This window comes from Microcaecilia unicolor, chromosome 14, assembly GCF_901765095.1.
Source record: "Microcaecilia unicolor chromosome 14, aMicUni1.1, whole genome shotgun sequence".
NCBI lineage: Eukaryota > Metazoa > Chordata > Amphibia > Gymnophiona > Siphonopidae > Microcaecilia > Microcaecilia unicolor.
This window is the reverse complement of record NC_044044.1, coordinates 24,552,730-24,624,818: the sequence shown is the minus strand read 5'-3', so window position 1 is coordinate 24,624,818 and position 72,089 is coordinate 24,552,730. Positions and strand designations below refer to the sequence as shown.

Here is a 72,089-nt window from a genome sequence, read left to right as displayed (position 1 = left end):
CAAATAGCAAGATTGAAAAGAAATTGAAGGCAGTTCTGTGACTGGCTGTATTCAGCTGTGTGCACCTTGGTTGAGTGCACAGAAAAGTGATAACCCACAAAGCACTGTGCACTATACTATACAGGACAATTTAAGTTCTTTCTTTCTTTCTTTCTTTCTTTCTTTCTTACATTTGTATCCCACATTTTCCCACTTATGAGTAGGCTCAAAGTAGCTTACATAGTTCCCGTGAGGTGGTTACAGACTCCGGTGTGAACAAATACAGTAAAGAAATATCAGTAAACATGTTGGGGAGTTTCATCTCAGTCGAAATGCTAGGGAGTGATCATGTGCCGGGGATGAGCACTGTCCATTTCCTGATTAAATTGCCATATAAATTGCTCACCCACAGGATTCCTGCCCCAACCATTATTTTACCTTTGACCATGTCTCACAATTCTCCTTATGCTCATTCCTCAATCTCTTCCTCTCCATCCTTCCTACTCCTTACCCCATCCCAATCTCTTCTCCTTTTGCTCATCCTATCTTTGTTTACCTCTCCATGCTCAATTTACATATCCTCAAAACCTCACTACTACTATGTTTACTACAACTTGTAACATTCTCCTTCAAGACTTTGTAATTCTATTTATTACGTAAGCTACATTGAACCTATGTGTGGGAAAGCGCGGGGTACAAATGTAATTAATAATAATAATAATAATAAATTATTCGGTATTTATGTCAGATCTGTGGGGTATACCTTCTTGAAAAGGTGAGTCTTTAGGTTTTTTTCGGAATTCAAGATGATTATTCGTGGGCGTTTTGGTAGTGTATTCCAGAGCTGTGTGCGTACGTAGGAGAAACATGATGCATTTGTTGATTTATACTTCAGGTTTTTATAACTTGGGAAATGAAGAGTTTCTAATTGGTAAGTCGATTAGTTCAGTCATATAGCTCGGAGCTAGACGATGTATTCATCTTTAGGGGTCTTATACTACAGTGCATTAAATCTATATTTAACGTGCTGTAATGCAGGATTTTACCATGTGACAACTCCAGATCTAAGGTGGCATGTAGTAGTGGCATGTGGCATGTGGCAATTTTGCCATTAATATGCAGGACCAACACACTGTTAATGCAGATCCACTTAACACCTCCTATTGAGGAGCAAAAAGTGCTTCTCCATTACTGGCATGTCATTTGGTTAGCACACGGTAGATCCAGTGTATTAATCCCAGATTCTATAAAGATGATCAAAAATTGTGAGCATAAATTTAGGTGCAACCCCAATTTGCAGGTACAGTTTATTTAACACATTTATATCCCACATTTTCCCACTTAGTTGCAGGCTCAATGTGGCTTACACAATACCGGAGAGGCAGGCTCTGGTTCGATAAAATACAAATACACAATCAACATGGAAGAAACATAAGCATAGAGCAACAGAGAAATAAAGAGAGGGTGGTGATAGAAGTCCAGTAAGGTCCATAGTTTTTCTGTGTTGCAGGAAGTAGAAAGTTAATTTGGGTCGGGGGGATAGGCCTTCTTAAACAAGTAGGTTTTCAGTACTTTCCTGAAGTTGAGATGGTTATGAATAGATCTCAAGGTTTTGGGCAGAGCGTTCCACAGTTGTGTACTTATGTAAGAAAAGCTGGATACATAAGTTGATTTTTATCTAAGACCATTGCAGTCTGGGTAGTGCAAATTTAAGTAAGTTAGGGATAGGCTGGTATGGTTTCTGGGTGGTAGATTTATGAGGTTTGACATATAACCAGGAACTTCACCGTAAATAATCCTGTGGACCAGACAGCAAACCTTGAAGGCAATATGTTTAATAGAATAATGAGACAATTAGTGCCAGTAATTGGATTTTTAATAAGCAATTGGTATTAATTATAGTTAATTAGAACTAATGCAGATACATTTAGATGCAGAATCTATACCTAAAATTTACACACAGTTCAGAAAAGAGAACACGGAAATGGGAAGGTCAAAAGCAGATCAGACTCCACACAGATTTCATCAATGGTCTTTTTAAAAACCACTATAATCAATCATCTTTGGATTCGCATCATATTTCGAATAAACATATAGACTATTTCAAGACTTTCATCATCATTTTTTCCTTGAACATTAAGACTCCTGATGTAGGCCTTCTGGTCGAAACACAACGTTGTGTCAAGTCATTTATTGTTCAATAAACGTTTGCTTCATTTCCATCATCACTGTTGTCCAGTCTTTGGAAATCCTGGTTCTCATTCCCACTTCCCTTTTCTACTTGAGTTTGTCCGCGGGACTTTTTGAGTTCTTCACGTTTGTGGATTCTCTTTTGTGTTATATACATAATTACAGAATATAGCTGTTCCACGCTTAAATTTTAGTGCCTAATCTTACACATGAAGCACAAAACAGCGAAGATGACTCGCAAAAATAAAAACTAAAATTAAAAAAAGACTAATAAAAAATAAAAATTATAAAAAAAATATGTAATAAAGACAACAATTCTTATGCAAAAACTTAAAAATATTTATTAACCATAAAAAATAATACGAAAATAGGGAGCACAGGACTCGACACAGCTATGTTTCGGCCAGTCAGACCTGCGTCAGGAGTCTTCTCACCATATAAAGGTCTCTTTCTCTATTTGTACATCAGATGGTTTTTTTGTATTGGTATGGAGAAAACCTTATAGGTGACTGTGTTGGAACGTATATGTAAACAACGCTCCGGTTGTCTCTTCTGAAGTTTTGTGGCACTAAAATTCACTCAAAAGTCTAGACTGGAGATGCTCAAATCAGCGTCTCGTATCTATGACCTTTTTACATAAGCATTAATTCTATAAACTGCGCTGAACTTTAGGTGCAGCATATAGAAAACTGTGTAAGTGGGGGTGGGAGGTTGGTGCCAATTTTATAGACGCCATTTATAGAATTCCTCACTGACTGATAACATGAAATATCTCAGTTGGCATCAACAGTGCCTTGACTTTCTCTTCGCACATCTCTGCGACTGTTAAGAGCTGATTTTATGCTCTGCGCCTAGTGTTCTCACTCCATCCGTTTCTCTCCACTGAGAGCTGTGCCACTCTTCTTGTTGCTCTGCTTGCCTAAACGTTAGACTACTGCAATGTTAAATATGCCAGCCTCCCAAATGTTTCCCTCCATAAATTGCAACAGTCCAGAATACCACTATCCATCTTCTCTCTTCCCTGAAGTCTGAGCTTTTGCTATCTCCCTCCTTAAAGCTCATCTGCTTTCCCAGGTGTTTCCCTAACCCTATGGCTTTTCAATTCTTTGATGACAGGTTCCAATAGGCGGTTGGTGGTCTCTGCTTCCTTAACCACCTTAGCTGTTTCTCCCCTTTTCTGACATACTCTGTTTATTTCCCCTGCTCTCCTGATATTGGTGTTTTCCTATTCTCTTCTTTCAATTGTTGATTTGTTGTGAAGGCGCTAAATCAAGTCTCAAATACCACTACTGCTAATCATTTCAATAGCGCTACTAGACATATTTAGCACTGTATACTTTATATGCAGGTACTTTCTCTGACCTTAGAGAGCTCACAAACTAAGTTCTCATACCTGGGGTAATGGAGAGTTAAGTGACTTGCCCAAGGTCACAAGGAGCTGCAGTGGGAATCAAAACCAGGTTGCCACACTCAAAGTCCACTGCACTAACCATTAGACTACTCCTAAATGCAGGGAGCCCATAATGCACCCAGAAAAGCCTCCTAACAAAAAAAAAAACCTCCATTAACATATGACTTGCCATGCACTAGTAGAGCTTTTCCCACAAAAGCAGCTGTCCTTCGCTATGCCTCCGTCCCTGCCACTGCAGTTGAGGATATCCAAAATGTGCATGTTTCTGTGAGAAGGAAGTTCATGCCTTTGCTATGCCTCTGACATCCCCTTTATTTATTTGGATTTTGGATCATAAGTAGTAGCAGTGGAATTTGAACTGACCACCTCTGGATTGCAAGACCAGTGCTCTAGCCACTAGGCCACTCCTCCAGGCCACTCCACTCCCTTGAAATTTGGCCGCCCTGTGTGTGGGGAAGTTCAGGACGTCCAAAATGTTTGAAAGAAGGGCGTCCATGCCTTCGCTGTGCCTCCACTGACATACACATACCTCCCCCCCCCCCCCCCCCCCAGGGACCTGAGTATGACATTTCAGGCTGGCAATAAAAGGTTTTTAGGTTGTTTTTTTAAATTCCTACAAGACCAAGACAAGACCAGGAGCTGAATGATTAAAACACAAAGCTTTCTAACTCTGCACTAACATTTAACAGTGCATGTTATTAAGGCATTTAAGTAAATTACTCCCATTCACATAAATGCAAATCTCATTAATGTAACCACTAAAGCACATTATAAAGACACAGTTTGATAGTCAGCTGTGGGAGTTAGCATTTGCTTAAACACCATCAGACTGTATTCTGTTCTAAAATACTTGTGAGATGGACGTCCATTTGTGATTCACTAACTGGAATGTCCATATTCTGAGTTCTACATCCTTTCTAAAATGTCCTTTCATATTAAAAGGGCCAAAAAGCCTTCATTTAACTACTTTACATATACATAGTAACATAGTAGATGACGGCAGAAAAAGACCTGCACGGTCCTTCCAGTCTGCCCAACAAGATAACTCATATTTGCATTTAACTACTTTGAAAGTTGACACCAAATAGTAGAAGTGGAGGAGTGGCCCAGTGGTTAGAGCACCGGTCTTGCAATCCAGAGGTGGCCGGTTCAAATCCCACTGCTGCTCCTTGTGATCTTGGGCAAGTCACTTAACCCTCCATTGCCTCAGGTACAGACTTAGATTGTGAGCCCTCCTGGGACAGAGAAATATCCAGAGTACCTGAATGTAACTCACATTGAGCTACTAGTGAAAAAGGTGTGAGCAAAGTCTAATTAAGTAAATGCATTTTATTTCTTCACATTTATTTGTTAAATGTATTTCACCAAACCAAATACAGTTTCTTCAGAGTGAAACATAATAAAACAAGCAAGCTATCAAGAGAATAATAAACTTGAAATGTGATAATTACAACTACAACAATCAATCATGATACACAGTGAGGATGTTTTATATTAAATGTCAAAAATCTGACTAGGAAATAAGCCCATTTTTGAAAAAAGAAAAACAACTCTTCCCCCCCCCCTCACAAAAAAATGCCAGGTATTGAATACTTGGGACTCAATGGTCACATAGAAGTTAACTGGGCATCAGCTAGTCGTCACACCAGTGCATGGATAACGTCAATGTATATGTTAGGGAAGCCTTTTGATCGTCCTAACTTTGTGCAGTTACTTATGGCTTCTTTCACTAAGGTGCATTGAAAAATGGCCTGCACTAGTAAAGATGCATACAATGGATGCACGAAAGGTCCATTTTTCAACGCACCTGCCAAAAAAAGGCCTTTTTTTGTCCAAAAATGGACATGCGGCAAAATAATAATTGGCTGGCGTCTATTTTGGGCCTGAGACCTTACTACCACCCATTTACCTAATGGAAAGGTCTCACGCGTTAACCAGGCAGTAATGATCTATGCGCTTACAATGTCAATTACTGCCCAGTTTGCGCCACATGCCAGAAAATCTCCAGCTCACTTAGAGGACGTGCGTAAAAAATGTAATTACTGCCCGGGCCATGCGGTAGCTGGGCGGACGTTCAAAATTGATGCACGTAGGATGTGCGTAGGCACCTATGCAGCTTAGTAAAAGGGCCCCTAAGCCGGTTACTGTACTGAAAATTGCTACTAATTGACCAAGTAGAGGCTCCTCCCATAGACCTCTCTTGGCCTGCTCTAACTTTAACCAGTTAGGAGATAGCCAGAGAGCAGAGATATTCAGTGGCATTAACCAGTCAAGTTTTTTTAAATACCATGTGTCAGGTCGCTTAGAGGGGTTTAACCAGGTAGGTGCATCTGCTGCCCAGTTAAACTCTTTTGAAAATCAGACATAGTTTTCAATGGAAACCTTTTTCCAAGCGCTGTTTTCACATCCTTGTTTTTCATACTGTAAATTAAAGGGTTAAACATTGGAATTAGAGTATTATGCAATATAGAAATAACTTTGTTTTGATTCATCGATTGCATGGATTGTGGTCTCAAATACACACATATCAAAGTCAAATAGAACAGACATACGACCGTGAGATGGGAGGAGCAGGTGGAGAAGGCTTTACGTCTTCCCTCGGTGGAACGGATCCTCAGGATGTTGGAAATGATATAAACATAAGATGTGATGGTTGCCATAAAGCAAGGAAAAGCCATAAATGCCCCCACAATGTAAACTACACTTTGAAGAGTTGAGGTGTTGGAGCAAGAAAGCTTTAGCAATGCTGGGAAATCACAGAAGAAATGATTAATCTCATTGGAGCCACAAAAAGAGAAATGAGGAATAAAAATAAAATAAAATGCAGGAAGTATAAGGCTTAAGATCCATGTGCCTGCACTTAAGAAGATGCAAACTTTCTGATTCATAATCAAATGGTAACACAGGGGTTGACATATGGCAACATAACGGTCATAGGCCATGACTGAAAGAATTAAAAACTCATTGCTTGCCATATTCAGATAAAAATACAGTTGTATAAAACATCCACTCATAGAAATATAATAATTCTTTCTTAGCAAGATATCCATCAATTTGGGGAGAGTGACTGTAGTGAAAAAGATGTCCAGAAAGGACAAGTTACCGAGGAAAAAGTACATAGGGGTGTGCAGACGAGAGTCCAGGCACGTAATAGTGATCATAGTGAGGTTCCCCATCAGGATGATAAGATAAATCAATAAAAACAGAAAGAAGAGAGGAATCTGCAGCTCTGGAAATTCAGGAAACCCCAAGATGATAAATTCTGTCACTGTGGTAAAATTGACCTTTTCCATCGGATTCTGTTATACAAAGACAATCAAGTGTTTATTACTTGTTCATCCAATTTTACGAGTGAGGAGGCTTGTTTGAAAGACTTCTAGGTCTATGGAGTTTTATGGGGCTTTTTTAAATTTCTCACTTTGAATTAACTGCATGTAATACATGAAATCACTGAAGAAATAAATAATCCCATATTCTCTGAATTCTCTTAAAATGTATTTATTTTCCCATTTTCTGAATTAAGACTTTTGTATCCTATTTTCTATGTTCATATTATATAAAGCATTACAGACCCTAATTTTATTTGTATTACTCTTATTGCATTACTAACACTAATCGTGCACTTTGCTTTTATTAGATTGTAAGCAGTAAAATAGGCAAATAAATAAATAAATGTATTTTCTTACCTTTAAAATACCAGAAGGTTTTCCATTATCTCTGATCTGATCATCCTAAGCTTTACCGTAACACTTATACTCTTTTGTAGGTCCATCTGGGAATTGAGCCCAGAAGCTGGAAATATGAAATTAAAGTGTAAATAGCAAGATTGAAAAAAAATCGAAGGCAGTTCTATGACTGGCTGTATTCAGCTGTGTGCACCTTGTATGAGTGCACAGAAAAGTGATAACCTACAAAGCACTGTGCACTATACTATACAGGACAATTTAAGTTCTTTCTTTCTTTCTTTCTTTCTTTCTTTCTTTCTTTCTTTCTTTCTTTCTTTCTTTCTTTCTTTCTTTCTTTCTTTCTTTCTTTCTTTCTTTCTTTCGTATCCCACCTTTTCCCACTTATTAGTAGGCTCAAAGTGGCTTACATAGTTCCGGAGAGGTGGTTACAGACTCCGGTGTGAACAAATACAGTAAAGAAATATCAGTAAACAGGTTGAGGTGGTTCTTCTCAATCGAAATGCTAGGGAGTGATCATGTGTCGAGGTTGAGTACTGTGGGAGAAGATCCGCCAGAAAAGCAGAGAACTCAAACACCCCACGGTAAAGACAATGTTACAGAAAAAGTGGGAGAGCGACCAAGGATGCCAGAAACTGGAGGATGTTGAATGATAAACAGTTTTATTAATAAATTTGAAGACTGTTTATCATTCAACATCCGCGAGGTTGAGTACTGTCCATGTCCTGATTAAATTGCCATATTACATTATTCGGTATTTGTCAGATCTAATGTATGGGGTACACCTTCTTGAAAAGGTGACTCTTGAGGTTTTTTTCAGAATTCAGGATGATTATTCGTGGATTTCAAGTGTTTTGGTAGCGTATTCCAGAGCTGTGTGCGTACGTAGGAGAAACATGATGCGTATATTGATTTATACTTCAGGTTTTTATAACTTGGGAAATGCAGAGTTAAGTACGTTCTGGCTGATTCAATTGTGTTTCTAATTGGTAAGTCGATCAGTTCAGTCATATAGCTCAGAGCTAGACGATGTATTAATCTTTAGGGGTCTTTTACCACAGCGCATTAAAATTTAACATGCTGTAATGCAGGATTTTACCATGTGCCAACTTCAGATCTAAGGTGGCATGTAGTAGTGGCATTCTGGGCATGTGGCGATTTTGCCATTAATATGCAGGACCAACACACTGTTAATGCAGATCCACTTAACACCTCCTATTGAGGAGCAAAACGTGCTTCTGCATTACCAGCATGTTATTTGGTTAGCACACGGTAGATCCAGTGTATTAATCCCAGATTCTATAAAGATGATCAAAAATTGTGAGCATAAATTTGCAGCTACAGTTTATTTAACACATTTATATCCCACATTTTCTCACTTAGTTGCAGGCTCAATGTGGCTTACACAATACCGGAGAGGCAGGATCTGGTTCGATAAAATAGAAATACACAATATATTAATCAGCTTGAAAGCAACATAAGTATAGAACAACAAGGAAATAAAGAGAGGGTGGTGATAGAAGTCCAATATGGTCCATAGTTTTTCTGTGTCGCAGGAAGTAGAAAGTTAATTTGGGTCAGGGGGATAGGCCTTCTTAAACAGGTTGGTTTTCAGTAATTTTCTGAAGTTGAGATGGTTATGAATAGATCTCAAGGTTTTGGGCAGAGCGTTCCACAGTTGTGTACTTATGTAAGAGAAGCTGGATGCATAAGTTGATTGCAGTCTGGCTAATGCAAATTTAAGTAAGTTCGGGATAGGTTGGTACTGTTTCTGCGTGGTAGATTTATGAGGTTTTAATATATAACCAGGAACTTCACCATAAATAATCCTGTGGACCAGACAGCAAACCTTGAAGGCAATAAGTTTAATAGAATAATGAGACAATTAGTGCCAGTAATTGGATTTTTAATAAGCAATTATTGGTATTAATTATAGTTAATTAGGACTAATGCACATACATTTAGATGCAGAATCTATACCTAAAATTTACACACAGTTCAGAAAAGAGAACACGGAAATGGGAAGGTCAAAAGCAGATCAGACTCCACACAGATTTCATCAATAGTCTTTTTAAAAACCACTATATTCAATCATCTTTGGATTCTCATCATATTTTGAATAAACATATAGACTATTTCAAGACTTTCATTATCATTTTTTTACTTGAACATTAAGACTCCTGATGTAGGCCTTCTGGTCGAGAAACAACGTTGTGTCGAGTCATTTATTGTTCAATAAACTTTTGCTTCGTTTCCATCATCACTGCAGGGGCGTAGCCAGACACTCAATTTTGGGTGGGCCTGGGCCCAAGATGGGTGGGCAGAAGAACTCTGCCCTATCCCACAAGTGCTTTGATCTCTTCCTCTCTCGCCTTTATACCATATGGTCTCTCAGACATCCCCCTAACCTTTTAAATAGCAGACTTTCACTGGCAGCGAGCAGCAACTAATACACACTGCTCATGTTGAGCCCCACAGCCTTCCCTCTGATGCAACTTCCTGTTTCCACATAGGCGGGAATACATCAGAAAGAAGGCTGTGGGGCCGGGGTGAGCAGTATGTATCAGTTGCTGCAGGCGAAGATCTGCTATTTACAAGGTATGCAGGAGGGATAGTTGGAAGTTTTTGGCTGGTGGAGCTTAGGAATCCCTGCCAGCCACATCATAGGTGTGCTGGTACTGGGTGGGCCTAAGCCCAAAGTGGGTGGGCCTGGGCCCACCCTCGGCTACGCTGCTGCATCACTGTGGTCCAGTCTTTGGAAATCCTGGTTCTCATTCCCACTTCCCTTTTCTACTTGAGTTTGTCCGTGGGACTTTTTGAGTTCTCCACGTTTGTGGATTCTCTTTTGTGTTATATACATAATTACAGAATATAGGTGTTCCACGCTTAAATTTTAGTGTCTAAACTTACACATGATGCACAAAACAACGAAGATGACTCAGAAAAATAAAAAATTAAATTAAAAAAAAGACTAATAAAAATAAAAATTATAAAAAAAATATGTAATAAAGACGACAATTCTTATGTGAAAACTTAAAAATATTTATTAACCATAAAAAATAATACGAAAATAGGGAGCACAGGACTCGACACAGCTATGTTTCGGCCAGTCAGGCCTGCGTCAGGAGTCTTCTCACCATATAAAGGTCTCTTTCTCTATTTGTACATCAGATGGTTTTTTTGTATTGGTATGGAGAAAACCTTATAGGTGACTGTGTTGGAACGTATATGTAAACAACGCTCCGGTTGTCTCTTCTGAAGTTTTGTGGCACTAAAATTCGCTCAAAACGGTCTAGACTGGAGATGCTCAAATCAGCGTCTCGTATCTATGACCTGTCCACATAAGCATTAATTCTATAAACTGCGCTGAACTTTAGGTGCAGCTTATAGAAAACTGTGTAATTGGGGGTGGGAGGTTGGTGCCAATTTTATAGACGCCATTTATAGAATTCCTCACTCACTGATAATATGAAATATCTCAGTTTGCATCAAAAGTGCCTTAACTTTCTCTTCGCACATCTCTGCGACTGTTAAGATCTGTTCTTATGCTCTGCGCCTAGTGTTCTGACTCTATCCGTATCTCTCCACTGAGGGCTGTGCCACTCTTCTTGTTGCTCTGCTTGCCTAAACGTTAGACTACTGCAATGTTAAATATGCCAGCCTCCCAAATGTTTCCCTCCATAAATTGCAACAGTCCAGAATACCACTATCCGTCTTCTCTCACATGCTCATCACTATAAACATGTAACTCTGTCCAATCAGATTACTGCTTATTGTCCTGCTTGTGAGCTCTGCTCAGCATTTGATTCCCATCTGACTTTACCATCTGTTCACTGTTCTCGTCTTTACTCCACTCGTGCCTCTGCATTTTTTTGTTTGGCCCCTTTTCTTTTGGAATTCATTACCTCTTTCCCTGAAGTCTGAGCTTTTGCTGTCTCCCCTACTTAAAGCTCATCTGCTTTCCCAGGTGTTTCCCTAACCCTATGGCTTTTTAATTCTTTGATGACAGGTTCCAGTAGGCGGTTGGTGGTCTCTGCTTCCTTAACTGCCTTTGCGGTTTCTCCCCTTTTCTGATATACTCTGTTCATTTCCCCTGCTCTCCTGATATTGCTGTTTTCCTATTCTCTTCTTTCAATTGTTGATTTGTTGTGAAGGCACTATATCAAGTCTCAAATACTACTACTGCTAATCATTTCTATAGCGCTACTAGACATATTTAGCACTGTATACTTTATATGCGGGTACTTTCTCTGACCTTAGAGAGCTCACAATCTAAGTTCTCATACCTGGGGTAATGGAGAGTTAAGTGACTTGCCCAAGGTCACAAGGAGCTGCAGTGGGAATCAAAACCAGGTTGCCACACTCAAAGTCCACTGCACTAACCATTAGACTACTCCTAAATGCAGGGAGCCCATAATGCACCCAGAAAAGCCTCCTAACAAAAAAAAAAAACCTCCATTAACATATGACTTGCCATGCACTAGTAGAGCTTTTCCCACAAAAGCAGCTGTCCTTCGCTATGCCTCCGTCCCTGCCACTGCAGTTGAGGATATCCAAAATGTGCATGTTTCTGTGAGAAGGAAGTCCATGCCTTTGCTATGCCTCTGACATCCCCTTTATTTATTTGGATTTTGGATCATAAGTAGTAGCAGTGGAATTTGAACTGACCACCTCTGGATTGCAAGACCAGTGCTCTAGCCACTAGGCCACTCCTCCAGGCCACTCCACTCCCTTGAAATTTGGCCGCCCTGTGTGGGGGGAAGTTCAGGACATCCAAAATATTTGAAAGGAGGACGTCCATGCCTTCACTATGCCTCCACTGACACACACATACCTCCCTCCCCCCCCCCCCCCCCAGGGACCTGCATACTGCTGCAACGGATCTGATTATGACATTTCAAGTTTTTTAGGGTGGGAGGGAGTAAGTGACCACTGGGGGAGTCAGGGGAGGTCATCCCCGATTCCCTCCGGTGGTCATCTGGTCAGTTCAGGCACCTTTTTGAGGTTTGGTAATAACAAAAAATGGACCAAGTGAAGTCGCCTAAGTGCTCCTCAGGGATGCCTTTCTTTTTTCCATTATCACTCGAGGACGCCCATCTGTTAGGCACTCCCAAGTGCCGCCCTTGCTATGCCTCTGACATGCCCCTGGGATCTTTGGTTATCCTTGTGACAGGAAGCAGTTGGGGACATACGAGCCGACTCTGTGGGTGCTGTGGGTGCTTGAGCACCCCCAATATTGAGAAAATTACTTGTATTTGTCCAAGGAAGGGTTATTTCCACTGGGCTTAGCACCCCCAATAATTTTGAAAAGTTGGCCCCTATGGTTGGGGATGCCCAAAATTGGCTTTCGATTATGCCGATTTGGGCAGCCCTGAGAGAAGGACGCCTATCTCCCGATTTGTGTCTTGGGTTCCTTATAAATATGAGAGGTATGCACTCATTATTAGTGTGCACTAAAAACACTACTGCACCTTTGTAAAAGAACCCCCCCCCCCCAATTTGGCATTGCCTTCCAGTTTATAATACCTAAATCCAGGGACCTTTTAAAATGTAGGAACTCAGCAGCAGAAGATGTTTTGTTAGGACATTAAAGACACGGAGAAGGTAATTCTATAAAGAGGTAGTGACAGCAGTTGGCCTTGTCGCGTTTAAAGGGGGATTGGACAGATTCCTGAATGAAAAGTCCATTGATCATTATTACGTTTTTTGGGCTCTGCCAGGTTCTTAGGGCCTGGATTGGCCACTGTCGGAGACAGGATGCTGGGCTTGATGGACCCTTGGTCTTTCCCCAGTATAGCGGTGCTTATGTGTCTGTTTTTAGGCACCAAAAATGTACCTTTTTTGGAGCCTATTCATTTGAACTTAGGTGAAATTGCTTTTACAAGCCAGATCAGGCCTAAATGCATTGGCCTCGATTCCTAAAGAGCGGTCATTCAGTAAAGCATTTGAAAATCTACGCGTGTAAATGTACACTCTGTCAGAACTCCACCAAAACTCCATCCATGTCAATGTGCACCTGAAAAGTATGTGCAATCAAATTTTGGTTCACACTTACAGAATAGCTCATATCTGGAAAATGATTATTTACATGCAGTTGTGTCTCAAACAGCTAATTATTACTTGAATTGGTTATTACTCTATTTACCATGAACCTTCTCTTTGCTTCATGGACAATTTCTCATTCATAATAGATTTTCTAAACCTTAAACATCCATAGCTATCCCAGTGCGTTCATGATACTGTATTGTAAAATTAGATTCTTACAACAAATTACTTTTTTATGCATTATTCTTTTTTAAGTATCTTATACTGTTTATCATAAGCCACATTGAACTCAAACTTGTTTGGGATAATATAGGATATAAATGTCACAAGTAAATAAATACACAAGCACATGACTGTAACACTGGTATTACATGCGTTCTTAAAATGTACATCTAAGCAGTTCCTTGTGGAATTGCCCCATTCACTCTTAAATGTGGACAACAAAGATCTATTGAAGATCATACTCATGGATTTAAATAGGAAATATCTGGGATTGCTAGGTACCTACTGCCTCGTATTCAGTCCATGGCACTAAGTGGCGCCTGAGCTGATGAAAGCCACTGGTTGAACTGACCTCAATATCCAATATTCAGTACCCACTCAACTTCTCCATGCATGTTAGGACACCCTTTTTGCTATCATTTTAAGTTGTTACTTAGCTGGTTAGTGGACTAAATATTAATGCTAAAAGGCTAAGCAGATGATCGACCCATGGTCCTCCCCTGGCTTGTCCTTAACTTTAAGTAGTTAGTAAATGGCCACTTAACAGTGATATTCACCGGTACTAACAAATCAAGTGACTTCTCATATCACATGCCAGGTCGCTTAGCAGGGTTTAGCCAGGCAGAAGACTCTCCTGCTAAGTTAAGGTCTTTTCAATATCGGAAACATTTTTCCAAGGGCATTTTTTACATCCTTGTTTTTCATGCTGTAAATTACAGGGTTAAACATTGGAATTAGAGTATTATGCAATATAAAAATAATTTTGTTTTGACTCATCGATTGCATAGATCGTGGTCTCATATACACAAATATCAAAGTCAAATAGAACAGACATACGACTGTGAGATGGGAGGAGCAGGTGGAGAAGGCTTTACGTCTTCCCTCCGTGGAACGGATCCTCAGGATGTTGGAGATGATGTAGACATACGATGTGACCGTGGAGATAAAGCAGGGAAAACCCAGAAGTGTCCCCAAAATGTAAACTACACTTTGAAGAGCTGAGGTGTTGGAGCAAGAAAGCTTTAACAATGCTGAGAAATCACAGAAGAAATGATTAATCTCATTGGAGCCACAAAAAGATAAATTAGGAAGAAAAATAAAATAAAATGCAGGGATCAGAGGACCTAAGATCCATGTGCCTGCACTTAACAGGATGCAAACTTTCTGGTTCATAATCAAATGGTAACACAGGGGTTGACATATGGCAACATAACGGTCATAGGCCATGACTGAAAGAATTAAAAATTCATTAGTATTCAGAGACAGATACAAGTACATCTGTATAAAACACCCAGATATAGAAATATGATGGTTATTTTCTAGCAAAATATACAACAGCATAGGAAGAGTGACTGAAGTGCAAAAGATGTCAAGAAAGGACAAGTTAATGAGGAAAAAGTACATGGGGGTGTGCAGACGAGAGTCCAGGCACGTAATAGTGATAATAGTGAGGTTCCCCATCAGGATGATCAGGTAAATCGATAAAAATAGAACGAAGAGAGGAATCTGCAGCTCTGGAAATTCAGGAAACCCCAAGATGATAAATTCTGTCACTGTGGTAAAATTGACCTTTTCCATTGGATTCTGCGATAACAAAAACAATCAAATATTTATTACTTGTTCATCCATTTTCACGAGTGAGGAGGCTTGTTTGAAAGACTTCTAGGTCTATGGAGTTTTATGGTTTTTTTTTTTAAATTTCTCACTTTGAATTAACTTCATGTAATACAAGAAATCACTAAAGAAATAATCCCATCTTCTGTGAATTCTCTTAAAATGTTTTTATTTTCCCATTTTCTGAATTAAGACTTTTGTATCCTATTTTCTATGTTCATATTATATAAAGCATTACAAACCCTAATTTTATTTGTATTACTCATTGCATTACTAACACTAATAGTGCACTTTGATTGTGAGCAGTAAAATAAATAAATGTCTGTTCTTACCTTTTAAAAGAATAGAATAGAAGGTTTTCCATTATCTCTGATCTGATCAGTCTCGGCTGTACCTTAACACTTATACTCTTTGCAGTTCCATCTGGGAATTGAGCCCAGAAACTGGAAAAATGAAATGAAGTGCAAATAGCATGGCTGAAAAACACATTGAAGGCAGTATTCAGCTGAGTGCACCATGGCATGTGTGAGTGCACTGAAAAGTGATAACCCATAATGCACTGTGCACTATTCTAAGAGGACCACTTAAAGTTATTTAGGGGTCTTTTACTACAGTGCATTAAATCTATATTTAACGTGCTGTAATGCAGGATTTTACCATGTGCCAACTCCAGATCTAAGGTGGCATGTAGTAGTGGCATTCTGGGCATGTGGCAATTTTGCCATTAATATGCAGGACCAACAAACTGTTAATGCAGATCCACTTAATACCTCCGATTGAGGAGCAAAAAGTGCTTCTGCATTACCAGCATGTTATTTGGTTAGTACACAGTAGATCCAGTATATTAACCCTTGACTATATGAAGGTCATCAAAAATTGTGAGCATAAGTTTAGGTGTGACCCCGATCTGCACACACAGTTTAACAGAATGAGACAATTAGTGCCAGTAATTGGCTTTTTAGCAAGCAATTATTGGTATTAATTATAGTTAATTGGGACGAATGCACATACATTTACAATTACAATCTATATCTAAAATTTGCACACAGTCCAAAAAAAGAGAACACACGGAAATGGGAAGGTCATAGGCAGATCAGGGGTGTGGTTTTGAGGTATACATCAAATTTACAAAATATGGGTGCTCCAAGCATAAATTTAGGCTTGGCCATTTGCACCACTTTTCATTTGTGCAAATGGCAGGGTCTAAATGTACCCACGACCTGCCCACTTATGCATTGTTTCTATAAGCTGCTTTGAACTTTAAGTGCAACTTATAGCAAACTGTGTAAGTGGGGGTGGGAGGTTGGTGCCAATTTTATAGACGTCATTTATAGAATTCCTCACTGACTGATAACATGAAATATCTCAGTTTGCATCAACAGTGCCTTAACTTTCTCTTCGCACATCTCTGCGACTGTTAAGAGCTGTTTTTATTCTCTGCGCCTAGTGTTCTCACTCCATCCGTTTCTCTCCACTGAGAGCTGTGCCACTCTTCTTGTTGCTCTGCTTGCCTAAACGTTAGACTATTGCAATGTTAAATATGCCAGCCTCCCAAATGTTTCCCTCCATAAATTGCAGACAGTCCAGAATACCGCTATCCGTCTTCTCTCACATGCTCATCACTATAAACATGTAACTGTCCAATTTGATTCCTGTCTGACTTTACCATCTGTTCACTGTTCTTGTCTTTACTCCATTCGTGCCTCTGCATTTTTTTATTTGGCCAATTTTCTTTGGAATTCATTACCTTCTTCCCTGAAGTCTGAGCTTTTGCTGTCTCCCTCCTTAAAGCTCATCTGCTTTCCCAGGTGTTTCCCTAACCCTATGGCTTTTCAATTCTTTGATGACAGGTTCCAGTAGGCGGTTGGTGGTCTCTGCTTCCTTAACCGTCTTTGCTGTGTCTCCCCTTTTTTGACATACTCTGTTTATTTCCCCTGCTCTCCTGATAGTGGTGTTTTCCTATTCTCTTCTTTCAATTGTTGTGAAGGCGCTATATCAAGTCTCAAATACTACTATTGCTAATCATTTCTATAGCGCTACTAGACATATTTAGCACTGTACACTTTATATGCAGGTACTTTCTCTGACCCTAGAGAGCTCACAGTCTAAGTTTTCGTAACTGGAGTAATGGAGGGTTAAGTGACTTGCCCAAGGTCACAAGGAGCTGTAGTGGGAATCAAAACCAGGTTGCCAGACTCAAAGCCCACTGCACTAACCATTAGACTACTCCTAAATGCAGGGAGCCCATAATCCACCCAGAAAAGCCTCCTAACAAAAAACTCCATTAACATATGACTTGCCATGCACTAGCAGAGCTTTTGCCACAAAAGCAGACGTCCTTTGCTATGCTTCCGTCCCTGCCACTGCAGTTGAGTTAGAGACCTTCCAGTACTGGTGAGGACTTATTTCAATTGACCATCAATCTCGTCCCAAACACTCACAGATTTTTCACATTGCACAGTCTAATTTGATACCATCTTAATTGATCAACCCAATATTCTGACTAGCGTATAGCTATGACTTTTGAGATGCGTATTAGTAATGCTTAATACTTAGCTTTGGCAGTGATTTTTCAACTGAGTCAAACCTCCACCAGTTGAAAAATCGCTGCCAAAGCTAAGCATTACTGATACGCATCTCAAAAGTTGTAGCTATACGCTAGTCAGAATATTGGTGAAAACTATGTTTAAAATGACAAATATAATTTAAAATATAGTCGGGTTGATCAATGAAGATGTGTACAGCGCCATAAGTATATAGGTCACTGTTCCCAAATGGGACATGCTATCAGTTATTCTGATGATCCCCGTAAAGAAAAAAATTAGAGAAATGAAGATGGTATCAATTTAGACTGTGCAATATGAAAAATCTGTGAGTTTTTAGGACTAGATTGATGGCTAATTAACAAGTTGCATTTAATGTTGAAGGGGAAATAATCAATGGAAGCTCCCTTAATCATTCCTGTTAAGCCTGGGTGAAATGTGCACTTTTAGAAAACAGAAGTAGCAGCTGTAAATTTTGATGTAAAATATGTGAACATCTAAATGGAGAATACACATGTAGGGTTTGGTTCTACCAAGTCCCATGGAAGAGCTACCCAATCCCCATCCCTTTGTTACCTACATATAGCTAAGTTATATATGTGTAAAGCCTGGCTTTCTATTGGGGTTTACACTGGTATAATCCCCCATGAAATTTGGATTACTAAAGAAAGTGAGTCCCTCTGAAAAGTCACTGAGGGGAGTGAGTGGGAGGTCCCTGGGTGGGAGGAAGCCCAGCTCATGGGAGTGTGAGGAAAAGTGCCCTGGTATAGAAGAGTGACGTGGGAGGTGGAATTAAGAGTTAATAAAATTGTGTGTTTGCCCTTTTTTAGGGGGGGGGGGGGTTGGTTTGGTTTGCTTTTTCTTTGTGGATTTTGGTGCTTCTGGCTAGCAGAGCTGATAGGAGAAGCTTGAGGAGTTGGGGGTCTGGAGGCTAGAGAAGAGCCTGGCCCATGGACCAGGTTGATATGTGGAGAGTGGACATCATTGGGGAAGGGTTTAATCAAGAGGGTTGAACTTGCTGAGAAAGTGTTCTCTAGGAGAGAGAGGACGCAGTATTGATATCCAAAATCCTACTCGGTGCAAACTGCATAGGGTAACTTTATATAATTGTACATATATTTAACTATCCTGAGTATCCCTGTAAGTATACCTGGAAGAGAGGGGACAGTACTCCCTTTGAGGAACCATGGAAGAGAGAACGAGAGGTTTGATGCATTATCAGACTATTTTAATTCTGTAATCAGCAGCTTCACTCAATTCAATAGGAAAAATAAAGAGTTTCAGTTATTTTGTAATAAACTGCTGACTGTGGAGTGGTTGTGTTGGACTGAACAGTGTGTGGTGCCCCTGAGACAGATGATATTTAACTGACAGATTTGCTTCCCCCTTAGACTGAGGTGCCCTTTTACAAAATGTCGGTAAGTCCAACACGGGCTTACTGAATGCTAAAACAGAACTACCGTTGGCCCAACATGGCCACCGGTGGTATTTCCGCCTCAAGTGTGTGCCATTTTGGGGAGAAAACAAAAAAATCAAGAAATGGTTAGAGCGGCAGTAATCAGGCATCACCATGTACTTCCCAGTGACGGTAAGGGCTATCTGCCGCATGGCCATGTGCTGAGATCTCTTACGACATGTCCATTTTTTAGGGCTTTTTACCTGCTGAAGTAAAGGTGTCCGGGAATAACAGCCCCTGCCGCTACCTCATGGCCCTTTTGATTGCTTGCAGCTTGGTAAAAAAGACCCCTGAGTTTCCTGGGGGAGAAGAGTCACCCCACCCGCTAACACTTCTGTCCCCAGGTGGATGCACCGCTTGCGGAGTGAACGAGTAAGTGAGGGACCAATGGAGACTACCTTCGTGAGGATCCAGCCCACTCAGGCCCAGACCCAGAAAGCGCCCAGGCAACAGGATGTTACACTGGTATTTAATTTAATACAACACATTTATATTCCAGTCAACTAGACAGTTCAGAGTGGATTACGACATTAAATTTCATATTGCATACAATATTAAATCTTTATAACAGTAAAACAATTCTAAACAATGTTTGAATTTCCAGTCAGGTATTAACTAAAAAATCATGTTTTCAAATTATTATGAAATGGCATATCACTCTTAATATTCCAAATGGAAATTGGGAGGAGATTCCACAACTCGGCTCCTTTACCAATTAATATTTGTTGCTCTGTAATCCACAGCCTACATTGGGCCTTAGAGTATTTTATCAATTTAATTTCTTTCACTGAAGGGGCATCTTGAGGAAGAGTAAAAATTTAGAAAATTGTTTAGATAGTTAAGACTGAAAACATAAAACTTAAATTCAACTCTAGCTTTTAATGGCAGCCGGTTCAATCGGACCACATGGTTATTCGATTTGCAATAACTTCCTTTATTTGGATGCCTAACTAAGGGCCTCTTTTAGTATACGCTAGTGATTCCCAGTGCGGCAAACGAGAGGAAGTCCATTCAATTCCTATTGGTTTCCTCTCATTTAACACATGGGAATTCCTAGCATGGTTGAGTAAATGAACGGCTGTGCCTGATGGACGTTAATCCCCTCGATATAGCTTGCTTCTCTTGAAGAAGATTCCAAAATGTGGTTCCGCATTGAGAAGCAGAGAAATATGTAGTGGCTTTTCTGGTGGAGGAGAAACAAATGAGCTATTCGTTTCTTCATTTGTGGGAACGAGTGGTGACATGGAATGATTTAAGAAAAGAACACAGCTGAGTAATTTAAACATCCAGTCAATGTGGGAAACTAAATATCTCGTGTATATCCCAGGAGTTGCGATCTTCACTGATTGAAAGACGTTACGCCACGGTTTGGTTGGCAACTATATATATTGGAATCCGATTGAGATTGAGGACTCGGTTTAAGGACATATGGTTTATATAAAGGACTCGAATTTGATTGTTTGATCTTTGTATAAATGTATATTGATTAAGATTCTGTCACTGCACTACAAAGTATGAGACGATTGGGTGTGAGGTATATTGTGTGTGAATAAGGAGTTGAGCAGTGCCTTATTAAATTTGATACAATTTTGAATTAAATAGAAATTGGTGAGGTATATTTATTTGTATAATTGCGTAAAAGAGGCCCTTAAGTTCTAAACATGCAATATATTAAATATTAATCTACAGTGCCTTAATTTTGAACCAGGACTAGGAATCTAATCTTAGATCGATTTGAATCCAGTGTCTTAGGACAGTGGAGCCTCTAACTTAGGGGCTCTTTTACTAAGGCGAGTAGGCATCTACCCATGTGCAACATGCGTCAAATTAGATCTAATGTCCGGCTACCACGTGGCCCGGGCGGTAATTCTAATTTTTACGCACGTCCAATATGCGCGGCAGAAAATATTTATTTTCTACCACCTGGTGCTAACCGGGTGGTAATTGGCAGGGTATGTACGCTGATGATTACCACCCAGTTAACATGTGAGACCTTACCGCTAAGTCAATGGTTGGCAGTAAGGTCTCAGGCCCAAAATGGACGCACGGCAATTTTAATTTTGCCGCACGTCCATTTTCGGGAAAAAAAAAGGCCTTTTTTGCAGGAACACTGGAAAATGGACCTGTGTGCATCCAACACATGCGCCTACACCAGTGAAGGCCATTTTTTGGAGCGCTTTAGTAAAAGGGACCCCTTAATTCACCAAGGGGTCCTTTCACTAAGGTGTACTAGCGTTGTTAGTGCGTGCTAAAAATAAACACGCGCTAAATTTTAGAGAGGAATGTGCTCATGATTAGTGTGCACTAAAAACACTACTGCACCTTTGTAAAAGAACCCCCCCCCCCACCCACCCAACTTGGCGTTGCCTCCCAGATTATAATACCTAAATCTAGGGACCTTTTAAAATTTAGGAACTCAGCAGCAGAAGATGTTTTGTTAGGACATTAAAGACACAGTGAAGGTAATTCTATAAAGCGGTGTCTGTTTCTCGGCACCACAGAGCTGGTCTAAATGCATTTGCCTCGATTGCTAAAGATCAGTCGTTCACTAAAGCATTTGAAAATCTACGCGTGTAAATGTACACCCTGTCAGAACTCCACCAAAACTCCATCCATGTCAATGTGCACCTGAAAAGTATGTGCAATCAAATTTTGGTTCACACTTACAGAATAGCTCATATCTGGAAAATGATTATTTACATGCAGTTGTGTCTCAAACAGCTAATTATTACTTGAATTGGTTATTACTCTATTGACCATTAACCTTCTCTTTGCTTCATGGACAATTTCTCATTCATAATAGATTTTCTAAACCTTAAACATCCATAGCTATCTCAGTACGTTCATGATACTGTATTGTAAAATTAGATTCTATCAACAAATTACTTTTTTATGCATTATTCTTTGTTATGTATCCTATACTGTTTATCATAAGCCACATTGAACTCAAACTTCTTTGGGATAATGTAGGATATAAATGTCACAAGTAAATAACTACACATGTACATGACTGTGACACTGGTATTACATGCGTTCTTAAAATGTACATCTAAGCAGTTCCTTGTGGAATTGCCCCATTCACTCTTAAATGTGGACAACAAAGATCTATTGAAGATCATACTCATGGATTTAAATAGGAAATATCTGGGATTGTTAGATACCTACTGCCTCGTATTCAGTCTGAGCTGATGACAGCCATTGGTTGAACTGACCTGGATATCCAATATTCAGTGCCCACTCAACTTCTCCCTGCATGTTAGGACATCCTTTTTGTTGCCCTACTTTTAAGTTCTTACTTAGCTGGTTAGTAGACTAAATATTACTGCTAAATGGCTAAGCAGATGATCCACCCATGGTCCTCCCCTGGTAGTTAGTAAATGACCACTTAAGACCATTACAGTTTGGGTAATGAAGGTTTAGGTATGTGTTAAGTATAAATCCACATATGCTTCATACTAGGGGCGTATCTGCATGGGGCCACAGGGGCATGGGCCCCCGCAGATTTCGCCCTAGACCCCCCTACCGCCGTCAACCCTCCCCCGCCATCTCCGTCACCTACCTTTGCTGGCGGGGGACCCCAACCCCCGCCACCCGAGGTCCTGCACATACAACGTGCTGCGACATCAGACTCCGAAACTGCTTTGAACAGCACGAGCCGGACGAAGAAGAACTTAAAAGACCTCGGCTAGACTGGCAGGGGTTGGGGTTCCCCGCCAGCTGAAGGAATATTTTTAAAGGCAGCGGCAAGAGGAAGCGGTCCCCCGCCAGCAAAGGTAGGTGACAAGCGGCAGGGGGGTCGGCAATGGCGGGGGGGGGGCTATAATGTGCCTCCCACTCTGGCTCTAGCCCCCCCCTACTGCTGCAGTTCAGATACGCCCCTGCTTCATCCTTCTTCTTCATCAGCTTACAACTATTGAATTCTTTGCCAAAAACTATAAAAACCATCCAAAACCATCTAAATTTCAGGAAATCTCTTAAGACCATCTTATTTGGAAAAGCCTACCCCAAGGTCTCAGCCTGTGTCTCCACTGCTCGATACACATCAATTTAATGACAATTTTGGGCACATCCACCCTTCCCTCCTTTCCCCTGGTTTCTCTGTTCCTTTCTTTCCTTCCTCATCCTCTCCATTATTTCTTATGTAGGTTTTATCTTGTATTTGCTTCATTTACTGGATTAGCGTTTGCCTTTGCGGTACGATGTAAGCCACATTGAGCCTTACGCAGTTGGGAAAATGTGGGGTATAAATGTGATAATAAATAAAAACTATTCACCGGTACTAACAAATCAAGTGACTTCTCATATCATATGCCAGGTCGCTTAGCAGGGTTTAGCCAGGCAGAAGACTCTCCTGCCCAGTTAAGGTCTTTTCAATATCAGAAACGTTTTTCCAAGGGCATTTTTTACATCCTTGTTCTTCATGCTGTAAATTAAAGGGTTAAACATTGGAATTAGAGTATTATGCAATATAAAAATAATTTTGTTTTGATTCATCGATTGCATGGATCGTGGTCTCATAAACACAAATATCAAAGTCAAATAGAACAGACATACGACCGTGAGATGGGAGGAGCAGGTGGAGAAGGCTTTACGTCTTCCCTCTGTGGAACGGATCCTCAGGATGTTGGAGATGATGTAGACGTAAGATGTGACAGTGGAGATAAAGCAGGGAAAACCCAGAAATGTCCCCACAATGTAAACTACACTTTGAAGAGCTGAGGTGTTGGAGCAAGAAAGCTTTATCAATGCTAAGAAATCACAAAAGAAATGATTTATCTCATTGGAGCCACAAAAAGAGAAATGAGGAAGAAAAATAAAATAAAAAGCAGGAATTATAAGGCTTAAGATCCATGTGCCTGCACTTAACAAGATGCAAACTTTCTGATTCATAATCACATGGTAACACAGGGGTTGACATATGGCAACATAACGGTCATAGGCCATGACTGAAAGAATTAAAAATTCATTAGTATTCAGAGACAGATACAAATACATCTGTATAAAACACCCAGATATAGAAATATGATGGTTATTTTCTAGCAAGATATACAAAAGCATAGGAAGAGTGACTGAAGTGGAAGAGATGTCAAGAAAGGACAGGTTACCGAGGAAAAAGTACATGGGGGTGTGCAGACGAGAGTCCAGACACGTAACAGTGATCATAGTGAGGTTCCCCATCAGGATGATAAGGTAAATCAATAAAAACAGAAAGAAGAGAGGAATCTGCAGCTCTGGAAATTCAGGAAACCCCAAGATGATAAATTCTGTCACTGTGGTAAAATTGACCTTTTCCATTGGATTCTGTGATACAAAGACAATCAAGTGTTTATTACTTGTTCATCCATTTTCATGAGTAAGGAGGCTTGTTTGAAAGACTTCTAGGTTTATGGGTTTTTTTTAATTTCTCACTTTGGGTAAACTACATGTAATAGAAGAAATCACTACAGAAATAAATCCCATCTTTTCTGAATTCTCTTAAAATGTATTTATTTTTCTATTTTCTGAATTGTGTATCCTATATTCTATGTTCATATTATATAAAACATTACAGACCCTAATTTATTTGTATTATTCTTATTGCATTACTAACACTAATAGTGCACTTTGCTTTTAGTATCTTATAAGTGGTAAAATGGGCAAATAACTACATAAATGTCTGTTCTTACCTTTAAAAGAATAGAAGGTTTCCCATTATCTCTGATCTGATCAGTCTCGGCTGTACCTGAACACTTATACTCTTTGCAGTTCCATCTGGGAATTGAGCCCAGAAGCTGGAAAAATGAAATTAAAGTGCAAATAGCAAGGCTGAAAAACACATTGAAGGCAGTTCTATAACTGGCTGTATTCAGCTGAGTGCACCATGTATGTGTGAGTGCACAGAAAAGTGATAACCCATAATGCACTGTGCACTATTCTAAGAGGGCCACCTAAAGATTTTTAGGGGTCTTTTACTACAGTGAATTAAAATCTATATTTAACGTGCTGTAATGCAGGATTTTTACCATGTGCCAACTCCAGATCTAAGGTGGCATGTACTAGTGGCATTCTGGGCATGAGGCAATGTTGCCGTTAATATGCAAGACCAACACACTGTTAACGCAGATCCACTTAACACCTATTGAGGAGCAAAAAGTGCTTCTGCATTACCAGCATGTTATTTGGTTAGTACACAGTAGATCCAGTATATTAACCCTTGACTGTATGAAGGTCATCAAAAATTGTGAGCATAAGTTTAGGTGTGACCCTGATCTGCACACACAGTTTAATACAATAATGAGACAATTAGTGCCAGTAATTGACTTAAGCAATTATTGGTATTAATTATAGTTAATTGGGACGAATGCACATACATTTACATGTAGAATCTGTACCTAAAATTTGCAGAAGGTCCAAAAAAAGAGAACACGGAAATGGGAAGGTCATAGGCAGATCAGGGGTGTGGTTTTGAGGTATACATCAAATTACAAAATATGGGTGCTCCTATCATAAATTTAGGCGTGGCCATTTGCACCACTTTTCATTTGTGCAAATGACAGGGTCTAAATTTACGCATGACTTGCCCACTTAAGCATTAATTCTATAAACTGCGCTGAACTTTAGGTGCAGCTTATAGAATACCACTTCAGTGGGGGGGGGGGGGGGTTTGGTCCAAATTTTTAGGCTTCATTTATAGAATTCCCCACTGACTGATAACATGAAGCATCTCAGAGTTTGCTTCGACAGTGTCTTAAGTTTCTCTTCGCACATTTCTGCTACCGTTAAGAGCTGGTTTTATTCTCTGTGCCTAGTGCGCTCACTCCATCCGTTTCTCTCCACTGAGAGCAGCGCCAGTCTTCTTTTCACTCTGCTTGCCTAAAGAATAGACTCCAGCAATGTTAAATATGCCAGCCTCCCAGATGTTTCCCTCCGTTAATTGCAGACAGTCCAGAATACCGCTATCCGTCTTCTCTCACATGCTCATTGCCATGATCCTGTAACTCCACTCTTAAAAGAATACCATTGGCTTCCCATTAAATACTGGATTACTTATAAAATTCTGACCCTCACTTTTGAGGCATTTTGCTTGGGTTTGCCTTCATATCTGTCCAATCTGGTTATTCTTTATTGTCCTGCTCGGGAGCTCTTCTCAACATTCCCATCTGGCATTACTATCTGTTCACTGTTTTCAACTTTGCTTCACTCGTGTCTCTGTATTGTTTTGCTTGGCCCCTTTTCTCTCAAATTCATTACCTCTTTCCCTGAAGTATGAGCTTTTGCTCCCCTGTTTTTGCTGCCTCCTTAAAGCTCATGTTTTCCCAGGCATTTCCCTAACCCTATGGTTTTTCAATTCTTTGATGACAGGTTCCAATAGGCGTTGGTGGTCTCTGGTGCCTTTGCTATTTCACCAGTTTTATTTCCCCCTGCTCTCCTGATATTGGTGTTTTCCTATTCTCTTCTTTCAATTGTTCATTTGTTGTGAAGGTGCTATATCAAGTCTCAAATACTACTACTATTAATCATTTCTATAGCACTACTAGACATATTTAGCACTGTTCACTTTATATGCAGGTACTTTCTCTGACCCTAGAGAGCTCACAATATAAGTTTTCGTAGCTGGGGTAATGGAGAGTTAAGTGACTTGCCTAAGGTCACATGGAGCTGCAGTGGGAATCGAACCCAGGTTGCCAGACTCCTAGCCCATTGCACTAACCATTAGACAACTCCTAAAGGCAGGGAGCCCATGATTCACCCAATAAAGTCTCCTATCAAAAAACTCCATTAACATATGAATTGCCATGCATTAGCACAGTTTATACCACAAAAGCTGTTAATATGTCCTTGTGTTAGCTGATACAGCAGGCTAAACTGTAAATATGCTGAGAGGCAACTTAAATAAAGAGCATTTCAATACACAGTCAAATACCAATGTTCCCTTTAAGGTAAATGTGAGTCCTCCACCATTGTTACTATTCATCATGGATGTCCTGAAAACCTGACTGGCAAGGGGGTACTCCAGGACCAACATCAGAAACAATGCCCTAGTGCTTGGGTGGGCAACCTTGATCCTCAAACAATGCCAACTAGTTGGTTTTTCAGGATTTCTTCAATGAATAAGCAAGCGATCTTCTTACATACAATGGAGGCATCACATGGAAATAAACCTTATTTACATTCATTGGGAAATCCAAAAACACAACTGGGTTGTGACCCTCAAGGACAAAGGTTGCCCACCCCTGCCTCAGAGGGAGCATTGCTCAATGAAAAAGACCATTTTATAGTTCTAAAATTGGCAGCATGCATTTTTGTCAACTAATCGATCTCAGTTTATCCTGGCACAGATTCTTGGGAAAGATTTTCTTTAGCTTTTTAAAGTCAAATTTTAGTCCAGGAAAACTCTGAGATTCCTTTTCTCCTTAAGGAAATGAAGAGCTCATCTCCATTTTACATTAGAACTACATAGGAAGGAGTCTACTTGTACATTTTCTGTCTTATTTACACTGAAAGAGGAATTCTATAAATGGTGCCCAGAGTTATGTGTCGGGAAGATGTGTACCAGACGCATATTCTGCACAGGGTGCTCTGTGGGTAGCACTCTTTGAGGAATGCAAGTTTAGTGCGGATCTCATACTATTGCTTGCAGGAACCTGGTGTAAATGCTAGCACACAATTAACTTATTTGACTTATCTTCTTTGCATTGCCCAAGGCCAAAACTCCTTAGTACGCATAATCAAACAAAGCACTTTTATTTTATTTTTTTTTTCATTTGATGAGCACTGTTCTTTTATATTCACATTTGTGGGGGTTCTTTATAAACACGAGAATTACAATTTTAGAAAGAACATAGAAATCAGAATTGATACATCCATGGTGAGCATCTACAATTCCAGTCATGTATTAGAAAAAGATCTGCAGGATTGGCTGTACACTTGTTGGCACTCATGGTGGGGGGGGGGGGGGGGGGGTCAACCCAATTTACGAAGATACAAAGTAATATAATGAATGGTGAAATCCCACAAATTGCATCTGTAAGCTGACACTGTGCAGCTTACCCGTGTATGTTACACATTCATATCTGCCATATTGAAAATCTATACTTATAAATGCTGCTAATTAGCAAGTTGCATTTAATGTTAAAGGGGAAAATAACCAATGGGAGCTCCTTAATCATTCTTATAAAGACTGGCTAAAATGTACACTTGACATGTAGAGTTTGGCTTGAAGATAATAAACACAGTTATGCACCTTGGAGTAGAGTCAAAGGGCAATGGCCATAAATCGTGAGGCCCAGGAACTTATGATCTGATATGACATCCTTATGGGCAAACAGGCCAGGGAAAGGAAGAAGCATAAACAAACATGAGAATGTGGTTTAGCAGGTGAGGGAAACGAGATAGTTTTGAAAGAAGACCAGATGATCCTGAGTAAGATAACTGGCTGAAGCCTTGTAAATCATTGTTAAACACAAGTGCATAGAAATAGCTGTTTCAGCTCAGTATGCTGGAGTGATAGATCCAGCGAGCATATGTATGCAGTAGCTCTATCCTCCCATGAGAAAATTTGAAATTGTATCAATACTTGGTAAGTAAATAAATTGCTTTTCTCCTAAAGAAATGATTAGACCTTTTTACCACCTCTACAAATCTTCACATGCCAGTTACCCACAATTTGTAGAGATAAAAGACCAAGACTGCCATGTGGGTTTAATTCAGGTTCTACCCAAGTCCCATGCAAGAACTATCCAAACCCTATCCCCTTGCTATCTACATACAGCTAAGTTATATATGTGTAAAGCTTGGCTTTCTATTGGATTTTACAAATTTCTATTCCAGGCAACCAGCCAGTTCAGACTGGAGGACAAAAGAAACATTAATACAGCATATTGAATCATATAATAGTAAAATAATTCTAATAATCTAACATTTCCAGTCAGACATTTTCTAAAAGCCAAGTTTTCAAATTACTATGAAAACTTGTTAATATTCCTAATGAAAATTGGAAGGAGATTCCACAACTCAATTCCTTTACCAGCTAATAATCACTGCTCCGTAACCCGCAGCCTACAATGGGACTTAGACAACTTTACCAATTTAATTTCTTTCAGAGAACAGAGACAACTTGAGGAAGTATAAAGTTTTACTAAATCGTTTAGATGGTTAGGACTGGAAGCAAAGGATTTTAAAGACAAAAATTGAAACCTTAAATTCAATTCTAGCTTTTAATGGCAAACAGTATAATCAGATCAAGTGGTTATTCAATTTACAATTGCTTCCTCTATTTGGGTGCCTACCTTAGGGACTCTTTTACTAAATCACTCTGGTGATCCCTGGTGTGGAAAACAAGAAAAAAAAACATTCAGTTCCTATGGACCTTCTCTCATTTGCCACGTGGAAATTCGTAGTGGGGATTAGTAAAAGAAGCCCTTAAGTACTAAACAAGGAATAAGTTAAAAACTGATCTAGATTGCCTTAATTTTGTACCAACACTCGGCATCTAACTCTAATTTTAGATGAATTTGATTCTGATATCTTAAGCTAGGACAGCTGAGCCTCTATCTTAATTCACCCAACTTGGCAGTGCCATCCAGTTAATAATACCTAAATCTAGGGACCTTTTTAAAATATAGGAACTCAGTAGCAGAAGATGACTTGTTGGGTCGTTAAAGGCATGTGCAGAGTAATTCTATAAAGAGGTGCCTGTTTTTAGGCATCACAGATGGACCTATTGGGTGAAATCACTTTCAAACGTCATCGAGCTGGCATAAATGAATGCACTTTGACATGGATGGAGTTTGGGTGGAGTTCTGACAGGGAACACATTTACATGTGTAGAGTTTCAATTACTTTACTGCATATCTGCTCTTTAATAATCAATGTACACCTGAAAAGTAGGTACCATCAAATTTTGGTGCGTACTTGAACAGTAGCTCATAGCCGGAAAATGACTATTTACATGCACATGTGTCCATATATGATTAAATTGGAGTGTGGAACATACAATCGCTAGATATAAATGAACAATGCTTTCCACGTGTTGAAAATGTGTCAAACTGCAGTAGTAAAGAAAGTACTTGCATCAAAAGTACTTGCAACGAAGGAAAAATGGCCTCACAGAGCTCCTGGAATAATACAGTCTATTAGAGCTGAAATGGATCTTTATATGATCCTCTGTTCATCATTGGCCATAAAATAACCTTCAAAATGCTATAAAGTCACTAGCTGCTACTGTAGCAATGTTTGCTATGTAACTTTCAAATGATAAATGCTATGTCTACAGTAAGCCACGTTGAGCCTACAGCTAGTGGGATAATGTGAGGAATAAATGTATTAAATAAATAAAGTAAACAGATGTATAGAAAATTCTTATGACTGAAAGACCACTTATCTTTCAAATGCAATTGCTACCGACACTTGTAGCTTCTGTTGCAAGAGCTAATTTCTTCTCTCCTCTCCCCAAGCCGACGATGGCCACCATTTCGTACTGCTGCTTCAGGGTCTTGGTTGCGGAATCAACTTTGAAACTGGCACTAGTTAAGCTGTTCAGTGTCTCTCTGGGTTCTAATAGATTGTATTAATCCAGGAGCTCTGTGAGGCCATTTTTTCCTTCGTTGCAAGTACTTAGCTATTACTGCAGTTTAACACATTTTCAACACGTGGAAAGCATTGTTCATTTGTATCTGGCATGTGTCTACATATACACGTCCATGACTATAACACTGGTATTCTATGTGTTCTTGACACCTACATGTAGGCAACTCTTTATGGAATTGTCCCATAAACTGTTAAATGTAGACACGTAGATCTGTTGAACATCAAACTCTCAGATTTGAATAGAAAATCTTTGGGATTGTTATTGCCTCATAGTCAGCCCATGGCGGTGTGCGGCGTCTGAGCTACTGGAAGCCACTGGCTGAACTGATCCTGGATATTCAATGCCAGGGAATGCACAGCTCCCAGGATTGAACATTAGGGCATAAATGGTCACCCAGGGAACCAGCCAGTATTCAGACCTGAGCCCAGTTAGTCCTCTAACCAGCTAAAAAGGCTGTTCTAATATATATGGTGAGGTTATCTATTTAGACAGTTGGCAGCAATTTTCAATCTACCCAAAGTCTGCCCTTGACCTGATCCTAACTTTAACCAGTTAGGAGATGGCCAGTTAGCAGTAGAAAAACTCCAACACTAACCAGTCAAGCGCCTTTGAATATCATGTCTGAGGTCAATTAGCGGGGATTAACTGAGCAGGAGCACTTCCTGCCCAGTTAAGGTCTTTTAAATATCAGGCAGATAGTTTTCTATGGAAATGTTTTCCAAGGGCATTTTTAACGTCCTTGTTTTTCAAGCTGTAAATTACAGGGTTAAATATCGGAATTAAAGTAGTATGCAATATAGAAATAACTTTGTTTTGATTAATCGATTGCACAGACGATGGTCTCATGTACAACCACATTATAGTAAAATAGAACAGAATTACAACCGTGAGGTGGGAGGAGCAGGTGGAGAAGGCTTTACGTCTCCCCTCTGTGGAACGGATCCTCAGGATGTTGGAGATAATGTAGACATAAGATACGACAGTTGAAATGAAACAGGGAAATGCCATAACTGCTCCCAAAATGTAAATTGCATACTCAATACTTGAGGTGCTGGTGCAAGAAAGCTTTAACAATGCTGATAAATCACAGAAGAAATGATTAATCTCATTGGAGCCACAAAAAGATAACTTAGGAAGAAAGATAAAATAAAATGTAGGCATCAGAAGACCTAAGATCCATGTGCCTGCACTTAACAGGATACAGACTTTCTGATTCATAATCAAATGGTAACACAGGGGTTGACATATGGCAACATAACGGTCATAGGCCATGACTGAAAGAATGAAAAATTCATCACTCAGCAAAGACAGGTACAAATACAGCTGTATAAAACACCCACATTTAGAAATATGATGGTTATTTCCTAGCAAGATATCCATCAGCTTGGGAAGAGTGATTGAAGTGCAAGAGATGTCAAGAAAGGACAAGTTACCGAGGAAAAAGTACATGGGGGTGTGCAGACGAGAGTCCAGACACGTAATAGTGATCATAGTGAGGTTCCCCATCAGGATGATCAGGTAAATCAATAAAAACAGACAGAAGAGAGGAATCTGCAGCTCTGGAAATTCAGGAAACCCCAAGATGATAAATTCTGTCACTGTGGTAAAATTGACCTTTCCCATTGGATTCTGTGATACAAAGACAAATATGTATTACTTGTTCATCCATTTTCATGAGTAAAGAGGCTTGTTTGAAAGACTTCTAGGTCTATAGAGTTTTATGGATTTTTTGAATTTCTCACTTTGGGTAAACTACTTGTAATACAAGAAATCACTAGAGAAATAAATAGATTCATCTTCTCTGAATTCTCTTAAAATGTATTTCTTTTTCTATTTTCTGAATTGGGTATCCTATATTCTATGTTCATATTATAGAAAGCATTACAGACCCTGATTTTATTTGTATTTATCTTATTGCATTACTAACCCTAATCGTGCACTTTGCTTGTGAGCAGTAAAATAAATAAATAAATGTCTGTTCTTACCTTTAAAAGAGTAGACGGTTTTTCATTATCTCTGATCTGATCAGTCTCAGCTGTACCTGAACACTTATACTCTTTGCAGTTCCATCTGGGAATTGAGCCCAGAAGCTGGAAAAATGAAATCAATGTGTTTTTCAGCCTTGCTATTTGCACATTGAAGGCAGTTCTATAACTGGCTGTATTCAGCTGAGTGCACCATGTATGTGTGAGTGCACAGAAAAGTGATAACCCATAATGCACTGTGCACTATTCTAAGAGGGCCACTTAAAGGTTTTTAGGGGTCTTTTACTACAGTGAATTAAAACCTATATTTAACGTGCTGTAATGCAGGATTTTACCATGTGCCAACTCCAGATCTAAGGTGGCATGTAGTAGTGGCATTCTGGGCATGTGGCAATTTTCCCATTAATATGCAGGATCCACTTAATACCTCCTATTGAGGAGCAAAAAGTGCTTCTGCATTACCAACATGTTATTTGGTTAGCACATGGTAGATCCAGTGTATTAACCTTTGACTCTATGAAGGTCATCAAAAATTGTGAACATAAGTTTAGGTGTGACTCCGATCTGCGCATATAGTTTAATAGAATAATGAGACAATTAGTGCCAGTAATTGGCTTTTTAGTAAGCAATTATTGGTATTAATTATAGTTAATTGGGACGAATGCACATAAATTTACATGCAGAATCTATATCTAAAATTTGCACACAGTCCAAAAAAAGAGAACACTGAAATGGGAAGGTCATAGGCAGATCAGAGGTGTGGTTTTGAGGTATACATCAAATTACAAAATATGGGTGCTCCAAGCATAAATTTAGGTGTGGCCATTTGCACCACTTTTCATTTGTGCAAATAGCAGGGTCTAAATTTACACATGACCGGCCATTTAAGCTTTAATTCTATAAACTGCGCTGAACTTTAGGTGCAGCTTATAGAATACCACTTCAGTGTGTGTGTGTGTGGGGGGGAGGGGGGGGTCCAATTATATAGGCTTCATTTATACAATTCCCCACTGACTGATACCATGAAACATCTCAGAGTTTGCTTCGACAGTGTCTTAAATTTCTCTTCGCACATTTCTGCTACCATTAAGAATGTTTCTATTCTCTGCGTCTTGTGCGCTCACTCCATCCATTTCTCTCCACTGAGAGCAGTGCCAGTCCTCTTTTCACTCTGCTTACCTAAAGATTAGACTACTGCAATGTTAAACATGCCAGCCTCCCAGATGTTTCCTTCAATTAATTGCAGTCAGTCCAGAATACCGTTATCCATCTTTCACATGCTCATCGTCATGTTCCTGTAACTCCACTCTTAAAAGAATACCATTGGCTTCCTATTAAATACTGGATTACTTATAATTTTCTGACCCTCACTTTTGAGGCATTTTGCTTCGGTTTGCCTCCATATCTGTCCACTCTGATTACTCCTTATTGTCCTGCTCTGGTGCTCTTCTCAACATTCCCATTTGGCCTTACTATCTATTCACTGTTTTCAACTTTGCTTCACTCATGTCTCTGTATTGTTTTGCTTGGCCCCCTTTTCTCTTGAATTCATTACCTCTTTCCCTGAAGTATGAGCTTTTGCTACCCTGTTTTTGCTTTCTCCTTAAAGCTCATTTTTTCCCAGGCATTTCCCTAACCCTATTGTTTTTCAATTCTTTGATGACAGGTTCCAGTAGGCGTTGGTGGTCTCTGGTGTCTTTGCTATTTCTCCAGTTTTATTTCCCCCTGCTCTCCTGATATTGGTGTTTTCCTATTCTCTTCTTTCAATTGTTGATTTGTTGTGAAGGTGCTATATCAAGTCTCAAATACTACTACTATTAATCATTTCTATAGTGCTACTAGACATATTTATCACTGTACACTTTATATGCAAGTACTTTCTATGACCCTAGAGAGCTCACAATTTAAGTTTTCATACCTGAGGTAATGGAGAGTTAAGTGACTTGCCCAAGGTCACACGGAGCTGCAGTGGGAATCGAACCCAGGTTGCCAAGACTCCAAGCCCACTGCACTAACCATTAGACAACTCCTAAATGCAGGGAGTCCATGATCCATCCAATAAAGCCTCCTCATAAAAAACTCCATTAACATATGACTTGCCATGCATTAGCAGAGTTTGTACCACATAAGCAGTTATTATGTCCTTGTGTTAGTTGATACAGCAGGCTAAACTGTAAATATGCCAGGAGGCAACTTTAATAAAGAGCATTTCAATACACAGTCAAATACCAATGTTCCCTTTAAGGTAAATGTGAGTCCTCCACCATTTTTTACTATTCATCATTGATGTTGATGTAGAATGGGTGGCAGAGCTGGTGGTTGGGAGGCGGGGCTAGTGCTGGGCAGACATATACGGTCTGTGCCGGGGCTGGTGGTTGGGCAGCGGGAATAGTGCTGGGCAAACTTATACGGTCTGTGCCAGAGCCGGTGGTGGGAGGCGGGGATAGTGCTGGGCAGACTTATACGGTCTGTGCCAGAGCTGGTGGTGGGAGGCAGGGATAGTGCTGGGCAGACTTATACGGTCTGTGCCAGAGCTGGTGGTTGGGAGGCGGGGATAGGGCTGGCCAGACTTATATGGTCTGTGCTGGGGCTGGTGGTTGGGAGGCGGGACTAGTGCTGGGCAGACTTATACGGTCTGTGCCGGGGCTGGTGGTTGGGCGGCGGGGATAGTGCTAGGCAGAGTTATACGGTCTATGTCAGAGCCGGTGGTGGGAGGCAGGGATAGTGCTGGGCAGACTTATACGGTCTAGGGCCAGAGCTGATGATTGGGAGGCGGGGTTGGTGGTTGGGAGGCGGGGATAGGGCTGGCCAGACTTATACGGTCTGTGCACTGAAGAGGACAGTACAAATAAAAAAGTAGCACATATGAATTTATCTTCTTGGGCAGACTGGATGGACCGTGCAGGTCTTTTTCTGCCGTCATCTACTATGTTACTATGTTACTATGATGTCCTGAAAACCTGACTGGCAAGGGAGTACTCCAGGACCAACATCGGAAATAATGCCCTAGTGCTTGGGTGGGCAACCTTGATCCTCAAACGATGCCACCCAGTTGGGTTTTCAGGATTTCTTCAATGAATAAGCAAGAGATCTTGCATACAATGGAGTTATCACATGCAAATAAATCTTATGTACATTCATTGGTAAATCCAAAAAAACACAACTGGGTTGTGACCCTCAAGGTTGCCCACCCCTGCCTCAGAGGGAGCATTGCTCAATGAAAAAGACCATTTTATAGTTCTAAAATTGGTAGCATTGATTTTTGTCAACTAATCAATCTCAGTTTATCCTGGCAAAGATTCTTGGGACAGATATTCTTTGGCTTTTTAAAGTCAAATTTTAGTCCAGGAAAACTCTGAGATTCCTTTTCTCCTTAAGGAAATGAAGAGCTAATCTCCATTTTACATTAGAACAACATAAGAAGGAGCCTACCTGTACATTTTCTGTCTTATTTACACTGAAAGAGGAATTCTATAAATGGTGCCCAGAGTTATGTGTCGGGAAGATGTGTACCAGACGCATATTCTGCACAGGGTGCTCTGTGGATATCACTCTTTGAGGAATACAAGTTTAGTGCGGATCTCATACTTATGCTTGCAGGAACCTGGTGTAAATGCTAGCACACAATTCACTTATTTCATTTATATTCCTTGCATTGCCCAAGGCCAAAACTCCTTAGTACGCATAATCAAACAAAGCACTTTTATTTTATTTTTTTTCATTTGATGAGCACTGTTCTTTTATATTCACATTTGTGGGGGTTCTTTATAAACACGAGAATTACAATTTTAGAAAGAACATAGAAATCAGAATTGATACATCCATGGTGAGCATCTACAATTCCAGTAATGTATTAGAAAAAGATCTGCAGGATTGGTTGTACACCTGTTGGCATTCGTGGTAGGGGTCGTCCAATTTACGAAGATACAAAGTAAAATAATGAATGGTGAAATCCCACAAATTGCAACTGTAAGCTGACACTATGCAGTTTATCCAGGTAAGTTACACATTCATATCTGCCATATTGAAAATCTATACGTATACATGCTGCTAAATAACAAGTTGCATTTAATGTTGAAGGGGAAATAACCGATGAGAGCTCCTTAATCAATCTTGTAAAGACTGGCTAAAATGTACACTTGACATGTAGAGTTTGGTTTGTAGATAATAAACACAGTTATGCACCCTGGAGTAGAGTCAAAGGGCAATGGCCATAAATCGTGAGGCCCAGGAACTTATGATCTGATATGATATCTTTATGGGAAAACCTAAGAAGACCAGATGATCCTGAGTAAGATAACTGGCTGAAGCCTTGTAAATCATTGTTAAACACAAGGATATAAAAATAGCTGTTTCAGTTCAATATGTTGGAGTGATAGATACAGAGATCATATGTATGCAGTAGTTCTATTCTCCCATGAGAAAATATTAAATTGTATCAATAAATTGCTTTTCTCCTAAACGCCAGCCTTGGTCTTTTATCTCTACAAATTGTGGGTAACTGGTATGTGAAGATTTGTAGAGGTAGTAAAAAGACCTAAACATTTATGTGGGTTTAATTCAGATTCTACCCAAGTCCCATGCAAAGAACTATCCAAAGCCCAGCCCCTTGCTATCTACATACAGCTAAGTTATATATGTGTAAAGCTCAGCATTCTATTGGATTTTGCACTGATATTTAATTTAGTTCAACACATTTCTATTGCAGGCAACCAGCCAGTTCAGACTGGAAGACAAAAGAAAAATTCATACAGCATACAATATTGAAAAATGTAATTCTAAACAAACATTTCCCGTCAGATATTTTCTAAAAGCCAAGTTTTCAAATTACTATGGAATGATATATAACTGTTAATATTCCTAATGGAAATTGGGAGGAGATTCCACAACTCAATTCCTTTACCAGCTAATAATCACTGCTCCGTAACCCGTAGCCTACAATGGGACTTAGACAACTTTACCAATTTAATTTCTTTCAGAGAACAGAGACATCTTGAGGAAGTGTAAAGCTTTACAAAATCATTTAGATGGTTAGGACTGAAAACAAAGGATTTTAAAGACAAAAATTGAAACCTTAAATTCAATTCTAGCTTTAATGGCAGCCAGTATAATCAAATCAAGTGGTCATTCAATTTACAATTGCGTCCTCTATTTGGGTGCCTACTTTAGGGACTCTTTCACTAAACCACTCTGGTGATTCCTGGTGTGGAAAACAAGAAAAAAAACCCATTCAATTCCTATGGGCCTTCTCTCATTTGCCACATGGAAATTCGTAGTGCGGGTTAATAAAAAGAAGCCCTTACAAGGAATATGTTAAAAACTGATCCAGATTTACTTAATTTTGTACCAACACTTGGCATCTAACTCTAATTTTAGATGAATTTGATTCTGATATCTTAAGCTAGGACAGCTGAGCCTCTATCTTAATTCACCCAACTTGGCATTGCCATCCAGTTTTTAGGGACCTTTTAAAATATAGGAACTCAGTAGCTGAAGATGACTTGTTGGGTCGTTAAAGGCATGTGCAGAGTAATTCTATAAAGAGGTGCCTGTTTTTAGGCATCAAAGATGGACCTGTTGGGTGAAATCACTTTCAAATGTCATCGAGCTGGCATAAATGAATGCACTTTGATTATTAAAGTACAGATATGCAGTAAAGTAATTGAAAAAATGTGTTCCCTGTCAGAACTCCACCCAAACTCCATCCATGTCAATGTACACCTGAAAAGTAGGTACCATCAAATTTTGGTGCGTACTTGAACAATAGCTCATAGCCGGAAAATGGCTAACTACATGTACACGTGTCTACATATACACGTACATGACTATAACACTGGTATTATATGTGTTCTAGGCAGCTCTTTGTGGGATTGCCCCATAAACTGTTAAATGTAGACACTTAGATCTGTTCAACATCAAACTCTCAGATTTGAATAGAAAATCTTTGGGATTGTTAGATACATATTGCCTCATATTCAGTCCATGGCGGTGTGCGGCGTCTGAGCTACTGAAAGCAACTGGCTGAACTGATCCTGGATATTCAATGCCAGGGAATGCACAGCGCCCAGGATTGAATATCAGGGCACAAATGGTCTCCCAGAAGTTATCAGGGAACCAGCCAGTATTCAGGCCTGTGCCCAGATAACCTCACCATATATATTAGAACAGCCTTTTTGCTGTCCTTCCTTTATGTTGTTAATTAGCTGGTTAGAGGACTGAAACTTGCTGCTAACTGGCTAAATAGATAATCTACCCAAGGTCTGCCCTTGACCTGATAGCAATGAAAAACTCCAACACTAACCAGTCAAGCGCCTTTGAATACCACGTCTGAGGTCACTTAGCGGGGATTAACTGAGCAGGAGCATTTCCTGCCCAGTTAAGGTCTTTAAAATATCAGGCAGATAGTTTTCTATGGAAAAGTTTTCCTAGGGCATTTTTAACATCCTTGTTTTTCAAGCTGTAAATTACAGGGTTAAACATCGGAATTAAAGTATTATGCAATATAGAAATAACTTTGTTTTGATTCATCGATTGCATGGATTGTGGTCTGACGTACACACACATCAAAGTCAAGTAGAACAGACATACAACCGTGAGGTGGGAGGAGCAGGTGGAGAAGGCTTTACGTCTCCCCTCTGTGGAACGGATCCTCAGGATGTTGGAGATAATGAAGACGTAAGAAGTGAGGGTTGAGATGAAGCAGGGAAATGCCATAACTGCCCCCAAAATGTAAACTGCATTTTCAATAGTTGAGGTGCTGGTGCAAGAAAGCTTTAGCAATGCTGATAAATCACAGAAGAAATGATTAATCTCATTGGAGCCACAAAAAGATAAATTAGGGAAAAAAATAAAATAAAATGCAGGGAACAGAGGACCTAAGATCCATGTGCTTAAACTTAACAGGATGCAAACTTTCTGATTCATAATCAAATGGTAACACAGGGGTTGACATATGGCAACATAACGGTCATAGGCCATGACTGAAAGAATGAAAAATTCATTACTTAGCAGAGACAGATACAAATACAGCTGTATAAAACACCCATATATAGAAATAGGATTGTTATTTCCTAGCAAGATATCCATTAGCTTGGGGAGAGTGACTGAAGTGCAAGAGATGTCAAGAAAGGACAAGTTACTGAGGAAAAAGTACATGGGGGTGTGTAGACGAGAGTCCAGGCACGTAACAGTGATCATAGTGAGGTTCCCCATCAGGATGATCAGGTAAATCGATAAAAATAGAAAGAAGAGAGGAATCTGCAGCTCTGGAAATTCAGGAAACCCCAAGATGATAAATTCTGTCACTGTGGTAAAATTGACCTTTTCCATTGGATTCTGTGATACAAAGACAATCAAGTGTTTATTACTTGTTCATCCATTTTTATGAGTAAAGAGGCTGGTTTGAAAGACTTCTAGGTCAATTCAAGAAATTACTGAAGAAATAACTATGGCTATCTTCTCTGAGTTCTCTTGAAATGTATTTACTACTACTACTATAAATCACTTCTATAGTGCTACAAGTCGTACGTAGCGTTTCACAATTTTCTATTTTCTGAATTGTTATGACTTTTTAATCCTGTATTCTATATTTGTATCATGTAAAGCATTACGGACCCTGATTTTATTTGTATTTAACTTATTGCATTACTAACACCTTGCTTCTATGAGCTTTTAAGCTCTATATTTTAATAAATAAATGCATTTTCTTACCTTCAAAATAGCAGACGTTTTCATTATCTCTGATCTGATCACCCTCAGCTGTACCGTAATACTTATACTGTTTTAGGTGCATCTGGGATTTAAGCCCAGAAGCTTCAAATATGAAATTAAAGAGCAAGTAGCAAGGTTGAAGTACACATTGAAGGCAGTTTTAGATCTGGGTGCATTCAGCTGTGTGCATCGTGTATGTGTGAGTGCACAGCAAAGTAATAAGCCACAATACACTGTGCACTGTTCTACATAAGTAATGCCATACTGGGAAAAGACCAAAGGTCCATCGAGCCCATCATCCTGATCCCAATCTAGGTCAAGGGCACCTGGCAAGCTACCCAAACGTTCAAACATTTTATACAAGTTATTCCCGAAATTGTGGATTTTTCCCAAGTCCATTTGGTAGCGGTCTATGGACTTGTCCTTTAGGAAACCATCCAGCCACTTTTTAAACTCTGCCAAGCTAACCGCCTTTACTACGTTCTCCGGCAATGAATTACAGAGTTTAATTACGCGTTGGGTGAAGAAACATTTTCTCTGATTTGTTTTAAATTTACTACACTGTAGTTTCATCGCATGCCCCCTAGTCCTAGTATTTTTGGAAAGCGTGAACAGACGCTTCACATCCACCTGTTCCACTCCACTCATTATTTTATATACCTCTAGCCTGTCTCCCTTCAGCCGTCTCTTCTCCAAGCTGTAAAGCCCTAGCCTCCTTAGTCTTTCTTGCAGTTCTTTAGGGGTCTTTTACTATAGTGCATTAAAATCTAGATTTAACGTGCTGTAATACAGGATTTTATCATGTGGAATGTCCAGATCTGAAGTGACATGTACTAGTGTCATTCTGTGCATGTGGTAATTTTGCAATTAAAATGCAGAACCAACACACTGTTAAGGCAGATCCACTCAACACCTCCTATTGAGAAATTGATAAGTGTTTCTGCATTAACAGCATGCTTTTTATTTAGCACATGGTATATTCAGTCTATTAACCCCAGATTCTATAAAGGTTAACAAAAGTCAAATTTAGGCATGATCCCAATTTGCCCGTGCAATTTAATAGAATAGCAAGCCAATCAGTGCTAATTAGATTTAATTGCTACTAAGCCGCTTAGATTTACACACAGTGCAGAAAAGGAGGAACAGAAATGAGAGGGTCATGGGCTTTTCTTGGTGGATCGTGAGTGTGGTTTTGAGTTGTACGCATAATCATAGAATATGGGGCTCCACACGTAAATTTAGTCGTGAGCATTTGCGCCATGTTTTCATTAGTGTAAACGGCAGTGCCTATATTTATGAACCACCTGTCTGTATAAGCGTTAATTCTATAAAATGCCTGGAACTTTATGTGCTGCTTAAGAGAGGGGGTTCTGATTCTTTTTAAGGCGTCATTTATAGAAGTCCCCACTAAACGCAGGGAGCCCATGCTCCGCCCTGTAAAGCCTTCTAACAAACAACTCCATTAACATATGACTTGTCACACGCTAACAGAGTTTCTACCACATGAGAAGTTAATATGAACTTGGCCTAGTTGTTATAGCATGATATATACTATGCAATAACTGCTAACACAGCTTAGAGCAAAATTTGAGTACCTGAAAAAATTCACACTGTTAGCTATTCTATAATCCTTACTCTGAGTTAGATACTGTTTCTGGAATAATACACAGCACCAAGAACTATCCCGAACATTTAGCTGTGAAAACGTATAACTGAAACCTGGTGTAAATCCTTGCACTTAAATTAGGCCTGAATCCCCCAAACTATATATTACTTTATGTGTATGAGTTCAACAAAACCTTTTTGTTTTCTCATGGAGGAAGAACTAAAGCAACCAGTTGGCTCCCTGATTCTACCCATTCAGCTTGGAGCTTCAGATCCCATAATGCTTCAGGATAGGGTTTTTGAAACCCAAATGGGCCTACATTTTATATCCTGGAACTGGGTAACATGACAGCTCTGTAAAGGTAGAAGCCACTTGGGAATGAATATTTCATTTAGAATCTCCATGTGTACTTACAATTGTGCACTTTACACATGATTCATAGACAGTTTCGGTTTAAAATATGTTTGAAAGACTATCAGGCTTATTTTCGAAAGAGAAGGGCGCCCATCTTCCGACACAGATCGGGAGATGAGCGTCCTTCTCTCAGGGTCGCCCAAATTGGCATAATGAAAAGCCAATTTTAGGTATCCTCAACTGCTTTCCATCGCGGGGATGACCAAAGTTCATGGGGGCGTGTCGGCACCGTAGCGAAGATGGGACTGGGGCGTGATTAGGAGATGGGCATCCTCGGCCAATAAGGTAAAAAAGAAGGGTGTACCTGACAAGCCCTCGGCCGACTTTACTTGGTCCATTTTTTCTTGCGACCAAGCCTCAAAAAGGTGCCCGAACTGACCAGATGACCACCGGAGGGAATCGGGGATCACCTCCCTTTACTCTTCCAGTGATCACTAACCCCCTCCCATGCCTCAAATGCCATACTCAGGTCTATCGCAGTAGTATGCAGGTACCTGGAACAGTTGTAGTAGGTGCAGTGTACTTCAGGCAGGCGGACCCAGGCCCATTCCCCTCTACCTGTTACACTTGTGGTGGTAAATGTGAGCCCTACAAAACCCACCACAAACCCACTGTACCCACATGTAGGTGCCCCCCTTCACCCCTTAGGGCTATGGTAGTGGTGTACAGTTGTGGAGAATGTGTTTTGTGGAGGGTTTGGGGGGCTCAGCACATAAGGTAAGGGAGCTATGCACCTGGGAGTAATTTGTGAAGTCCACTGCAGTGCCCCCTAGGGTGCCCAGTTGGTGTCCTGGCATGTCAGGGGGGATCAGTGCACTATGAATTCTGGCTCCTCCCATGAACAAAGGGCTTGGATTTGGTCATTTTTGAGATGGACGTCCTCTGATTCCATTATGGTCGAAAACCGGGGATGACCATCTCTAAGGTTGGCCATCTCAACATTTAAGTCGACCATCTCTAAGGTTGACCTAAATGTTGAGATTTGGGTGTCCCTGACCATATTTTTGAAATGAAAGATGGACGCCCATCTTTTTTCGAAATTATACGGGTTTCCCTGCCCCTTTGCGGGGCCATCCTGCGAGGACACCCTCATGAAAACTTTGGTGCCCCATTCAATTATGACCCTCCACAGGTTCAAAAAACAATCAACCATCCCCACAATATCTTCATGACCACCTCCCTATGCCCATTATTCTTAAACAGTGCATTCATTGAAGAAACATCAGCATCAAAATCCCAATGACCAACTTTTTCATGAGGTCAGTCATGACTTTCTGATTCCTTCTCCTCTTCATGTAATCTTATGCTGAGCTGAGCTATTAATGAAAATCTGAGAGAAATTAGCTGGTAAAGGCAGCCATTTTAGACATCTACATACGCTTATATCAGAAATTGCAGCACAGAGGTGGAAATAGCGATTAAATTAGGACTTGTATCAGTAAACAAAATGTGGAGAATTAAGAGGGTACAGCTTTTGAAAACCAGAAGGCAGATTTAAAGATGGGCAAACCTCAAAAAACAATCTCAAATTACTGAAAAATTATAAGCAGCTACTGTGAAATTTCAATAAGCAACCTCTGGTTCTCTGCCCTGCTCTTTAGCCGGCTAATATAAACACTAGTCTGTACCTCCATATGGATGTTGTGTGGCCATTTACTAATATAGATGTCCCTCTACTATCACATTTCGGTTTGTAAAGAAAGGGGCGGGGAAACCCGTATTATCGAAACAAGATGGACGTCCATCTTTCGATAATAATAATCTTGACATTTAGGTCATCCTTAGAGATGGTCATCCCTAGACTTGGTCCTTTCTGTTTCTCGGCGATACTGGAAACCAAAGACGCCCATCTCAGAAATTACCAAATGCAAGCCTTTTGGTCATGGGAAGAGCCAGCATTCGTAGTGCACTGGTCCCCCTGACATACCAGGACACCAACCGGGCACTCTAGGGGGCACTGCAGTGGACTTTGGTCATCCCCATAACGGAAAATAGTTGGGGACACCCAAAATCGGTTTTCGATTATGCTGATTTCGGTGACCCTGGGAGAAGAACGCCCATCTTCCGATTTGTGTCGAACGATGGGCATCTTTCTCTTTCGAAAATGAGCCTAATTTTGGTAAAATATACTATGCAAAATTCATTCAGTCCAAAAGCCGCTACATATTTTTCTCAAAACTGCTGCTGATGACTGTGTGTAAGTGAATAGAAGACCACATTTCCAAAATTCACTCACACATCTCTTTTTAAAAAATTATTATTTTCTCTTAGTAGAAATATGTGTTAGTGAATTAATTAAAAACTTCTGGCTAGCAAACCTCTGATGCCCTTTTGAAGAACATAACACATTGGAATCATTAAGATGTAAATTGAGGTTTTTTTTAATTATTATTTTCTTATATTTTTGTAGGGTTATATGATTTTAAGGCCTTTTTACCAAAGGATAGGGTCCATTCACTTTAATGTATGTTTCATTAAGATTTTATACTGAAGTGTGAGAAAAAGGGGATTTTAACATGGAAACAGCAGGAAGCCATTTTGAATCTGAATTCAATTGTACACACACAAAGGGGTTTTTTAAACATTAATTCACTTTTGTGTGTGTGTGTGTGGGAAAACATATTTGATTGAGAATCAGTATAAAACTCCTTGGAATAGTTCCCACCTATGCTGGTTCCAGTCTAAAAATGGCTGCTGAAACTCATGGCAGCCATTTTGATTGCAGATCTGACATTGACAGAATAGAGTGGGGATCCCTTCTTCCCAAAATAGGTTATTGAGCCTCTATGACTGGCTGAATGACAAGCAGATCTGTGCATTAGATCACAGGGTTGGAAATAAATCAATAACACTAGTGTATAAAAAATGTGATACTTCCTATCAAAAACATCTAAGAATAAAAATAATCATCATCTTTATTAAGCAGGCTACAGGCAGCCAATACAGCACATTCAAAGAACATATAGTTTAATAAAGATTTGATATACTGCTATTACAAACAATAGAACAAAAATAATCCCAAAATAAATGCCCTGTATGAACAAATACAAGGTGGTGATGTGGTAGAATAAGGTTCATGTGTGGTAGATACATTAGGGGATCTTAGAGAAGAGGAGTTAAACTATGTCCATTATGAACTTTGGTTTCGTTGTGTTGCAGATATTCAGGCTTTTATGTTGGGTCGGTGGGGTATGCCTTTTTGAACAGGTTTGATTTTACCGATTTCCGGATATTTAGGTGGTCATACGTTGTTTTTATGACTCTTGGCACTGCGTTCCATAGTTGTGCGCTTAAATAGGAAAAGCTGGATGCATAAGTTGATTTGTATTTGATTCCTTTGGTCCATCAGTACTGTAGTTTCCGTCAAAAGGAGCAGATTTCCTGGGAATCTAATAGATCTTTCCTGCCCCTCACAATTGAAACTATAATGATGCTGCATCACCCTCCTATGGTTAGAACATGGTTAAAGGACTCCCAAGATCTTTACCGGGAGAATTGATGAAATGAGAGACTCAAATACAGGTCTAACATGATGACTATATTTTGTTGCCTGAACGATGCTAATTTGTAAAAAAGAAATCCATAATAAATATATCATTTGATTTTTTTTTTTACAGTCAGATAAGACTTCAGGAGGTTTTCAAGACCTCAGCAAGGAAATGAATAGTGTGGTCTCCAGGTCACATCTTAACAATGCATAATGAAGTCTGAGTTTTACCCACCCATAAATCTTCCATCTTCTACACACTGAAAGGTGAGTGATTCAACATGATCTATTTGTAACCCTCTTTTGATGTCCACAGTGAGATGTCGTCATTAGCGCACCAAACAAAATACCTCTCACATTCTCTCTCCACAGAATTTTAGAAAGGACTTTCAACTCATAATATGGATGTTCAAGTCTATATGTCGGACATGGATGTCCATTTCTCATGTAGTTTAGAACAGGATCTACTGACATACAGCCTGTTTAAAAATACATGAGAAATGAATGTTATGGCCATGTCCAGTATGAACATCCAATTTACAAATGGAAACATTCAAACTATGAACAGGGGAAAGCAAAAGACAAGAATGTCGGCATGACAGCAGAAGAATGTCCATATTATAAAATGGCCACTATGACATCCACGTGAAGGAGTCGTTAATAGTTAGGGCAGAGCAGTGTGCATGAAAACAAGGCCAGTGCAAGTCTCATTGCAGCTTTTTGTAATTTCTTTACTTTTCTCTTTAATTGTCCAGGGATGGGAAAACATGGATTGTGATTTCCCTTGCTCCATTCACTGGAGGCCTGCTCAATCAAATCACCTTTCTGTTTCCTGGACATGCCAAGTACCAGCTCTAAATATGGATGTTCATCTTTTTGAACGTGGATGTCCCGTCTCCTTCTGCAGCTGGAGCTGTATATCCACATTTTGGTGCTACGCTAGTCTTGTTCGAAACATGCAAAGATGCAGCTCCTTTTGTCATATGGACGTTTAGCAGATTTAGACATCCACATTCTGGCATTATAACATCAGTTATGGATGTCTAAATGCCAGTTTTCAAAAGTCCAAAACACTAACAGAGCTTCTAAAATAAGCACCATATACTTGGTTATTCAGTTGAAAATGACTTCCTCTATTTGGGTGCCTAACTTAAGTACAAATCAAGAAATGTATTAAAAACAGATCTAGAGTGCCTTAAATTTGTACAAACACTAAACATCTCACTAATTTTACATGAATTTGATTCCGGTGTCTTAACTTAGCCTCTAACTTAATTCACCCAAATTGGCATTGTTATCCAGTTTATAATTAATCTAGGTACCTTTTAAAATATATAGGAACTCAGTAGCCAAAGATGTTTTGTAATAATCGAAAAATGTACTTATTGGAAGCCTCTTAATGAAAGAAAGGTAACTGCTTGATTTTATTTATAGAATATTAGTGTTACAGATCAAAAACATGTCTAGAGTTTAGGTGAAATCACTTTCACAAGCCATAGAGCTGGTATAAATGAATTTGCCTCGATTGTTAAAATATAGACATGCAGTAAAGTATTTGAAAATCTACTCGACTAAATATGAGCCCTGGCAGAGCTCCACCCAAACTCCATCCATGTTAATGCACATTGGAAAAGTGTGTGCCATAAAATGTTGGTGCATACTTATACAATAGCTCATAGCCTGGTAATGGTTATTTACATGCAATTGTGTCTACTTATACATGTATGTGACTGTAACATCAGAATTACTTGTATCTTTCAACATTTACATCTAGGCAGCTCCTTGAGAAATTGCCCCATTAACTCTTAAATATAGATGTCTAGATTTGTTGAATATCAAACTCACATATTTGAATAGAAAATCTTTGGGACTGTTAGATAACCTACCCTAGGTCTGCCCTTGACCTGATCCAAACTTTAACCAGTTAGCAGCGATAAACACCGGAACTAACCTGTCAAGTGTTTTTGAATGTCACCTGCGAAGTCGCTTAGCATTTCCTGCCCACTTAACATCTTTCAAATATCAGGCAGATAGTTTTCAATGGAAAAGTTTTCCAAGGGCATTTTTAACATCCTTGTTTTTCAAGCTGTAAATTACAGGGTTAAACATCGGAATTAAAGTATTATGCAATATAGAAATAACTTTGTTTTGATTGATCGATTGCATGGATTTTGGTCTAACGTACACACACATTAAAGTCAAGTAGAACAGACATACAACCGTGAGGTGGGAGGAGCAGGTGGAGAAGGCTTTACGTCTTCCCTCTGTGGAACGGATCCTCAGGATGTTGGAGATGATGTAGACATAAGATACGACAGTTGAAATGAAGCTGGGAAATCCCATAAATGCCCCTAAAATGTAAACTGCATTTTCAATAGTTGAGGTGCTGGTGCAAGAAAGCTTTAACAATGCTGAGAAATCACAGAAGAAATGATTAATCTCATTGGAGCCACAAAAAGATAAATTAGGAAGAAAAATAAAATAAAATGCAGGGAACAGAGGACCTAAGATCCACGTGCTTGCACTTAACAAGATGCAAACTTTCTGATTCATAATCAAATGGTAACACAGGGGTTGACATATGGCAACATAACGGTCATAGGCCATGACTGAAAGAATTAAACATTCATTACTCATCAGAGACAGATACAAATACAGCTGTATAAAACAGCCATATATAGAAATATGATTGTTATTTCCTAGCAAGATATCCAACTGCTTGGGGAGAGTGACTGAAGTGCAAGAGATGTCAAGAAAGGACAAGTTACTGAGGAAAAAGTACATGGGGGTGTGCAGACGAGAGTCCAGGCACGTAATAGTGATAATAGTGAGGTTCCCCATCAGGATGATCAGGTAAATCGATAAAAATAGAAAGAAGAGAGGAATCTGCAGCTCTGGAAATTCAGAAAACCCCAAGATGATAAATTCTGTCACTGTGGTAAAATTGACCTTTTCCATTGGATTCTGTGATACAAAGACAATTAAATATTTTTATTCCATGTTCATCCAGTTCCCTGAGTAAGTAGACTTGTTTGAAAGATTTCCAGGTCAATTCAAGAAATTACTGAAGAAATAACTATGGCTATCTTCTCTGAGTTCTCTTGAAATGTATTTACTACTACTACTATAAATCACTTCTATAGTGCTACCAGTCGTACGTAGCGTTTCACAATTTTCTATTTTCTGAATTGTTATGACTTTTTAATCCTGTATTCTATATTTGTATCATGTAAAGCATTATGGACCCTGATTTTATTTGTATTTATCTTATTGCATTACTAACACCTTGCTTCTATGAACTTTTAAGCTGTATATTTTAATAAATAAATGCATTTTCTTACCTTTAAAATAACAGACATGTTTTCATTATCTCTGATATGATCACTCTCAGCTGTACCGTAATACTTATACTGTTTTAGGTGCATCTGGGATTTAAGCCCAAAAGCTTCAAATATGAAATTAAAGAGCAAGTAGCAAGGTTGAAGTTCACATTGAAGGCAGTTTTAGGACTGGGTGCATTCAGCTGTGTGCATCGTGTATGTGTGAGTGCACAGCAAAGTAATAACCCGCAATGCCCTGTGCACTGTTCTGTAGCCTAGTGGTTAGTACAGTGGACTTTGGTCTTGAGAAACTGAGTTCAATTCCCACAGCACCTCCTTGTGACTCTGGGCAAGTCACTTAACCCTCCATCGCCCCTGGTACAAAATAAGTACCTGAATATATGTAAACCGCTTTGAGTGTAGTTGCAAAAACCTCAGAGAGGCGGTATATCAAGTCCCCTTTCCCTATACAATTCTTTAGGTGTCTTTTACTATAGTGCATTAAAATCTAGATTTAACGTGCTATAATACAGGATTTTATCATGTGGAAAGTCCAGATCTGAAGTGACATGTAGTAGTGGCATTCTGTGCATGTGGTAATGTTGCCATTAAAATGCAGACCCAACACACTGTTAAGGCATTTTTGAGGGGTGGGAGGGGGTTAATGATCACTGGGGGAGTAAGGGGACGCCATCTCTCATTCCCTCCAGTGGTCAGCTGGTCATTGAGGGCATCTTTTTTGTGCCTTTTTCATTTTGTTTTGTTCCATTATGGCTGAAATGTTTCCAAGTTTTAGGAACCCCCAGAGCCCACCCTTAACACAATCCTGACACCCCCACCTTATGGTTTGAATGCACTTCTGACGGACTTCATAGAAAAATCTAAAAATTGGTTTTGAAAATACCAATTTGGCCTTTTTGTGAGAAAAACATCCAAAATGCAGATTTCTACCAATTTTTGCTTACTTTTCTCTTTTGAAAATGAGCTCCTTAGACACCTAGATCTTTTGAATATCAGACTCACCGACTTAGATAAACTCTGGGATCATTTTCTTATATAGCATTCAGCAGAAAACCAGGGACAATCATCTCTAACATTTATGTTGACCATCTGTAAGGTCGACCTAAATGTGGAGATTTGGGCATCCCTGACCGTATTATCGAAACAAAAGATGGCCGTCCATCTTGTTTCGATAATACGGGAACACCCTCAGGAAAACTTGGGCGCCCCGTTCAATTATACCCCTCCACGGGTTCAAAAAGCCATCAACCATCCCCACAATATTTTCATGACCACCTCCCTATGCCCACTATTCTGAAACAGTACATTCATGGAAGAAACATCAGCATCAAAATCCCAATGACCAACTTTTTCATGAGGTCAGTCCTGACTTTGAATCCTTCTCCTCTTCATGTAATCTTATGCTGAGCTGAGCTATTAATGAAAATCTGAGAGAAGTTAACATGTAAAGGCAGCCATTTTAGAAATCTACATACGAATATGTCAGAAATTGCAGCACAGAGGTGGCAATAGCGATTAGATTAGGAGTTGTATCAGTAAATAAAATGTGAAGAATTAAGAGGGTATAGCTATTGAAAACCAGAAGGCAGTCAGATTTAAAGATGGGTAAACCTAAAAAAAAACAATCTCAAATTACTGAAAAATTGTAAGCAGCTACTGTGAAATTTCAATAAGCAGCCTCTGGTTCTCTGCCTTGCTCTTTAGGCGGCTAATATAAACACTAGTTTGTTCCTCCATATGGATGTTATGTGGCCATTTTCTAATATAGATGCCCCTCTACTATCACATTTCGGCTTGTAAAATGGGAGCACTGCAGTAGGCTTCATAAAATGCATCCAGGTACACATCTCATTAATATTCCCTTATCTTGTCTGTTGAGCCCCCCCCCCCCCAAGCCCACTACCCCAACTGTACACCATTACCATAGCCCGTATGGGTGAAGGGGCACCTATATGTGAGTATAGTGGGTTTCTGGTGAGTTTGGGAGGGCTCACAGTTTCCTCCATAAGTGTAACCAGTAGGGGGAGGTATAGGTCTGGGTCCACTGTCTGCAGTGCACTGCACCCACCACTATACTATCCCAGGGACCTGCATGCTGTTCTAATTAATCTAGGTACCTTTTTAAAATATAGGAACTCAGTAGCCAAAGATGTTTTGTAATAATAGAAAAAAAATTTACTTATTGGAAGCCTCTTAATGAAAGAGAGGTAACTGCTTGCTTTTATTTATAGCATGTTAGTGTTACAGATCAAAAACATGTCTAGAGTTTAGGTGAAATCACTTTCACAAGCCACAGAGCTGGTATAAATGAATTTGCCTCGATTGTTAAAATATAGACATGAAGTAAAGTATTTGAAAATCTACTTGAGTAAATGTGAGCTCTGTCAGAACTCCACCCAAACTCCATCCATGTTAATGCACATTGGAAAAGTGTGTGCCATAAAATGTTGGTGCATACTTATACAATAGCTCATAGCCTGATAATGGTTATTTACATGCAATTGTGTCTACTTATACGTGTATGTGACTGTAACATCAGCATTACTTGTGTCTTTCAACACTTACATCTAGGCAGCTCCTTGAGAAATTGCCCCATTAACTCTTACATATAGATGCCTAGATTTGTTGAATATCAAACTCGTATATTTGAATAGGAAATCTTTGGGACTGTTAGATAACCACTGCCTCATATGCAGCCCATGGCAATATGTGGCGTCTGAGCTGCTCATAGCCACTGATTGAACTGACCTTGGATATTCAGTGCCGAGAAATGCATAGCTCCCAGTATTGAATATCTGGGCCTCCACAGTCACCCGGAAGTTAACCAGGCACCGGCCAACATTCACACCAGCACCTGGACAACTTTATTATTTTTATTTAGTTAACACATTTATATCCCACATTGTCCCACTTAGTTGCAGGCTCAATGTGGCTTACACAACACCGTAGCGGTAGGCTCCGGTTCAATAATATAAGTACATAGTAAATTTATAGGCACGTAATAACATTAGTATACGCAACAAAGAGATAATGAGGGGATGGTGATAGAAGTCTAGTACAGTCCAAATTTTCATGTGTCGTGGAAGTAGAGGATTAGTTTGGGTCTTGGGGGTAGGCCTTCTTAAACAAGTTGGTTTTCAGTAATTTCCTGAAGTTAAGATGGTTGTGGATAGATCTCACGTTCCACAGTTGTGTACTTATGTACAAAAATCTGGATGCATAAGTTGATTTGTAGCTAAGTTCGTTGCAAATTAAATTAGGACAGCCTTTTTGCTGCCCTAACTTTAAGCATTACTTAGCCAGTTAGTGGACAGGAAATTGCCTGCTAAATGTCTACGTAGATGCTCCTTCCATGGTCCACCCCTAGCCTGCTCCTAACTTAAGGGCCCTTTTACAAAGGCTTGTAAGGGAATGCTTGTATCCAGAATGTGCCAAATCAGCATTTACTGCCCAGCTACCTTGTGGCCTTGGTGGTAATTCCAAATTCGGCATGCACTAAAAACACGCATTAGAAAATATTTCCTACTTTCTACTGTGGGGTGCTTACCCGAAGGTAAATGACAGTGGGTGCACACTGCATGCATACAGGCTGGGTAGTGTGTGAGACCTTTCCACTAAAGTCAATTGGTGGCTATAAGGTCTCAGGCTGAACATGGACGTGTGGTGATTTTTATTTTGCTGCAAGTCCATTTTCCGGTCCCTTAAAAAAAAAGGTTCTTTTTTCCACGACACAGTAGAAAATGGCCCAACGCATGCCCAAAAGGTATGATAGCAGTGCCACAGGCAACTTTTGGCTACTGCTTAGTAAAAGGGCCCCTTAACCAGTTAGGAGATGGCCGGTTAACTGCGATATTCAGGAGCCTTTCAGTATCATGTCCCAGGTCAATTTGTAGGACCAGATAAGGTGTTTTGAATATCAGGTAGATAGTTTTCAATGGAAAAGTTTTCCAAGGGCATTTTTTACATCCTTGTTTTTCATGCTGTAAATTACAGGGTTAAACATCGGAATTAGAGTATTATGCAATAAAATAATAACTTTGGTTTGATTCATTGATTGCATGGATGATGGACTCATATACACACATATCAAAGTCAAATAGAACAGGCATACAATCGTGAGGTGGGATGAGCAGGTGGAGAAGGCTTTACGTCTCCCCTCTGTGGTACGGATCCTCAGGATGTTGGAGATGATGTAGACATAGGATGTGAGGGTTGTGATAAAGCAGGGAATAGCCACAAATGTCCCCACAATGTAAACAACACCTTGAAGAGTTGAGGTGTTAGAGCAAGAAACTTTTAGCAGTGCTTTAAATTCACATAAGAAATTATTGATCTCACTGGAGCCACAAAACGAGAAATGAGGAATAAAAATAAAATAAAATGCAGGTAACATAAGACCTAAGATCCATGTTCCTGCGCTTAACAGGATGCAAACTTTCTGATTCATAATCAAATGGTAACACAGGGGTTGACATATGGCAACATAACGGTCATAGGCCATGACTGAAAGAATTAAAAACTCATTGCAGAAAAGAGACATATAAAAATACAGCTGCATAAAACACCCACTTATAGAAATATGATGGTTCTTTCTTAGCAAGATATCCAGCAATTTGGGGAGAGTGACTGAAGTGCAAGAGATGTCAAGAAAGGACAAGTTACCGAGGAAAAAGTACATGGGGGTGTGCAGACGCGAGTCCAGGCATGTAAGAGTGATCATAGTGAGGTTCCCCATTAGGATGATCAGGTAAATCAGTAAAAATAGAAAGAAGAGAGGAATCTGCAGCTCTGGAAATTCAGGAAATGCCAAGATGATAAATTCGGTCACTGTCGTAAAATTGACCTTTTCCATTGGATTCTGTGATACAAAGACAATCAAGTGTTTATTACTTGTTCATCCATTTCCTTGAGTAAGGAGACTTGTTTGAAAGATTTCCGGATCAATGGAGTTTTATGGTTTTAAATTTCTCACTTTGCTTTAAATACATGTAATTCCAGAAATCACCAAAGAAATAACTATGCCTATCTTCTCTGAATGCTCTTGTAATGCTCTGAACATGGCCAAGACTGAGCTCATTGTCTTTCCACCCAAACCCACTTCTCCTCTCCCTCCACTCTCTATTTCCGTCAACAACACCCTCATCCTCCCATTCTCATCTGCCCGCAACCTCGGAGTCATCTTCGACTCCTCCCTCTCCTTCTCTGCGTATATCCAGCAGACATCCAAGACCTGTTGCTTCTTTCTCTATAACATCAGCAAAATTCGCCCCTTCCTCTCTGAGCACACCACCCAAACGCTCATCCATTCTCTCATTACCTCTCGCTTTGACTACTGCAACCTACTCCTCACCGGCCTCCCACTTAACCATCTATCCCCCCCTTCAATCCATTCAGAACTCTTCAGTGCGTCTTATCTTCTGCCTTGACCAATATGCTCATATCACCCCTCTCCTCAAGTCTCTTCACTGGCTCCCGATCAGGTACCGCATACAGTTCAAGCTTCTCCTACTAACCTACAAATGCATGCGATCTGCAGCCCCTCAATACCTCTCTACTCTCATCTCCCCTTACACTCCTACCCGTAAGCTCCGCTCACAGGACAAATCCCTCCTCTCAGTACCCTTCTCCACCACCGCCAACTCCAGGCGCCGCCCTTTCTGCCTCGCCTCACCTTATGCCTGGAATAAACTCCCTGAGCCCATACGCCAAGCCCTCTCCCTGCCCATCTTCAAATCCTTTCTCAAAGTCCACCTCTTCAATGTCGCTTTCGGCACCTAACCATTATACCTCCATTCAGGAAATCTAGACTGGCCCAATTTGATTGACTGCACTTTTTGTCCTTTAGATTGTAAGCTCCTTTGAGCAGGGATTGTCCTTCTTTGTTAAATTGTACAGCGCGGCGTAACCCGAGTAGCACTTTAGAAATGTTAAGTAGTAGTAGTAGTATTTGTTTTTCTATTTTCTGAATTTTTATGACTCTTCTATTCTATATTCTATTTTGCTTTTATTAGTTTCTAGCTTATATGTAATAACTTTTAATAAATAAATAAATAAATGAATGTATTTTCTTACCTTTAAAATAACAGAAGGCGTTCCACTATCTCTGATCTGATAACCCTCAGCTATACCTGAATACTTATACTCTTAACAGGTCCATCAGGGAATTGAGCGCAGAATCTTAAAAGTGTAATTAAAGTGCAAATTACAAGGCTGAAAAACAAATTGAATGCAGTTTATAAGTTGGAGCATTCAGCTGTGTGCAAGTGTACTATGCACTATTCTTTAAAGGACCCCTTAAGCCTTTCAGGGGTCCTTTTACTACAGTGCTCTAAAATCTGGACTTGAGATGCTATAAAGCAAGATTTTGCCGTGTGCAAAGTCCAGATCTAATGCCAGATCTATTACATGTAGTAGTGGCATTCGTACATATGACAATTTTGCCATTAATATGCATGACCAATAGTTCACTCTAGCTTCCTTTAATCACTGAAAATCAATAACTACTACTACTACTTATCATTTCTATAGCGCTACGAGACGTACGCAGCGCTGTACACTTGAACATGAAGAGACAGTCCCTGCTCGACAGAGCTTACAATCTAATTAGGACAGACAAACAGGATAATAAGGAATAAGGACAAAGAGTAGCAAGATTCCGGAATCCCAAAGAGTAGCAACATTCCGGAATCCCAAAGATTAGCAAGATTCTGGAACTCCAAAGTAAAGAATCCGGAACCCTAAAAAGTAGCAAGATTCCGTGCAGAATCCCAAAGAGTAGCAAGATTCTGGAATCCCAAAGACTGCTACTACTACTACTTATCATTTCTATAGCGCTACTAGATGTACCCAGCGCTGTACACTTGAACATGAAGAGACAGTCCCTGCTCGACAGAGCTTACAACCTAATTAGGACAGACAAACAAGAGATAAGGGAATATTAAAGTGAGGATGATAAAATAAGGGTTCTGAACAAGTGAATAAGGGTTAGGAGTTAAAAGCAGCATCAAAAGGGTGGGCTTTTAGCTTAGATTTGAAGACTGTCAGAGATGGAGCTTGATGTACCGGCTCAGGAAGTCTCTTCCAGGCATATGGTGCAGCAAGATAAAAGGAACTGAGTCTGGAGTTAGCGGTGCAGGAGAAGGGTGCAGATAAGAGAGATTTACCCAGTGAACGTAGTTCCCGGGAGGAATGTAGGGAGAGATGAGAGTGGAGAGGTACTGAGGAGCTGCAGAGTGAATGCACTTATAGGCCAATAAGAGGAGTTTGAACTGTATGCGGAAACGGATAGGAAGCCAGTGAAGTGACTTGAGGAGAGGGCTAATATGAGCATAACGACACTGGCGGAATATTAGTCGTGCAGCAGAATTTTGAACAGATTGAAGAGGAGAGAGATGGCTAAGTGGGAGACCTGTGAGAAGCAAGTTGCAATAGTCTAAGCGAGAGGTGCCCCCCCTTCACCCATAAGGTAGAGGGGGGATGTGCCTGGGTCCGCCTGCCTGAAGTGCACTGCAGTACCCACTAAAAACTGCTCCAGGGACCTGCATACTGCTGTGATGGACCTGACTATGACATTTGAAGCTGGCATAGAGGCTGGCAAAAAAATTATTTTAATTTTTTTTTGGGTGGGAGGGGTTGATGACCACTGGGGGAGTAAGGGGAAGTGATCCCCGATTTCCTCCGGTGGTCATCTGGTCAGTTCGGGTACCTTTTCAAGGCTTGGGAACAAAAAGGGACCAAGTAAAGTCGGCCAAATGCTCGTCAGGGCCGGCTTTCTTTTTTACATTATCTCTTAACCACGCCCCCGTCTCGCCTTCAGTACCAGTGGCGTAGCCAGACTGCCAATTTTGGATGGGCCTGAACCTAAAGTGGGTGGGCACAAAATTTTCTCTCTACCCCCCTTTCCCAGCAAAATTTAGTCACACTTTTCAGTGAGCTTTCAGAGGCCAAAACCTCCTGCCTCAGGTCAGCATAACGCTGTTATGGTATCCTCTCCTGACCTAAGGAAGGAAGTATTGGTCTCCGAAACTTTATTAACACAGGTACCATATTACTTTATCCTAAATTAAAAATAAAATTATTTTCTTTACCTTTGTTGTATGGCCATTTACTTTTTCTCATTGTGTTGCTCCCAGTCTCTAGATTCTGCTTTCCTTCATCTTTCTCTTGCCAGGGTTTCCTGTCCATTCATCACCTATGGCTTTTCATCTTTTTCTCACCCTTGTTCTCCACATGCCCCTTCCTCTTATTCTCCAGTCTTTCCCTACTCTGTCCTCTCCCTTTTTCCATCCAGCAGCTCCCCTCTTTCTCTCCCCATCCTTCCAGTGTCTCCCCTCTTTCTTTTGCATCCAGCGTCTCCTTTCTCTCCCTACCCTTCCATCCAGTGTCTTCCCTCTTTCTCTCCTCATCCTTCCACCCATCTACCCTCTCTCCTGATCCTTCCATCTAGTGTCTCTATCTCCCCTCTCCTTATATCCAGTGTCTATCTCTCTACCCTTTTCTGTTCAGTCTCCCCTCTCTCTCCACATCCTTCCAGTCTCTCCCCTTTCTCTCTGCATCCTTTCATCATCTCCCCTCTTTCTCTCCCTATCCTCCCATGTCCAGCAGCTCTCTCCCCTCCAGTCCCTTCTTCCTCTCCCTCCATGTCCAGCAGCTCTCTCCCATCCAATCCCCTCCTCCTCTCCATCCCATGTCAGCAGCTCTCTCCCTTCCCTCTAGTCCCTTCTTCCTCCCTTGTCAAGCAGCTCTCCAGCCCCTTCCTCCTCTCCCTCCCATGTCCAGTAGCTCTCTCCCTTCCTTCTCTCCCTCCCATGTCCCAGCAGCTCTCTCCCTCCCATGTCCCAGCAGCTCTCTCCCTTCCCTCCAGTCCCTTCTTCCTTCCTCTCCCTCCCATGTCCCAGCAGCTCTCTCCCTTCCCTCCAGTCCCTCTCTCTCCCTCCCATGTCCCAGCAGCTCTCTTCCTTCCCTACAGTCCCTTCTTCATTCCTCTCCCTCCCATGTCCCAGCAGCTCTCTACCTTCCCTCCAGTCCCTTCTTCATTCCTCTCCCTCCCATGTCCCAGCAGCTCTCTCCCTTCCCTCCAGTCCCTTCTTCATTCCTCTCCCTCCCATGTCCCAGCAGCTCTCTCCCTTCCCTCAAGTCCCTTCTTCATTCATCTCCCTCCCATGTCCCAGCAGCTCTCTCCCTTCCCTCAAGTCCCTTCCTCCTCTCTCCCTCCCATGTCCCAGCAGCTCAGCCATTTTCCCTCCAGGCCCGCCCATCCACAACCTTTGCGCGCTGTCGCTGCCCTTTTGTCCCGCGGAGGCAGCGTTCAGCGTTTCCTTCCTGCCCTGTCTTCTCCCCAGGCTCCGCTGCATCGTCCTACAAGTGGAATCCTTTTCGGCCGTCGCGCTGCGCTGCCATACACACAGGCAGCTTCGCTCCTCCCCCGCCGCCTTCATCCGGCCCTAAACAGGAAGTGATCATAGAGGGCCAGAAGGGACGCGGCGGGGGAGGAGCGAAGCTGCCTGTGTGTATGGCAGCGCAGCACCACGGCCGAAAAGGATTCCACTTGTAGGACGATGCAGCGGAGCCTGGGGAGAAGACAGGGCAGGAAGGAAACGCTGAACGCTGCCTCCGCGGGACAAAAGGGCAGCGACAGCGCGCAAAGGTTGTGGATGGGCGGGCCTGGAGGGAAAATGGGCGAGCCTGGGCCCATCCAGGCCCACCCGTGGCTACGCCCCTGTTCGGTACACTGCCGACATGCCCCCTTGAACTTTGGCCGGCCCTGCGATGGAAAGCAGTTGAAGCCGGCCAAAACCGGCTTTCGATTATACCGATTTGGCTGGCCTTAGGAGAAGGCCAGCCCTTCTCCCGATTTGTGTCGGAAGATGGCCATCCTTACCCTTCGAAAATAAGCAGGATAGGTACCTACGCAATTCCAATGCGTGTCAAAAAACGGACGGAAAGCATCATTCTATGCATGTAGATGACTACCGCACGGATACCTTACCGCTAGGTCAATGGCTGGCGGTAAGGTCCCAGACCGAAAATAGGTGTGCAGCAATTTTCATTTTGTCCCACGTCCATTTTCGGCAAAAATTTAAAAAAAGCATTTATTAGCGGTGCGCTGAAAAATGTTTCTACATGCGCCCAACACACGTGTCTACACCCCCGCAGGCCATTTTTCAGCGCCCCTTCGTAAAAGGACCCCTCTATAAATAGTGCCGAAACATGACCACTGCTGAAATTTAGGTACTTTATATAGAGTGCCCTAATGCCTGGATTCTACAAACAGTGACTAAAGATGCATGTGCAAATCAGTACGTAGTCAATTTGCATGCACATGTTAATTGCTTAACAAGCTAATCAGCGTTGGTAATTAGCCACTGACAGGTAATTAATGTATTGGCACTGATTAGGATTTACATGCACAACTTTCTGTTTATTCTGTAAAGTGGTATGCGTAAATTCTAATGCACAGATCACAAAAGGTGCGTGGTCATGGTAGGGGCATGGGTGGGTCATGGGTGTTCCTGAAAATTACACGCATATAATATGCCTGATCCATGCCTAAACTAAGCATGGACATTTACACCAGGTTTTAGTCGCAGGGTCGGCCACTACGCCCAACTATAGGTGAGGTTTCTAGAATGATGCTAAGCTGATTTTTAGGCACAATTTATAGACTCTAGACCTTTAATGCCTAACTCTAGATGGGAGGATTTACAACAAGTAATCCCTGGTGTAAATCCTTGCATCTAAGGGCCCCTTTTACAAAGCGGCAGTAAGCCCAACGTGGGCTTACTGCTCGCTAAACAGGAAGTACCACCAGGTAGATGCCCGGCGGTACTTCCCACCGTTTGCATAGCATCATAAGTGAAAAACACGGGCTGACACCAGCGCAGGCCCCTTTTGCCGCAGCTTGGTAAAGGAGACTGTAAGATATGTGTTTCCTTGTGGCTGGTGTAACTGTGACTGTCTAACTCTAAAGTGAATTAATAGTTTAGTTTAGTTAAGTTTATTTACACATGCTATAACACCTTTGCTAACTTAGCAGATCAAAGTGACTTACACAATTTAAAAATCCAAAAATACTAGGACTAGGGGGCATGCGGTGAAGCTACAAAGTAGTAAATTGGAGAAAATATTTCTTCACTCAAAAGTGTAATTCAACTCTGGAATTCATTGCCAGAAAATGTGGTAAAGGCGGTTAGCTTAGCAGAGTTTAAAAAAAAAAAGGTTTGGACAGCTTCCTAATGGAAAAGTCCATAGACCATTATTAAATGGACTTGGGGAAGATCCACTATTTCTGGGATAAGCAGCATAAAATGTTTTGTACTTTTTGGGGATCTTGCCAGGTATTTCTGACATGGATTGGCCACTGTTGGAAACAGAATACTGAGCTTAATGGACATTTGGTCTGTCCCAGTATGGCAATACTTATGTACTTATAAATAGAAATGAAACAACCGTTCACACAAGCTAGGGACAAAAAAAAAAAAAAAGACAGGGCCATTGATAAGGGTAAAAGGTTGGGGAGGGAATTGTGTTAATTGTATATAATGGTATTTAGGTGTTATAAAAATAGATTTTCACTGCATAGCATTTTGCATTTAAAATAAGGCCCCCTCTTATCAAATGGCATAATTAACTCTTAAAGTTAGACATTAATGCCTGAATTACTTAAAGGTCGCTAAAATTACATGTGCCCAATTTGTGCTCACAATTTAATTAAATAATGAGTCAAATAGTACTGATTGTCATTTTTTTAAATTTTAATTTATTAGTACTTATATCCCACATTATAAAAAATATACTGTCACTTTAATGTAGCTTATATTACATATTCAGGATCAGAAAGAAAAGAAAAAACCCCACAAACGAACTAGAAGAAAACATACAGTTAAGATTGGGTTTAAGAAACTATCATCTGAAATAATATAATAAAAACATCTTGCAAGATTATACAAAGATCTGAGCTAAACATCAACACTATTAACCCTCTATGAAATGACAAATAATCAATTATACATCTAATATCTATAACAAGAAATTATTAGGGCAAATTGGATTTAATTCAAATGTACATGCGGCATCTGTGCATAGATGTTATGTGCATCTCCAAAAAATGAGCATGGCGTTGGGAGAGTCTTGAGTGGATTGGGATATTCCCACAATTTATGCGTGTTGTTATAGAATACGGGTGATAATATGTAAAGTGTTGCATACGTCTAGGTGAAATTATATTTATGCGCCCTTGTGACTTCACCTGCAATTCTCATTAAAGAAGTCCCCTTACTTTCTAACCCCTGTTACGCTATTTTTGTCTGTGTGTTCCACTTTTGTTTAACCCTTATGATGTCTATTAAAATGTTTTATTGCATATTGTGTTCACAATTTAAGTAGCAAAATATACTAAATTGAATGATTTACTGCTCTAATGAATGTTGCCTATATTCAACTTATTCTTCCTGTATAACACCTTGGGTGAGTATTTGTTTAAAAGACAGCAAATACATATTTATGTATTTATTTAACAGTTAAGGAGTTAATTCAATAAGAAGCTGCCCAACATAGGCACCAAAAATGCGTTGAAATGATGATGTTACAATCGTGTGTGTGTAAAATTACTGGTTATCCAGATTTCATCAGAAACATTTTTTAAGGGCTTTTTTTACATCCTTGTTTTTTAGGCTGTAAATAAAAGGGTTAAACATTGGAATTAAAGTATTAATTAATATAGAAACAACTTTATTTATACCCATTGTTTGCATGGACGGTGGTCTAATATACACACATATCATAGTCAGATAGAACAGACATACAACCGTGAGGTGGGAGGAGCAGGTGGAGAAGGCTTTACGTCTCCCCTCTGTGGAACGGATCCTCAGGATGTTGGAGATAATGTAGAAATAAGACATGACGGTTGAGATAAAACAGGAGAGACTTATGGACCCCCCCATAATATAAATTACACCTCGAATAGTTGAGGTGCTGGTGCAAGAAAGTTTTAGCAATGCTAAGAAATCACAGAAGAAATGATTAATCTCATTGGAGCCACAAAAAGAGATCTGAGGGATAAAAATAAGATACATTACAGGTAGCATAAACCCTAAGAACCAAGTTCCTGTGCTCATCAGCATACAGACTTCCTGATTCATAATTAAATGATAACGCAGGGGTTGACATACTGCAGCATAGCGGTCATAGGCCATGACTGAAAGAATTATAAGTTCTGTGGAAGTCAGAGAAAGAAAAAAATACATTTGTGTAAAACACCCAGTCATAGAAACCCGATGAGCCTTTCTTAGAAGGATATCCAGCAGTTTGGGAAGCGATACTGAGGTGGAAGAGATATCAAAGAAGGACAAGTTACTGAGGAAAAAGTACATGGGGGTGTGCAGGTGAGGGTCCAGGCACACAATGATGATAATAGTGAGATTCCCCATTAGGATGATCAGGTAAATCAATAAAAGCAGGAAGAAGAGAGGAATCTGCAGCTCTGGAAATTCAGGAAACCCCAAAATGATAAATTCTGTCACTGTGGTAAAATTAACCTTTTCCATTGGTTTCTGAGTTTATAACACCAATAAGCCTTTAATAGACATTCATCCAGTTTCATGAGAGTGAGAAGGCTTGTTTGAAAGTCATCATGGTGTTTGGGTTTTGATGGGGTTTTTAATTTCTCATAACTAGTAATGTGCTTACTTTCTTACTTGCAAATAAACAGGAGAGTTTGCATCAGCTGAAATCTGGTAACCCAAAGCAAGACCTCAATATTTATTCTCACTGTAGGTCCATTTGGAATTGATCCCAGAGGTTGAATATATGTAATGAAGGGCAAATACCTAACTGTGCTTTGTGCTTTGCTAATTAGTGATATTGTAAATGATGGTTATCAAAGACCAAATGGCTCATCCAGTCTGTACACTTGAGATTCATGTAGTTTGAGCAATATGTGTATGGAAATTTCCATGAGTACCCCAACGCCTACTCCCATTCCCCATAATTTTTATCTTGCTTGTGTCTTCCATATACTTCTTACAACTGCTTAAGCTAATACCTTCAAAAGAGAGTAATTATATTAATTTTTTTGGGGGGTATACATATCATCTTTAAAATGCAGATTTAAATGGGCTCATTTGCAGTTAGGTCATGCCAAAAATTATGCACGTTGTGAGCTGTCATACACTTGTACAGTAGATATGGTCAGTGCGTGTTTTCTAGCAAAAAAGGTTCCGGTACTCAAATGCCAGGCTACCCTTCAGGATGGGGTGATCACTGAGAGACCCACCCCACAATAGCCAGGCCCCCTGCAACTAGTCACCGAATCTATGACAAGGCAGAATTGGTGTGTAGAGCCTGAGCTCTTTCATTAAAACTTGGGGTCCGTAGGTCAATTTTTGCAGACAATGGAAAAGGTGCCGGTACTCAGTACCCCCAAGTACCCCCTCAAAAAAAGCCCTGGATATGGTCAGAGGTAAGATGTAGGCTGGAGCATTAAGTCACAATTTGAATGGGTCCTTTTACCCAGCAGTGGCAAGCAGTAACGTGTGCTTACAGCCGATTAGTATAGCGGCTCACTCTCTACCTCAAAACAACCCCCAGTGGTTGATGTACCAATGCAAAATCAGCTCATGACACTTGAACAGATTTTAATTGCTTAGTGTGTAGGCATCACCGTGCACCAACCGATTAGCCCGTGTGCCCTTACAGCCTACAAAATGGGAAGCAGTAGGACTCAGGCACTAATGCTCACGTGCTAATGGAAGAATTAGCACGAGGACATTATTTTCAAAATGGGAACTTCGGCTTTTAAAGGTGCGGCAAAAAGTGGCCTCAGAACCCGTGAAACTCATGCCGGCCACTTTTTAGTGCATCTTAGCAAAAGGACCATACTAACAGATATGCCCGCTCATGAGGAGACATCATATCTACACTTTAAATCTTAGGGACCCTGTTTATAAAGGTGCACTAGCGTTTTTAGCAAACACTAACTATGTAGAGATTCTTTAACAAAGGCGCACTAGAATTTTTAGTGTGTGCTTATGATTAGTACATGCTAAAAATGCTAGTGCACCTTTGTAAAAGGACCCCTTTGGGCGTCTACATGGTTAGCATGTGCTAATGTTTAGTACATTAGCCAGTCTAGTACTGAAGATACCTCATCCTTTCCTTGAAAGATGGATACACATCCTATATAATAATTCTCACCTCCAACATTCTATGCGTCGGCCTGCCTGTGTCCGTACCTTTCTTCACAGATGGGCTCTGAAGCTCTAGCTGATGTTACTAGACCCATTATGACACGTCCTATATAATTCTCACCCCCAACGTTCTATGCGTCTGCCTGCCTGTGTCCGTAACTTTCTTCACAGATGGGCTCCGAAGCCCCGAGGGTTGGTGGCGGGAAGGGGAACTCGAGAAGGTCGCGGCAGGGGTTCCAGGGGTCAGGAACTTCGAGGGGGGTCGGGAAATCGGAGGAAGGGGGTCTGCAAATCAGAGGGAGGGAGGCAGGGAGGTGGGGTCTGGAACTCGGAGGGCGGGAGGGGTCTGGAACTTGGAGGGGGGTCTGGAATTCAGAGGGGGAAGGGGGGAGGGAGGGGGTCTGGAATTCGGAGGAAGGGAGAGAGGGGGTCTGGAGTGGCGTAGTGGTTAGGGTGGTGGACTTTGGTCCTGGGGAACTGAGGAAGTGAGTTCGATTCCTGACACAGGCAGCTCCTTGTGACTCTGGGCAAGTCACTTAACCCTCCATTGTCTACCGCATTGAGTCTGCCATGAGTGGGAAAGTGCGGGGTACAAATGTAACAAAAAAAAACTGGGGGGAGGGAAGGAGGGAGGGGGTCTGGATCTTGGAGAGAGGGAGGGGGGGTCTGGAACTTTGAGGAGGGGACAAGAGGAGAGGAGGGGGGGAATGCACCACCTGTACAAAAACTAAAAAAAAAAAAAAAAAAAACGAGGGACGACCCTGGAACTCGGAGGGAGGGGGGACCCTGGAACTTGGTGGGAGGGAGGAGCCCCAGGCACACACACTGTCTCTCACAGACACACTCGCACCCAGTCTCACTCTGTCACACACACACACACACACACTCGCAGATTCACTCTCTCTCTCTCTCTCACACAGTCACTGTCACACACATTCTCTCAAACATACACACTCTGAGGAAAACCTTGCTAGCGCCCGTTTCAATTGTGTCAGAAACGGGCCTTTTTTACTAGTAGAAATGTAAAACAAAGGACCACAGGTCAGTGATAGAGATATAAAGGCAAAAAAAATTACATGTGCCCAATTTGTGCTCACAATTTAATTAAATAATGAGTCAATTAGTTCTGATAATTTTCATTTTTTTAAATTTTAATTTATTAGTACTTATATCCCACATTATAAAAAATATACTGTCAGTTTAATGTTGCTTATATTACATATTCAGGATCAGAAAGAAAAGAAAAAAAAACCCACAAATGAACTAGAAGAAAACATACAGTTATCGAGTTCAAGAAACTATCATCTGAAATAATATAATAAAAACATCTTGCAAGATTATACAAAGATCTGAGCTAAACATCAACACTATTAGCTCTGCTTCAATAAAAAATTTCTAACAACAAAAGTTTTTAACCCTCTATGAAATGACAAATAATCAATTATACATCTAATATCTATAACAAGAAATTATTGGGGCAAATTGGATTGTACAAGCGGCATCTGTGCATAAATGTTATGTGCATCTCCAAAAAATGAGCATGGCGTTGGGAGAATCTTGAGCGGCTTGGGATATTCCCACAATTTATGCGTGTTGTTATAGAATACGGGTGATAATATGTAAAGCGTTGCATACGTCTAGGTGAAATTATATTTATGCGCCCTTGTGACTTCACGTGCAATTCTCATTAAAGAAGTCCCCTTACTTTCTAACCCCTGTTAATATATTTTGTCAATGTGCTCCAATTTTGTTTAACCCCTAGGTTGTCTATTAAAATGTTTTATTGCATATTGTGTTCACAATTTAAGTAGCAAAATATACCATATTGAATGATTTACTTATGTAATGTATGTTGCCTATATTCAACTTATTCTTGCTGTATAACACCTTGGGTGAATATTTTTTAAAAGGCAGCAAATACATATTTATTTATGTATTTATTTAACAGTTAAGGGGTTAATTCAATAAGATGCAGCCCAAGATAGGCACCAAAATGCATTGAAATGATGATGTTACAATCGTGTGTGTGTAGAATTACTGGTTATCCAGATTTCATCAGAAACATTTTTTAAGGGCTTTTTTTACATCCTTGTTTTTTAGGCTGTAAATAAAAGGGTTAACGGTTGGAATTAAAGTATTAATTAATATAGAAAGAACTTTATTTATACCCATTGATTGCATGGACGGTGGTCTAAGATACACACATATCAAAGTCAGGTAGAACAGACATACAACCGTGAGGTGAGAGGAGCAGGTGGAGAAGGCTTTACGTCTCCCCTCAGTGGAACGGATCCTCAGGATGTTGGTAATGATGTAGACATACGATGTGAGGGTTGAGGTAAAACAGAAGAACCCTAAGAACCCCCCCAAAATATAAACTGCACCTTGAATAGTTGAGGTGCTGGTGCAAGAAAGTTCTAGCAATGCTAAGACATCACAGAAAAAATGATTAATCTCATTGGAGCCACAAAAAGAGATCTGAGGGATAAAATAATACACATTACAGGTAGCATAAACCCTAAGATCCAAGTTCCTGTGCTCCTCAGGATACAGACTTCCTGATTCATAATTAAATGATAACGCAGGGGTTGGCATACTGCAGCATAGCGGTCATAGGCCATGACTGAAAGAATTATAATTTCTGTGGAAGCCAGAGAAAGGAAAAAATACATTTGTGTAAAACACCCAGTCATAGAAACCCGATGAGCCTTTCTTAGAAGGATATCCAGCAGCTTGGGAAGAGAAACGGAGGTGCAAGAGATATCAAGAAATGACAAGTTACTGAGGAAAAAGTACATGGGAGTGTGCAGATGAGGGTCAAGGCACACAATGAGGATAATAATGAGATTTCCCATTAGGATGATCAGATAAATAAGTAGAAACAGAATGAAAAGCGGTATTTGCAGCTCTGGAAATTCATGAAACCCCAAAATGATGAATTCTGCCACTGTAGTAAAATTTGTCTTTTCCATTGGATCCTAAGCTTAAAACACCAATAATCATTTATTAGTCATTCATCCAGTTTCATAGTTGAGAAGATTTGTTTGAAAGTCATCAAGATCTTCGGATTTTGGATTAATTGCAATGTGCTTAATTTCTTACCTTTCAATAAACAGGAAAGTTTGCATCATGTGAGATCTGGTATCCCACATGAAGACCTAAATATTTATTCTCGCTGTAGGTCCATTTGAGAATTGATCCCATAGGTTCAATATGTTTAATGAAGGAGCAAATACCTGTCTTTGCTTTGTGCTTTGCTATATAGTGATATTGCAAATGATGGCAGACCAAGACCAAATGGCTCATCCAGTCTGTACACTTGAGATTCATGTAGTTTGAGAAATATATGGATGGAAATTTCCATGAGCAACCTGGCACGTACGCCCCTTCCCCAACTTTTTCACATAACTCGCTCGTGCCATCTATATACTTCTGAAGTATGCTCACAATTTGTGTTACAATGATTATCAGGCTTATTTTCGAAAGAGAAGGGTGCCCATCTTCCGACACAAATCGGGAGATGGGCATCCTTCTCTCAGGGTCTCCCAAGTCTGCATAATCGAAAGCCAATTTTGGGCATCCTCAACTGCTTTCAGTCGCGAGGACGACCAAATTTCACGGGGGCGTGTTGGCAGCGTAGCGAAGGCGGGACTGGGGCGTGATTAACAGATGGGTGTCCTCGGCCGATAATGGAAAAAAGAAGGGTGTCCCTGACGAGCACTTGGCCGACTTTACTTGGTCCATTTTTTCTTGCGACTAAGCCGTGTAAAGGTGCCCGAACTGACCAGATGACCACCGGAGGGAATCAGGGATGACCTCCCCTTACTCCACCACTCTGCAAAAAAAACTTTACAAAAAATTTTTGTCAACCTCTATGCCAGCCTCAAATATCATACCCAACTTCATGACAGCACTATGCAGGTCCCTCTAGCAATTTTAGTGGGTGCAGTGCACTTCAGGCAGGCGGACCCAGGCCCATCCCCCCATACCTGTTACACTTGTGGTGGTAAATGTGAGCCCTCCAAAACCCACCAGAATCCCACTGTACCCACATCTAGGTGCCCCCCCTTCACCCATAAGGGCTATAGTGGTGCTGTATAGTTTATAGAATGATGTTAATCTGATTCTTAGGTGCAATTTATAGACTCTAGACCTTTAATGCCTAACTCTAGATGGGAGGATTTACAACAAGTAAGCCCTGGTGTAAATCCTTGCATCGAAGGATCCACCCCAGGATATTGAGGGAGCTCAGAGAGGTTCTGGCGGGTCCTCTTAAAGATTTGTTTAATAAATCCTTAGAAACGGGACAGGTTCCGAGGGATTGGAGAACGGCGGAAGTGGTCCCTCTTCACAAAAGTGGTGATAGGGAAGAAACTGGAAACTACAGGCCGGTAAGCCTCACTTCTATTATTGGAAAAGTAATGGAAGCGATGCTGAAGGAAAGGATAGTGAATTTCCTGGAAGAAAATGAGCTGCAAGATCCGAGACAACATGGTTTTACCAAAGGGAAATCGTGCCAAACGAATCTCATCGAATTCTTTGATTGGGTGACTGAAGAATTGAACCGTGGACATGCTATAGACGTAATCTACTTAGATTTCAGTAAGGCTTTTGACACGGTTCCCCACAGGAGGCTCTTAAATAAACTGGATGGGCTGAAGATGGGACCTAAAGTAGTGAACTGGATTAGGAGCTGGTTGACGGACAGACGCCAGAGGGTGGTGGTGAATGGAGTTCGCTCGGAGGAGGGAAAGGTGAGTAGTGGAGTGCCTCAGGGATCGGTGCTGGGGCCGATTCTGTTAAATATATTTGTGAGTGACATTGCCGAAGGGTTAGAAGGTAAAGTTTGCCTATTTGCGGATGATACTAAGATTTGTAACACAGTGGACACCCCAGAGGGAGTGGAAAACATGAAAAGGATCTGAAAAAGCTAGAAGAATGGTCTAAGGTTTGGCAATTAAAATTCAATGTGAAGAAATGCAAAGTGATGCACTTAGGGAGTAGAAATCCACGGGAGGTGTATGTGTTAGGCGGGAAGAGTCTGCTAGGTACGGACGGGGAGAGGGATCTTGGGGTGATAGTGTCTGAAGATCTGAAGGCGATGAAACAGTGTGACAAGGCGGTGGCCGTAGCTAGAAGGTTGCTAGGCTGTATAGGGAGAGGCGTGACCAGCAGAAGAAAAGAGGTGTTGATGCCCCTGTACAAGTCATTGGTGAGGCCCCATCTGGAGTATTGTGTTCAGTTTTGGAGGCCGTATCTTGCTAAGGATGTAAAAAGAATTGAAGCAGTGCAAAGAAAAGCTACGAGGATGGTATGGGATTTACGTTACAAGACGTATGAGGAGAGACTTGCTGACCTGGACATGTATACCCTGGAGGAAAGGAGAAACAGGGGTGATATGATACAGACGTTCAAATATTTGAAAGGTATTAATCCGCAAACGAACCTTTTCCGGAGATGGGAAGGCGGTAGAACGAGAGGGCATGAAATGAGATTGAAGGGGGGCAGACTTAAGAAAAATGTCAGGAAGTATTTTTTCACGGAGAGGGTGGTGGATGCTTGGAATGCCCTCCCACGGGAGGTGGTGGAGAGGAAAATGGTAACGGAATTCAAACATGCGTGGGATAAACATAAAGGAATCCTGTTCAGAAGGAAGGGATCCTCAGGAGCTTAGCCTTGAATGGGTGGCAGAGACGGTTGGGAGGCGGGGCTAGTGCTGGGCAGACTTATACGGTCTGTGCCAGGGCTGGTGGTTGGGAGGCGGGGATAGTGCTGGGTAGACTTATACGGTCTATGCCAGAGCCGGTGGTGGGAGGCGGGGCTGGTGGTTGGGAGGCGGAGATAGTACTGGGCGGACTTATACGGTCTGTGCCCTGAAAAAGACAGGTACAAATCAAGGTAAGGTATACACAAAAAACTAGCACATATGAGTTTATCTTGTTGGGCAGACTGGATGGACCATGCAGGTCTTTTTCTGCCGTCATTTACTATGTTACTATGTTACTTTTACAAAGCGGCAGGAAGCCCTACGTGGGCAGCAGCCCGGCGGTACTTCCCACCGTTTGCATACCATCATAAGTGAAAAACGTGCTGACACCAGCGCAGGCCCCCTTTTGCCGCAGATTGGTAAAAGGGACACTAAGATATGTGTTCCCTTGTGGCTGGAGTAACTGTGACTGTCTCACTCTAATGTGAATTAATAGTTTAGTTTATTTACACTTGCTATTCCACCTTTGCTAACTTAGCAGATCAAAGTGACTTATACAATTTAAAAATCCAAAAATACTAGGACTAAGGGGCATACTATGAAGCTACAAAGTAGTGAATTGGAGAAAATGTATCTTGACTCAAAGTGTAATTCAACTCTGGAATTCATTGCCAGAAAATGAGGTAAAGGCGGTTAGCTTAGCAGAGTTTAAAAAAGGTTTGGCCAGCTTCCTAATGGAAAAGTCCATAGACCATTATTAAATGGACTTGGGGAAGATCCACTATTTCTGGGATAAGCAGTATAAAATGTTTTGTACTTTTTTGGGATCTTGCCAGATATTTGTGACCTGGATTGGCCACTGTTGGAAACAGGATGCTGGGCTTGATGGACCTTTGGTCTGTCCCAGTGTGGCAATACTTATGTACTTATAAATAGGAATGAAGCAACCATTCACACAAGCTAGGGACAAAAAAAAAGACAGGGCCATTGATAAGGGTAAAACGTTGAGAAGGGCATTGTGCTAATTGTATATAATGATATTTGGGTGATATAAAATAGATTTTCACTGCATAGCCTTTAGCATTTAAAATAAGGCTCCCTCTTATCGAATGGCACAATTAACTCTTAAAGTTATTTATTTATTTATTTAACACATTTATATCCCACATTTTCCCATTTAGTTGCAGCTCAATGTGGCTTACACAATACCGTAGAGGTAGGCTCCGGTTCAATAATAGAAATACATAGTACAATAGTAAGCATGTAAGAAACATAAGTATAAAACAACAAAGAAATAAAGGGGGGTTGTGATAGAAGTCTACTACGGTCCATATTTGGTTGTGTCGCAGGAAGTAGGAAGTTAATTTGAGTCAGGGGGGTAGGCCTTCTTAAACAAGTTGGTTTTCAGTAGTTTCCTGAAGTTAAGATGGTTAAGGATAGATCTCAAGGTTTTGGGCAGAGCGTTCCACAGTTGTGTACTTAGATACAAATCAACTTATGCATCCAGCTTTTCTTATACAAGTCCATTGCAGTCTGGATAAGTTTGGGATAGGCTGGTACTGTTTCTGGGTGGTAGTTTTATGAGATCCAACATATATCCAGGAACTTCACCATAAGTAATCCTGTGGACAAGAGTGCAAACCTTGAAGGCAATATGTTCCTTGGTGGGATGCCAATGCAGTTTTTCGCGAAGGGGTTTGACACTTTCAAATTTTGGTTTTCCGAATATCAGTCTGGCTGCTGTGTTCTGTGCGGTCTGAAGTTTCTTTGTTAGTTGTTCTTTGCAACCTGCATAGATTCCATTGCAGTAATCGAAATGGTTTAGAAGCATAAATTGTATTAGGTTGTGAAATACGTCTTGTGGGAAGAAATGTTTTATGCGTTTTAAGTTTCCACATTGAGTGTGGAACCTTAATGCCTGAATTACTTAAAGCTCGCTAAA

The 72,089-nt window shown here is 40.6% G+C and overlaps 4 protein-coding genes and 1 pseudogene across 4 annotated transcripts; all 5 read right to left on the bottom strand.

Annotated features, from left to right (window-relative positions):
* Positions 1-5,892: 5,892 nt before the first annotated feature.
* Positions 5,893-6,873, bottom strand: LOC115457116 (olfactory receptor 5F1-like). The gene has a single exon (XM_030186540.1). It carries the CDS (start codon positions 6,871-6,873, stop codon positions 5,893-5,895), a length of 981 nt encoding a protein of 326 aa, XP_030042400.1.
* Positions 6,874-14,172: 7,299 nt separating this feature from the next.
* On the bottom strand, positions 14,173-26,432 carry LOC115457115 (olfactory receptor 151-like). The gene is made up of 5 exons (XM_030186538.1): positions 26,374-26,432; positions 24,810-24,894; positions 24,249-24,444; positions 24,022-24,089; positions 14,173-15,114 (listed from the first exon to the last, which is right to left on the bottom strand). Exons 1-5 carry the CDS (start codon positions 26,430-26,432, stop codon positions 14,173-14,175), a joined length of 1,350 nt encoding a protein of 449 aa, XP_030042398.1.
* A 12,658-nt stretch (positions 26,433-39,090) lies between these two features.
* LOC115457114 (olfactory receptor 151-like) lies at positions 39,091-40,026 on the bottom strand. The gene has a single exon (XM_030186537.1). It carries the CDS (start codon positions 40,024-40,026, stop codon positions 39,091-39,093), a length of 936 nt encoding a protein of 311 aa, XP_030042397.1.
* Positions 40,027-47,951: 7,925 nt separating this feature from the next.
* On the bottom strand, positions 47,952-48,872 carry LOC115457113 (olfactory receptor 151-like). The gene has a single exon (XM_030186536.1). The coding sequence runs from the start codon at positions 48,870-48,872 to the stop codon at positions 47,952-47,954; it is 921 nt and encodes a 306-aa protein (XP_030042396.1).
* A 17,623-nt stretch (positions 48,873-66,495) lies between these two features.
* Positions 66,496-67,412, bottom strand: LOC115457112 (annotated as a pseudogene).
* Positions 67,413-72,089: the final 4,677 nt, after the last annotated feature.

What these genes read in the sequence shown, in the direction of transcription:
- LOC115457116 (XM_030186540.1), bottom strand. Translation starts at nt 6,873, where the DNA reads ATGGAAAAGGTCAATTTTACCACAGTGACAGAATTTATCATCTTGGGG.
- LOC115457115 (XM_030186538.1), bottom strand. Translation starts at nt 26,432, where the DNA reads ATGAGCTTTAAGGAGGCAGCAAAAACAGGGGAGCAAAAGCTCATACTT. An exon ending in CTCATACTTCAGGGAAAGAG is followed by an intron (nt 24,895 to 26,373) that starts GTAATGAATTTG and finishes CTCAATTCCCAG; the next exon opens with ATGGAACTGCAAAGAGTATA. An exon ending in ATGTGATTATGAATCAGAAA is followed by an intron (nt 15,115 to 24,021) that starts GTTTGCATCTTG and finishes TTGTTATCGCAG; the next exon opens with AATCCAATGGAAAAGGTCAA.
- LOC115457114 (XM_030186537.1), bottom strand. Translation starts at nt 40,026, where the DNA reads ATGGAAAAGGTCAATTTTACCACAGTGACAGAATTTATCATCTTGGGG.
- LOC115457113 (XM_030186536.1), bottom strand. Translation starts at nt 48,872, where the DNA reads ATGGAAAAGGTCAATTTTACCACAGTGACAGAATTTATCATCTTGGGG.